A 72,089-nucleotide genomic window follows, 5' to 3' on the forward strand; every position below is an offset into this window, starting at 1 on the left:
TCCTCCCCCAGACCTCACGCTAGTGAAGGCGCTGGAGTCGGGGTGGAGATTTCGCCAGACGTCCACCAAGTCAAAGGACCCAACCAGGTCCCTCAACTTCTCCATCGCCGCCGGGCTTCGCGGGGGACCCGAACGGTCCCTCGCCTCGAGCGTGCAGTTAAAATCCCCCCCGAGGATGACGCACTCGCCCACGTCGATGGAGCCCAAAAGAGCGGACACTTCTTCGAAGAAGCGCACTTGCTGCGCACTGGTCTGAGGGGCGTACATGTTCACTAGATGGAGCGGCACGCCCCCCAGGCGAACAGTGACCTGGAACAAGCGGCCCGGCACGTGCTCCTTGACCCCCAAGATCTCCGGCTGAAAATGCGGGGCCAGCAAGATAGCCACCCCGCTGGAATTGTTGGAGAGGTGACTCATGCTGACCCCTCCTTGCCACTCCAGGAGCCACGTGGCTTCGTCTCCCGGAACGGTGTGGGTTTCTTGCAGGAAGCACACCGCATACTTCCCGTCCCGAAGGACCGAGAAGTTATTGAATCTGCGGCGCGCCTCCCTGCTGCCGTTGATGTTGAGGCTGGCTATGGTTATCTTCATGTCAGAAGCATAGTGCAACCTCTACCTACACCTAATGGGGGGAGGAAGCGCAGCCGCTGGTCAGCCGCCACTTCCTCAGCAGCCCAGTGAGAAACGTTGTGAGCTGACGCAGCTCGAGCTAGTTCACACCCTTGTCTGCGCCCATGATCTTAACAGCGGCGCGGACGGATACGATGAGCAGCGCCAGCTCTGACCACCTGTCGAGGGCCAGCCAGACCTTATTGCGCTGACCCAGGCACGTGGCCATAAAATCCCGGAGTTCCCTTACGGAAATGAGGGGAGACTCGGCAAGGGGCACGAGGTCATCCATCGCCTCGTCGGCGCTGGAGTCCGAATCGTCCTCCGTGCCCATCACCGAGTCCCCATCCTCCTCCAGGGGGTCGTCACCAGCGGCCGACCCGTCCGCCGCGCAGTGCGAAGCGAACGGCTCGGCCGCCCCAGCCAGCCCCGCCTCTGCCCGGATCCCACTCCAGGATCGGCGGCAGAGGATTTCTCCCTGGGCTCCTCTAGGGGTGCTGGGCCAGAAGACGGCGGCGGTTCAGAGCTCCACTCCACCTCAGATGCCGGAACGACCGGAGAAACCGGGGAGAGACCAATTCCCAGCTCCTCCAGTACATCCGGCACCAGAGACGCAGCCAGGGGGCCATCCTCCTCCCCGCCACCAACCTCCGACCCAGCGGATGGGGGGTTTTGAATTAAAAGCTCTACCAGTATGAGCATCCCCTGGGAGATGTCCGGGTCGCATTGGACGAGCTCATTATCCTCGAGCTCGCCCGACCCAGTCCCCAGGCCGCCCGACCCGGCGAGGGGTAACGGCACCAATAGAAGGTCAATTTCAATTACCGCCGCGGGTTGTTCCGTGACCCCCCCCACGGGCAGGGTTTCGTCCCCATCCCCGGGAGGCACACGTCGGACAGACACATCTGCCTCAGCCTCCCGAGGGACAGGCGACCCCTGCCGATCGCTGGTGATGACGACAGCGGGGGGGGGTTGCGCAGTACCCGCGGCGGGCGAGGACTCCCCCTGCTCGGAGGGACCTTCCTCCTCCCGGTCCTCCTCCTCTTCCAGGGGGTCGCGTCTTCTTTTTAGCACAGAGGGAGCGAGGGAGACCTCCACGACTGCAGAGGCCTCCTCCTCAGCTCCCTCCGGCGGAGCAGGTTTGTTGGGCTCCTCGGGCCCGAGCCCGGCCACAGGTAATGGCGTTTCCGCTACGGCGGTTGCAGCCACAGGCTCGGGCACGAGGCCCCTCCCGCTCGCGTCTGCCCCGATTAAGTCCGCGAGGAGCGCGGGTGTAAGGGGCTCAAGGGGCAAGGGCTGGCCATCCACGGGGGGACCCGCCCTAAGGTGTTTATTTTTCCGCCGCCCCTTCTTTCCAGCCGGACACGCTCCCTTCCCCCGCCGGAGGCCTTGGTGGCATCGGCCCCCGACGTCGACCGCGCATCAGACGTTCCCGAAGCGCGGGCAGATCCGGGGGGGAGGAGCGTCGGCAGCGCCAGCCTCGGCCGCACGAGATGATCCGGCGGCCTTGGAGGCGGGGCAGTTTTTCCGGATGTGCCCCACCTCCTTGCAGGCGTGGCACCGCACACCATCCGACGTCCAGAAGACGCGATATGCAGTCCCCTCGTGGTGGACGACGAATGCCCCGTCAGTGTCCTCCTCCCGCACCAGCTGGATGAACAGCTGGCGCCGGAAGGAGAAGACGTGGCGAAGGCTGGCCTCCCGGAAGCCGAGCGGGATGGGTGTGATCCCCAACCTCACCTCCCCAAGTTGACGTAGATGGGGAAGGAGGAGCTCACCAGGAACATAGGGCGGGACGTTCGAAATAACCACCCTCTGCGTGGTGGCCTTGAGGGGGTCCACTGGCAGGAAGGTCCCGCCCACGGTGAGCCCCTTGGTGACAGCCAGGGACACCGCCCGCTCCGACCCCAGGAAGAACACAGCCTTCCCATACATTTTTGAGGCCGCGACGATGGCCGAGGGGCCGACAACCCCAGCCGTGGCTTTAACGCAGGCCTCAATGGTCATAGTGGGGTGAGTGTAGCTCTTCACCCCAAGCTTTTTTGTTGTAAGTTTAATGGGTGACGGGGCAGCAGAAGCAGCGGGAGCAGCTGTGGCTGTGGCTGTCACTCCCGCATAAGTCCTAGATGGCCCCGCCACCGGCGAAGATGCAGTCGCCATTATGGGGTGTTTTTATAAGGGCTACACTCACCCCAAGTCACAGGCCTGAAGGTGTTAATGGCCTCAGGTATTTTTTTTTGTTCCTCTATTGAGCAGAGGGAGCTGTTTAAAATGAAGACACACCTCTCCCCTTATTGGTTGAAATTGGGAGAGGTGCCTTCTCCCCTCTGCTCAATAGGCAATTAATAATTAAAGATGAAATGAGGTGTCTCAGAGAGAAAGGCAGAGAAAGACAAAGAGAGAGAGAGAGAGGGGGTGGTGAGAAGGAGGGAGGTGGCAAGGACAGTGTTGCCACTCCGGATGGTGGGTGGGTGTTGGCAGGGGTGCACTCTCCGATGGGATTTAAAAGTCTTTGATGGTGGTGGTCTTCTGGCAGGGGGAGAAGATGTCTTCACCTGGGAAAGCTGGAGCTGCCCCAGGCTCAGTCCTGCACCAGGTCTTAACGATGTAATTAATGGAATTAACCACTTAACCTAGGCAGCTCCAGCTGGCCCAGGTCAGGCAATAGAAGGGATGCTTATTAGTGGTGTGTGTGGCCTAGTTTTGGCAAGATCCACACACACACACACAGCCACCCCTTGATGTTCCGGCCTTGTTTCTTCTTTTCTCCCCCCACCTAAAATACAAAGTCTTTGGGAGAGTGCCCCAAATAACACCCACCTGTAGATATTTTGAAGATGATATTCCTCCCTCCTTCCAAACAGTTGGTGTTGGTTGATGGTGGTTTCTCTCCCCTCTCTCCTTCTCTTGAAGTGGAGGCCAATTTGGGGAGGCAGTGATAGAAAAGGCCTCTCCCCTGGTTGATGTTACTGCAGGCCTCCTTTCTCCTTCTCCTCCTCTGTCCTCTCTCTCCAGGCACCTCAGTTGATGTAATGATGGTGGAGTTGGTGGTGGTGGTGGTCCAGCGTTCTCCTCCTCTTCCTGGTCAGGGGACCACCACTTTAGTCCACTCTCCTAGTCTGGCTGCTCCTTCTCCTTCTGCTTGCAGCTGCACAGCCAGCAATGCTGTGAATGAGGTACAACAGAGGGTAACTTAAGACTGAAATACAGAAGCCTGCTATGGCTTTATATACAGTGGTGGTCACTGCCGGTACTGCAGTATAGAATCAGTTCTTCTCTTAAAGGTACATATACAACAGTGTCTACCCCAGTAGAGGGGTATCCTCGGTTGAGGAAAAAGGAAGACATGTCGAAAGCACTGGTATGGAAGGTGGCATCATCAGAGCAGATGCGGTGGAGACGGAGAAACTGGGAGAATTGAATAGAGTTTGTACCTTGGGAGTTCTGCAAAACAGGACACGAGTTAATGAGTTTTGCACAATGTGTATTGTGAACAAATGGTTGGCAGACACAAGATGTGTATGTTTGAGAGATTAACAGCTCAGACAACTTAAGCTGAACAATGGAGGAACGCCCCTCACAGCCTGCATGATGGCAATTTACAGAGAAGAACTAGAACTGTATAAAAGACAGTGACTAAAAGATATCAGCACTGCAGTCGGAAGGAGGTGGCCTGACCAGTCACCTCACCTATGAGGACCTAAAATCAACGCTGGACTGATCATCTGCAGGCTGTTGTATGTGTGACCTCTTGTAACATTATTGGTGTACTGCTTGAATCGTGATTTTGAATCTGTCTTAAGGACAATAAAATCTTAAAGACGGAACTCATGTGTCTCGTGTAATTTCTTGTAAGTTTCAAGTACAAATCAGTAACCTGTAGGTCTCAGGAGTGAAGCCTTACAATGCAGAGATTGAGGCATAAACTTTCTGCCTCCCCCCAAATATTTTACAGTGGATCTGGGGTAGGGAGAGGCAGTAAACTACTCAGGAGTACTCTGCTGCTTCCCATCTCCCTGTCATTTTTTGGAACCAGTCCTGTTGGGGCAAACTACCCCCTCCATATGTGGATGGGCAAACATTAACTACATGCAAATGGGGGAAACTTTTGCTATGTTTCCAACCATTTACTCTCTTCAAACACTGGATGCAGGGGCTGCTCTTTAGGCTCTGGCATTCAGAAGTTGGCAGAGGGGCCTCAAGGCAAAAAATGAAGAAATGTCCAAGTATTCTCAGGGAACAACCATTGTGTACAGACCCTACCACAAAATGTAGCACCAATCAGCTGCCTCTTCATTCCATGGTGGCAGGCTACTCAGGCCTCCTCACGGGTGGAACTCACTGACCTTCATCAGGGAGCCTGCTTCCTGAGTGTAAATGACCCAGGAGCTGGAAATATGGCTGGGGCAATGGAAGGCACCTCCCAAGCAAAGGGCCGCAGAAAGTCTAGCCCTGGAATTTAGAATTTTGACGACCGAGGCGGGTCTGGGGCGGCTGGGGTCGATGTCACCGTTCCAGCCTGCTCCCGGCTCCAGCCTGCTCTCTGAGTGATTTTACGTAGACTGGGCTTGTTAAGCCCACCCTGCAGGGTTCCCAGCCAATTAAGCGGAAGCAGGTCTAATGACGTCATTTGATGACGCGTCATCAGCCGGTTTCCTTAAAGGAACCATGTCCACATTCATTTTGACAGTTCTGCTATCAATGTTCTACAGCATTGAGGTGCTGCAAACACTGACAAGCACTGCACAGAGGGGCACAGCTGCATTCAGGCTCTCCCATGACTCCCTCCATATGCTTATGGAAGGAGCCACAGCACACAGGGAGGTTCTCTTCCCTTCCAAGGGTGGAAGAGACCTCCCCAGAACACCAACGCAGCCTGGTTACACATTGCACAGGAGGACACAGTCGTCAGGAGGACCAGGCTGCAGTGGCACAAATCTTTCAATGATCTGAGCAGATCAAGAAACGTTACTGCCAAGCCACATTCAACCACATCTTGCTGTACAACTCATCACATCCACATCAATTGCCTTCCCTACCCTACTCCTGCACATCCTTACTCACACCAACTTACCTTGCACCTCCACCCATTCCTCTCTATCTACATTATCACTGTAATGATATCAGCAAATAGTGATGGTATTTGCCTGTTTGATTATGATGCCTTACCAGCATGTTTGCCTGATTGATTACTTATGCCTGACCAGCAGAGGGCATGTGACAGAGACAAGCAGTTTAGTTTAGTTTTAGTTTCGCTTTTAGATGGATCACTAGCATGGTGTCTCCTGTAATGCTGTTAAAAAGAGTTGAACAGACTTTAGATTAAAAGACATTCTCTTTCATAAATGTCTCGTCATTGAACCCACAAAGAAATCAATACATGGTGTCAGAAGTGATTGAAAGAGATGAAGAGGAAAAATCTGAAGTTAAATCAGCTCTCCACATATTAGCAAGCCAAAAGAGAACATCGTTACTTACCATTGGAGAATAGCTAACGAAGTGGAAAAATGGAAGGTTTACACCCACCGGCGAAGCTTCAGTTGACAGGTAATGTGGCTGAAAGTTGGAGGAGGTTCAAACAACGTATAGAGTTGTATTTAGCGGCAATCGGAGCTGACGAGAAAAGTGATAAAATGAAAGCGTCAGTGTTCTTACATGTCATGGGTGATGAAGCGCTGGAGGTGTATAATAACTTCACATTCGCTGCTGATGGAGACAATATGAAGCTAGATAAAATAATGGAACAGTTTGAGGCCTACTGCATACCTAAACGTAACGTGACATTTGAGAGGCACAGATTTTTCACATGTGTACAGAAAACGGGAGAGTCTATTGATCAGTATGTGACTGAACTGAGAAACCGAAGCAAAACATGTGAATTTGGAGGACTGACAGACTCGCTGATAAAAGACAGACTGGTGTGTGGTATTCCAGATAATGGTCTAAGGGAAAGATTGCTAAGAGAGCAAGATCTAGACCTGGGAAAAGCCATAGCACTGTGTAGGGCTACAGAAACTGTGAAGTCGCAGGCAAAGGAGCTGTTCAGTGACAGTAGCTGCAACGTAGATGCAGTGAGAAAGAACGGACGCAAACCGTTTAACAAAAAGAGCGTCAATGTGAAAAAAGAGGCGTGGCCAGCGAACGAAAATGAAAGGGACAATCGAAAGTCATGTAGTCAATGCGGTACACAGCATCCACCAAGAAAGTGTCCAGCATATGGTAAAACATGCAATAGTTGCAACAAAAACAACCATTATGCCCGTTGCTGTAAGAACCAAGTGCAACAAAGCAAGGTCCATACAGTAGATGAAAGCAAGATAGAGGAGTTCTATGTAGATGTTGTGTCTGAAAACAAAAAAAGAAAAAAGAGACTGGATGTTGACACTAAAAGTGAATGACATACACATTCCATTTAAATTGGATACTGGAGCACAAGTTAATGTGATATCAGAGACTGATTTTAAGAAAATTAGACCCAGACCAAAGATACATGGAATCAAAGTGAAAGTGACAGGATACTCAGGTACTGATATACCAGTGAAAGGAAGATGCATTGTCAAAGTGACACACAAGGACAGAGAGCACACGCTAGCATTAATCGTGGTGCCAAAGGATGTGCAGGCCATACTAGGTTTAAAAGCCTGTGAGAGACTGAACCTGGTAAAGAGATTCCTCGTTGTGGAAAGCGAAGGAGAGACAGTCTATGATGAACTCATGAAAGAGTACAAAGACCTATTTCAGGGTCTAGGCTGCATTCCAGGAGAACACACGATCAGATTGGATAAAAGTATGACACCGGTCATACATCTATGCAGAAAAGTTCTGTTTGCTCTTCAAAAGCAACTGAAGGCAGAGTTGGACAGGATGGAAAGCCTGAACATGATTCAAAAGACAGATGAGCCAACTGAGTGGGTGAGTTCCCTCGTCGTTGTGGACAAAAAGAATGGAAAGCTCAGAATTTGCCTGGATCCAAGAGTTCTAAACAGAGCAATAAAGAGAGAGCACTTCAAGCTTCCTACACGTGAGGAAATCATGTCACAGTTTGCAAATGCAAAGTATTTCAGCAAGTTAGATGCATCATCAGGATTTTGGCAGATGAAACTGGACGAAGCAAGTTCAAGATTGTGCACGTTCAACAGTCCATTTGGCAGATACAGATTCCTAAGGTTACCATTTGGCATAGCCTCAGCTCCTGAAGTGTATCACAAAACTATCCATATGATCTATGAGCACCTGGAGGGAGTTGATACATCAATGGATGACATCATAGTATGGGGAACCACGAGAACTGAGCATGACGAGAGACTGAAAAAAGTGCTGGAAGCAACAAGGAAAACAAACCTGAAGCTGAATAGAGAGAAATGCCAGCTCGGGGTGACAGAACTGACATTCGTGGGAGATATCCTTAGCGGTGAGGGCATCAGACCAGATCCCAGAAAGGTGTCCGCCATTGAGAATATGCCAAAGCCACAATGCAAAAAGGACGTGCAGAGGTTTAATGGAATGATCAACTACATGGGTAAATTCATATCCAACCTCTCAGAAAAGATGGCGCCACTGAGAAGACTAACTGAAAAGAACATAGAATGGGAATGGAATCATGAGCATGAGAAGTCATGGAGCGATCTAAAGAAACTGCTCACAGAGGAACCAGTTCTGAGGTTTTATGACCCAGCGAGACCCATCAAGATATCATCAGATGCATCACAGAGTGGGCTCGGTGCCGTTCTTCTGCAAAAATATGACTACTGGCAACCTATTGCATATGCATCGCGCTCAATGACAGACGCGGAGACGCGATATGCTCAAATAGAAAAGGAGCTGCTCAGCATCACATACGCCTGTGAAAGATTTCACCAGTTTGTGGCAGGACAAGCAATCAGTGTAGAGACTGACCATAAACCCTTGATTGCATTGTTCCAAAAGCCACTAAATAGCTGTCCGCTTAGAATACAAAGAATGATGATCAGGCTGCAACGCTATACACTGAATGTTGCGTACACACCGGGTAAGCTGATGTATACAGCAGACACGTTGTCCAGAGCTGTTGACCCAAGTGAGCCCGCAAACACCAAAATGGATGAAAAAGTGAACGCCTACGTGGACATGATCACAAGTGCACTGCCCATAGCAGATGCAAAAATGGAGCTCATAAAGACTGAGACAAACAAAGATGAATCAATGAGACGACTGAGGAAAAGCATCTTGGATGGATGGCCCAACATGAAGCAAGACTGCTCACCTGACATGGCAGAGTACTGGAACTGCAGGGCGGAACTATCAGTGGTCGAAGACATCATCTACAAAGGAAGTAAAATAGTTATCCCAAAGAATCTGAGAAAAGAGATGCTAAAAAGGATCCATGGAGGACATCTGGGAATCGAAAAGTGTAAGAAAAGAGCACGAGAGGTGATGTACTGGCCACGAATCAACCAAGATGTGACAAATGAGGTGTCAAACTGCACAATATGCCTGAAATATCGAGCAAGCAATCCGGTAGAACCACTAAAGCCACACCCAGCGCCAGACAGACCTTACCAGAAGGTAGGCGCTGACCTATTCGTATGTCAAGGGAAGGACTATCTTGTAGTCACAGACTATTATTCCCTGTATCCAGAGGTTAGTAGACTGTACACCACCACTGCAGATGCTGTGATAAGATGTATGAAAGCCATATTCTCCAGACATGGCGTGGCAAGCGAGGTCTTCACAGACAACGGACCCCAGTTTTACAATGCAAGTTTCCGACACTTTGCCAAAGAGTGGGACTTTGTCCACACAACGTCAAGTCCTCACTTTCCACAGTCCAATGGACTAGTGGAAAAATCGGTCCAGGCAGTGAAAAGACTGATGTACAAGGCAAAAGACAGTGGAACTGACTTTTACCAGAGCATCCTTGTATACCGCACAACGCCGCTCGAGTGTGGTATGTCACCAGCCCAACTCCTTATGGGACGTCGGCTAAGGTCACACCTACCCATCCCGGAGAACCTCCTGAAAACAAAAGAGGGGGAGAAAGTGAGGAAGTTCAAAGAACAACAGAAAGAAAAGCAAAAGTACTACTATGACAGAGGAACACAAAACCTACCTGAACTCCACACTGGTGACCAAGTAAGGTTCAAAGACAAAACAAACATATGGACTCAGAAGGGAACTGTCCTGAGTGAAGTTCAACCAAGATCATACACCATTCAGACAGATGAGGGTGCTGTTCTGCGAAGAAATCATCGAGATCTTCTCATGGGACCAGCCAGAGCAAGTCAAAAGACTGATACTGTTGAACAACCTGATCACACAGCTGAGAAACCATCATCTGAGGCAACAACTCAGATTCAAGGACAATCAATCAGAAAATCCTCAAGACACGTGAAGCCTCCTGAGAGACTCATTGAGCAAATTTAAGGACTATTGTTATAGAAGGAAGTAATGTTATCTTATTCTTTCTTCAAGTTCTAGTGTATTGACATATTTCATGTGAACACACAAAGCAAGGTTAAAAAACCTTGATCATGATAATGTTAATGTAAGTTCATTAAGTGTTACAGTTAAAATGCAGATTAATACAAAGAAAACATGTTGTTAGATAAAAGTAAAATACTTTTGTTTTAAGAAAGGGAGATGTAATGATATCAGCAAATAGTGATGGTATTTGCCTGTTTGATTATGATGCCTTACCAGCATGTTTGCCTGATTGATTACTTATGCCTGACCAGCAGAGGGCATGTGACAGAGACAAGGAGTTTAGTTTAGTTTTAGTTTCGCTTTTAGATGGATCACTTGCATGGTGTCTCCTGTAATGCTGTTAAACAGAGTTGAACAGACTTTAGATTAAAAGACATTGGCCTCGAAATTCAGTTGCGTGCGCCAGCCGTTAGCGCCTTAGGAGGAGTAGATCTCGAGCGCTAGGCACCTAGCGGCCGGGCGCAGCGCGATCTGCGCCTACGCCCAACTTCAGTAGACATTTAGCGCCGGCGCAAAGTGTTTGCGCGCGCTCAGCTGCGCACGCAGATTATGACGTCATTTCCTCGTGCAACACCCTTTGTGCGCCCCAACCCTGAACTTCAGTCGCGCCCGCCCAATGTGGGCGTGGTGCTCCTAAGAACTGTGAACTGGAATGCAGCAGAGGCCATGCGGGCCGCGGGGAGCGCAAATTAAAGGGCACTTACCCTGAACTATAAAGGCCAGCCATTTTGCAGCAATCACTCTTGTGCAACGGATTTCTGGACAGAGACCAAGGAACAGAGCTTACTGCTTTGGCCCAACATAGGAGAGGTATTTTTGGCTTCAGGCCAGAGCTTGGCAATTCGCCTTCATTGTGAAGTCATTGTTTGCCAGTATATTATGGGGGCTGCATGGGGTGCCAACCCTCAGTTTCAGCATTATGTGCGAAGGGCTCGCAGACGCTGTGTGAGAGGGGCAGCCCTGGCTAGACGCAGAGGGTGCAACAGGCGTCGGCAACCTAGGCCTTACCCACTCAGGAAATACCGCCAGCAGGTGTCCTATCTGACCATGCCTGCCGCGCAGTGTGTTAGGAGGCTGCGCTTCAGAAGGAAGGTGGTTGCAGAGATCTGCCAGCTGCTTCACAGAGATCTGCGTCCACAGCTGAGGTGCAGGACGTCTCTGTCGGTGGAAGTGAAGGTCACGGTGGCTCTGAACTTCTATGCAAGCGGCTCCTTCCAAGCCGCTGTTGGGGACATTGCTAACATATCCCAGTTCGCCGTGCATTGCTGCATCTGCCAGGTGACCAATGCCCTTTTCAGAAGGAGACACCAATTCATCTCCTTCCCCATGACCCTGGAGAAGCAGCAGCAGCGTGCAGTGGGATTTGCGAGAACAGCGGGCTTCCCCATGGTGCAGGGCGCCATTGACTGCACGCATGTGGCTTTGCGGGCACCTATCGACAATGCCGAGGATTACCGCAACCGGAAGGGCTACCATTCCCTCAATGTACAGCTGGTGTGTGACCACAGGCAGCGCATCCTAGCTGTCAATGCCCGCTTTCCAGGCAGCAGCCACGATGCATTTATCCTGCGACAGACTACTGTGGCTGACATGTTCCAGGCACAGCCTCCCCCAAGAGGATGGCTTATCGGGGCCAAAGGCTATCCTTTGTGTACCTGGCTCATGACCCCGCTCCGCGTGCCCAGGACCCCTGCTGAGGAGGCATACAACGAAAGCCATCAAGCCACTAGGAACATCATAGAACAAACGATTGGCATCCTCAAGCAACGGATCCGCTGCCTGGATCGTTCCGGAGGATCTCTGCAGTATTCGCCGGAGAGTCTCTCCCAGGTCATGGTCGTCTGCTGCATGCTGCACAACCTGGCTATCCGCAGGACTCAGGCACTGCCACCTCACGCTGGAGCACCACCTCAGGAGGAGGAGCAGGAGGAGCATGAGGAGGAGGAGGAGGAGGAGGAGGAGTACCAGCCCAGGAGGGAGGCACAAGGTCCAAGGACCGCCTGTCGGCGGCTTATTGAACGTCACTTCTAGGCCCCCTGTCAGGGAATGGCTTGTGGCAATGAAGGGACCTGAATGCAGCCGCTCTGCAAGCCCTCAGCCGGTTAAGGCAACAACCACTTCAAACATCAAACATGGACAAGCTGAATAAATAAAATGCTTTATTGAACAAACTCAGGGCCCTTCCCACATGAAACCCAAAAACAGACAACACACCCAAAAAACTGTCACACACATGACTCACTCCCACAACCTGGGGAGGAATAACAAAACATTCCCACAAAAATGGCCTTCATCCTCGGCCTTACAAAAACAAACATCCCCATAACCAAAACAACCATCCCCATATAAAAACAACCATCCCCATATAAAAACACATTTGCCCACACCCTCTACTTTGTGGCCCGCGAGGGCGATTCCTTGACCAGCCTTTTGCGGCCCCTGGCCGCCCTGCTGCTCCTCCTCAAAGTGTGCCCAGTGGCTGCTGCAAGGCTGGGGGAAGGCTCCTGAGGGGCACATGGCGTGACGGCAGATGCCCTTGGGGGTCGGCCTAGATGAGCTCTGGCCCTCGAGGGGTCGGCTGGTGACTGCTGCAGCTGTGGCTGGGCAGCAGCAGTCTCTCCAGCAGCTCGTCGCAGCTCCACTGGGGGAGTGGCAGTGGCGGCTGCAGGAATGGGGGCAAGCTGGCTGATGGCAGGTGCTCGCTGCTCGCCTGAGACACTGGCACTCGCCCGGGCCAGCACTGCAGCATGCGCAGCAATCTGCTGAAGGACAGACCGCTGTGCTGCTGCAGCACGGCGGGTGCCCTGGTGATGCCTGGCTGACACAGCGAGTGTGGCAGCAGTGAGTGCCCGTACTGCCCTGGTCTGTGCCCGCATCAGACCAGCCAGTGACTGCACGGCACCACTGGTCACCTGGCGACTCGCGGACTGTTCTGCCCCGAAATCGGACCGACTCGCGGACTGTTCTACCCCGAATTCTGCCCGACTCGCGGCCTGTGCTGCTTCGAATTGCTCGAAACTCCTGGCCTGTGAGGCGCTGAAATCGGCCACACTATGAGCCAGGGACTCGATGGCCTCAGGCAACCGTGCCACAACCCCCATGAACTCGGTGTGCCGGCGATCCGAGTCCACGGACATTTGATCGAGGAGGCGCACCTCCTTGGCGAGGACTGTCTCCGGACTGGGGGCCGGACTCTCCCTCTGGGGAGAAGGCCGCCGAGCTGGCCGACCCTTCCCGCGTTGCTGGATGCCACTGGGCCCAGCAACTACACTCCCCTGCGACCCTTCCACCCTCTGGGAAGAAGGCCGCCGAGCTGCCCGACCCTTCCCGCGTTGCTGCACACCACTGGGCACAAGAGCTACACTCCCCTGCGATACTTCCCCCTGGCTGTCCTCCAGGGAAGACGTCTCCCCTCCATTGGCATCCCCTGGCGCGGCTGAGGGTTCCCCTGATGGGCCGCCTTCCTCTTCCTCTTCCTCCTCCTCCTCCTCCTCTTCCGAGGGGCTGTCACTGGCAGCTTCAGGGACCTCCTCCTCACCATCTGAAAGCAGGAAGGCACAAGAGTAGCTTTAGAGTGAGGAGAGGGCATCAGCGAGGGAGGCATGAGTGGTGGTATTCAGCGCATTGGTCGGACAGTGGCAAAGGATGTAGATCTGAAGCGCAAGTGGGACGAGAGAGGTCCAAAAGGTGATGTCCTTACCATTGTTGCCCAGAACAGGGTCGGCATCTCCAGATGCAACGGGGCCAATCACCCGGGCACCCATGAGGCTACCCATGCGCTCTTCAAGGTCACTGAGCTGCTGGATTTGGGGACCGCCTCCCCCGGTCACAGTCCGGCTCTTCTGATTGTGTGCCAGCTTGGCCTGCAAGAGAAAGGATGGCCTCTAAGTACAGTGTGGTGCCCAGATCTTGTGTGCACTGCCTCCCATGGTCGAATAGCTTGGCCAGTGTGGTGCCCTGAGCTTGTGTGCACTGCCTCCCATGGTCGAATAGCTTGGCCAGTGTGGTGCCCTGAGCTTGTGTGCACTGCCTCCCATGGTCAAATAGCTTGGCCAGTGTGGTGCCCAGATCTTGTGTGCACTGCCTCCCATGGTCGAATAGCTTGGCCAGTGTGGTGCCCTGAGCTTGTGTGCACTGCCTCCCATGGTCGAATAGCTTGGCCAGTGTGTAAAGTGCAGAATGTGCAATTGATGTTCATGCCAGTCCCATAGCTGCTGGATGAGGGCTGGCCATTAGGGCTTTTAGGTCCCTTTGCCCATAATGTGAGGTGCACATGCAAGGATGAGGACGACACTGGAAAGGGGACTCACCCTGACAATCCTTGTGAGGTCATTGAACTTTTTCCGGCATTTGACACCAGTCCTGGGGACCGCGCTGTTGGATGTGACCCTGTGGGCGACCTCCCTCCAGGCTTTCCTGTAGACGCTGGTGGCAGGCTTCTTGCCACTGTCCGGGAACAAGAGTTTGCGTCTCCTCTCCAAAGCCCTAACCAGCACCCTCAAATCATGGCCAGTGAAGCGCTGCGCTCGTTCACGGGCCTTCTGCATCTTTCCCGGCGCTATTTCTGTTCAGCAGCAGTGTTTAGGCCTAGCTGGAGGGCTGCAGTGTCCAGGGCGTGGCAGCAGACGAACTCGACCCTTCCCCCTTTAAGAGCTGGCCGGCGCCAGGGTGTCTGCTGTCAATCAAGAAATGACCGCACCTGCGCTGCGCCCGGCCTCGGCGGTTTAGCTCAGCACCGCCGGCTTTGCGCCTAAAGATAGTTGTGTAACGCCAGTTTTAGCGCTCGAGCAAACTCTTAGGGCGAAGCTACTGAATATCGGCGAAGTGGCCTCGACTTTGCGCCGGGCGCAAACTTTACCGGCCGCCTGACTTTTCCGCCCCAAAAGTGGCTATACTGAATTTCTAGGCCATTCTCTTTCATAAATGTCTCGTCATTGAACCCACAAAGAAATCAATACAATCACTTCCTCATCTCACTAGCCACCCCTCACACTCACCCTCATCCTACTGCAAGCATACCAACTAAGAACACACAAGGTAGGCACTTGGGTAGCTTAGCCAATGTTCATGTGAAGTTTCTTTTAAAGTGTTGTCAAACATTGAAATCTATATTTTCAGGACTTTACCTTATTGGACAGATCTGTGCTCACCTTTGGAAGTGTCTTAGTGAGTTCCAGTGAACGTTGAGGCGTAACTACACCCCCCCCCACCCCCGCCAAATTGTGGTGAGTGTGAAAGGAATGGCTTGGGCATTGTAGGGATACTTTATGGTGCTGGTGTGGGGTGGTGTCAACCTAGCGCATCATGTGGCAGCCAGGGTGTACAGCATCAATTGAAGTAAATCTGGCCATCGCTGGCCTCCCGGGCAGCAATGTTGTTGGTTGCTGATGCCCTGTGTTCTGTGTAGCATCAGGTGATTGGGGAGAAGGTTGGTATTGTTGTTGATGATGTTGGTGTGCCTGGTGATGTTGGTGTTGGGGCTGATCGTGGAGGGATTCAGAGGACCAAGGTGAGATTTTTTCAAGGGTACCGATGTTGCTAGAATAGAAGTTGAAGTTGAGATGACAAAAGCGATCTGTCAGTGGTGAGAGAGCTTGCTCCAAGGAGGTGACAGTGGATAGTGAGTTTACTACAAACACTTCCAAACTGCATACAGCTCAAAAGTATCTTCCAACTCCTGAAGGCTCAAGCTTTTGACATTGGAAAGTGAACAGTTGTGAAATGGTAGCTTTCATACCACTTTTGCAGCTGTCACCTAATCACAGCAATGGGGAGACATAGAAAACCCGACCTACTTACCTGACATGATCTCCGAACGACGTGAACCCTTTTTAAAAAGTGGGAAAAGAGAAAAATGCTGGCAAAATAGTAATTAACAAGCGTTTAACAAGTGTTTAACTATCTTAAATGCCTCCCCCACTGCTTGGTGTTGGGTCTGTTTTGAAATTGCAGACCCGACACTTTGGAAACTTACATAGAGGCGGGTTCAGAGCGGGTTCCCAACCCACTGTCAATCATTTCGATTTTGACAGCGGACCCGCCTCCAAACCTGCATACTGAGCGCTGGCAAAATTCAGCCCGATGACGAAATTCCTAAAGAGACAGCCAATGGATTTAATAGGCTGTAAATGGATTTTGAAGTATTGTAAATAGATGTAAAATTCTGTGTGCTGATTTCAAGATGTTGTCGCCTTTCCCAAGCGCAGATTAAATCAAGTCAGATATGACTGCATATTTTATAGTTTTCAAAAATGTCATTTAATTTCAAAAATAAAATTAAATGCAGTCTTCTCTAGAAAACAGACTCATAAGATTGAAGAACAGAACATAAGGCAAGTGCTCAATGTAACAATTTTTATATCAGTTTTATTGCTTATATGTATTAGGTGGCAATTCAATTGGCTTGATATTCAAATCATGTAAGCTGTGCATATTCTCTATGAAAGTTTCAATCTTCTATTGTTAACAACTATAAGAAGTACTTAATTCTTATGAAAGAATAAGTGATAGCTACTGTTACAGGGTCCTACTATCTTGTAGCCTCCTTTTGCTTACAAATAGTAGTCCTTGAATAATCCAAGATCCAAACACCTTATTTTAATGCACATAACACAAAGCGAAACCACAGATTACATCTTTCATTTCCTCAACTCCTAGCCTCTTTGAGGGACTACTTCCCTTGAATGTCACCTTTTATGCTAAGCTGGCTGGGGAAAGTCTCCTCCCACTCCAGGTGCATATCTTTGAAGGGGAGGTTCTTAAAGGGGCCATGCCCTTCTTCTGGGATCAGGGCCCTCATCAGGCTGTGGCTGACATGCCAGCCCTGAATCACTCTGCTACACTACATACTCAGTCTTATTAACTAAAATGAACATCTTTTGTTCTCCCCTATCTAGCACTAGTAGGTCAAGAAATTTGTCTTTTTCATTATTTGAACCTGGCACTGATAGTTTTTATAACATAGAGTAGACCATCATTGCTGTTGTAGCTTTGCTTGCTGCACACAAAGCTTCAGTTTCCAGCAGCGGTAATCCAATAACAGTGTTTTAATTCTAACACTAGAATAGATCATTATTTGCGTTAATCAATCATTTATAGGCATATGTTCTGTAAGTTCTAAACTGATTGGGGGTTAAATTCGTTTGATTAACGCCTCCCGTTAGTGCCCTAAGGGCGCTAATGGAATGCAAATCAACTAGCACCTGGTGCGGTGCCTCCCGCAAAATTCAGCGGGAGTTTAATGGCGGCACTAACCGTTAGCGCCGCGTGGCGCAGTGCCTCCGGCGATGATGTCATCGCTGTGCACAGCACCCTGCTTGCACCCCAGCTGTAATATTGGGTGGCACCCCCCAACTTATCGCCGGTCGCTATGTCCGCCGGGGTCAGGGGGGTCTACCTGCGACCGGGGCAGCGCTAGTTAAAGAGGAGGTGGCGGGTGGCCATTTTTGTTGCTGGCCGCCTGCCAGCACCTGCCCCCGTTGCTGTCCCCGGCCGCTGTGAAGCCCCCCTGCGGGGTGCCGGCTGCTCTCCATGAGCCCAGCACTCCTCTTGAGTGCCGGGCTCATTTGCCGGCATTCCCGATCTCTGGTGGCCCAGCTGGGCACCGGGACACACTGCACCAGGCCCCTCCCCTTTAATAAGGGGAGGAAGGCCTGCAGTATGCGCTGTGGCACGTAGCTCGCAGGGACGCTACCCAATTTTTACCCCAATGCAACTTAACCTTGGCCTATGAAAACATTAATGATGTAACGTCATTGGTGTGAGATACATATATTGTAGATAATACATAGAGCTCCAAAATCATTTTAGTCCTGACGAAGGGTCATCAACCTGAAACGTTAATTCTGTTTCTCTCTCTATAGATGCTGCCTGACCTGCGGAGTATTTCCAGCATTTTCTGTTTCTATTTCAGATTTCCAGCATCCGCAGTATTTTGCTATTGTATTAGTTAAATGATTGCTAGAAACAAATGAAAGAGATTGCTGTAAATATTACAAAGCAAAATATCTCAGCAAGGTATTAACATTTTTCATTAATTCAAAAGTCAACCTCTTGAATTTCTTGTATTGTTTATTTCATACCAAGCCAGAATAAAATATCTGTTTTGGGGTGAATTAAATATCTATATGCTTCCACGTTTACCCATAATTAAGTAATCATGGCGATTCTTGCCTGTGGGAGGCCATATGCACAAAGATAGGATTTTAAAACATGAAGTGAGCTTAGTGCTGATTGCTGCTCCGGTGGGTCTGGGGGGAAAACAGCACCTGGATGATAATGTGATCAGCACTGAGAGGAGCAGAATATTACTTCCACTTCTCCAAGACTCTGGAACCATTCAGTACCAAGTAGTAAGGAAAGCTAACCTGATCTTGTGGTGTATAGCCAGAGGGGTACAGCATAATGTCCAGCAGATGATAATGAGTCTGCACACGGCACTGGTACAGCCACATCTGGAGTACTGTGTACAGTTCCGGTCACTACTATAGCAAGGGTATCCAGACAGTGTAGAAAACCTTAAGGCCACTGAGCTATGAGAAGAAGTTGACAAACCTGGGATTGTTGAATCCGGCGTAGGGACGTCTCAAGTGAAATTTTGGCCCACTGATCCCAGTGTAAATGCTGGGAGCCACCTTCCGGGAACCTCCACCACTGACCCTGCCAGAGTTCATAGAGTCAGGGGACGGTTCCCCAATTTAAATATTCGCTGTGGGAACCCGCATCACCAGGGGTGCATCTCTGATTCCGGCCATAACAGGGTGGGAGGAAATATCAACAGAGGCCCACCGCTTCAAAGGACTGCAGGGCCCCAGAAGCCTTGTGGCCAAGGCCTAGAATCTTACTTTTAAAAGGAGACAATTTCTGCATCTTGGCAGCCTGAATCTTGGCTAAGACCCAGGCCTGAAATCCCAGGTGGGCCTCACTTCTGCAAAGCCCAGTGCCTTTTTTCTCTAAATGTAGTAGCCACTTGACGGATCTCAGGCTGCAGCTGTGGAAACTCCCAGCCTGGGGGTCCCACCCCCTTGGCTATGTTCCCTCAGACACAGGTGATCTCTTTTGGAGCAGACAGAGATTCAGTCCCAAGCAAGGATCCTCAGAAACTAATGGTGAAGGCCGGGACTCAGTGCATCCAAATATTGCCTAATTTACAGTCCTTCCATCGCAATCCCAGCAGACTTATGCTGGGAGTGAACTGGTAGGCCAGGGAATATTCATTGCCATTATTCAAATATTCTGTTACTTGCTTGGTCCTTTGTAAACTTCTTACCCTAGATCATTTTGGCTCTGGTATATTAGATCACTCTCATAGATGAATCCCAACTCCTTAAACCACTGAGAGTGTCTGTTCTTGCCTTGAGGTCTAGATAAGCTTTTGGTAATATACCCAGAAAATGAACAGCAAACCCTATCCAGTAATTGTTTTTAGCTACTGAACTTATTTCGAGGCCGCCAACTAAAAGGTAAGTTTTAAATTTTAACTTACCTTAATGTGGGGCCGGGAGGAGCAGAAGTGCTCCTCGTTACTGCACAGCACTAGTTCAGGCCACTGCTGGCCCATGCTTGCCCCTCTCTCATTCTCCTGCCTCCTCCTAGGACCAACCTAAGGGCTACTGTTGGCGTTACAGCCGGCCAAAATTGGTTGTCTTAGAAGCTGGCCAGTTGCATCAGGTGGCATGATTAGTGTCTACAGCACGCAGAATTATGGCGATGAGGATTGAGGCCCCAATTCAGATGGGCCTCTGGCTTCTGGCATGTGCTCCAAGTGCCTCGACCATTCTGTGCCCAAAAACATGCCTAAGCAAAGTTCTCTCCCTTTGATTTAAATGAACAGCTTCTATTTATATAATGGAAAAGAGTTACCAGGATTTCCTGGATTTTGAATATTTGACCATTCAAATTTAACAAGCAACTGTCAGTCACAGACAAATTGAACCATCAAACAGCAATACAAAAGCAAAATACTGCAGATGCTGGAAATCTGAAATAAAAACAGAAAATGCTGGAAATACTCAGCAGGTCAGGCAGCATCTGTGGAGAGAGAAACAGAGTTAACGTTTCAGGTCGATGACCCTGCCTCAGAACTCACAGCATTGTTTAGGTTTGAATGATTCCTCTGTCCAATTCAATAACCAATGAAACTTGTATTACTGAAACAAAATAAGCTTGATATAGGGATCTGAAATGCAGTTGGTTTATAAACAAATGACAATCTCTACTGGAATTTCCGTGGGGTTCTCCCAATCTACTACTTTGGCGGAAAATCATTGGAAACCCTTGAGAAATGCTGTAAATGGTCAAATTTGGCTGTTTATGTTACTTCTGTTTAGAAGAACTGTAAGATTCGCAAAATTAATATTGTCAGATAAGGGTCCTTTGGCAGAAGAGGCCTTTACTTTTTAAAGACTGTTTTAAAAGAAGCCCAGAAAAAGGGACACACAAAATGGCCACCAGACCCCGTGACTAGCTTTCTGGACACTTTAAAATGGTTCCTGCAGTCCCCAGACAGCCTTTGTGGATTCAGCCCACAGTAAGTTCTGGAAGGCCGTTTCAGAGAAAACGAAACCAGACATAACCGCACACATATGGATTGGATGCAGATCCAGTCAGATCGGCCTGTAGATAAAGGCCATCTAAATGTTTACCCAGACAAAGGGAAACAGTTTTATATTCATAAGGGGAGCATCAAAGACCCATTAAAGACATCAAGAGGACATTCAAAACAATACAAGGTCATTCCAGACCAGAGATGGCCATCACCAGCCATCCCGAAAGCAGTTTAAATATAATAACTACCCCGTTGTGATACAAGCCCGCCAAAAGTTAAACAAAGACTAACCTTGATTTGGCGGGAGATAAAGGCTTTTTTGAGAAGTATAACTGGAGTCCCGGGGTAGCCATCGGTAGCGATCAGCGAGACGCGCTATTGAGCTTGTCCTTTTGAGAGCCGTGGAGGAACATTGATCCAGAGACCAAGAAGGTGATTCAAGTCTGCGTCCCGCCCCGGGGTAACCATCGGGAGATCATCGACAAACCCCGGGCCGTTGACGAGACAAGGGACAGCAGCCCTACAGAAGAAATCTAGCTGAAAATGGTAATCAGCTAGACTCCACGAAGAGACCTCTTCAACCACGGTCAAACAGGTGGTCGCCGTCCCCGCCGACGTCCAGGCCTGCCAGTGTCCAGCCTGTCCGTGACCTTCACCTCGAGGAAGAAGAAAGAGTGTCGCAGCCCGCAGCGCTTGTTATGTTCATTAATAACTAATTGTTTTCATTATGAACAGCTAGCTTAGAGCTTAGTCATTTATTCAGCATGTGGACTTGTACAGCATCCTGTAGAGGCATCCATCTTGACTACTGCCTTGTGGGTAGCCTACTCTTATATACATACAGCTCTACAGCTCCACCTAGTGTACCATTTTAGAATGACATGTTACTGATCATTACATCCCCTTTCTTGGAGGTTAAACAAAATCAATATCAATCAGCTTACAAGAAACATGATAAAGATGATATCAGTAACACTTTTGTTAGTGCTCTATAAACATAAACTTTTCACAACAGTCAACACATTTTCAAAGCTTTACTTTATACTCAAAAATGAAGTCTATCAGGCTTTTTTACTTCACGTGTGGATCTTCTCAACACGGGTAAGTCTGATGTGTTTTCATGAGAGCCTGTATGTGTGTTTGTGTTAGATTGTTCTGGTGGTGAGTGACAAGATTCAGTTGCAGCATTGTCATCGATTTGCTCTTGGATAGTCTCTTGTGTTTTTAGGAGGGAACGGTGGTTCCTCCTGAGAATCAGTCCTTCCTCTGTTCTAACAGTGTATGACCTTGGTCCTACTTCCTCAAGAACTGTAGCATTCCTGTTCCATGCATCTGGATCCTCAATCCTGACATCATCCCTTGTCAATGGTTTTAGAGTTTTGGATGACTTGTCATAGTATGATTTCTGTTTCAGCTTTAACAGTTGAAGTCTCTGTCTCAGTTCCTTACTCTGCTATTCTTTTGCACAGCAGGGTAGTGTGGTACGCAACTTGCGACCCATTAGTAGTTCAGCAGGTGAAGAACCAGAGTCTAAAGGCGAGGCTTGGTAGCTCAGCAGGGCGAGATAAGGATCAGACTTGCTTTCTGTTGCGTTCTTCAGTAGCTTCTTGAGAACTTGAACATCTTTCTCTGCCTTACCTTTTGACTGAGCATACAGAGGACTGGATGTGATGTGTTGAAAGTCATAATGTGCTGCAAACTGTTGCCATTCCTTACAGTTCAAGCATGGACCATTGTCGCTAACGGCAATCCTGGGAATTCCATGTCTGGCAAAAATGGATTTAACATGTATTATGACACTGCTTGCTGATGTGCTTGAGATCAGCACCATCTCAGGATAGCTGGAATAGCAGTCAATCACTATTAGATAGTCTTTACCATTCAAATGAAAAAGGTCCATACCAACCTTTTGCCATGGTGCTGTTGGTAAGTCAGCTACTATCATTGGTTCCTTTGCTTGTTTGTTTTGGTGTTTCTGACATGTGTCAAATTTGCCTATCGTGTTCTCAATGTCCTTATTTATGCCAGGCCAATAAACAGTGTCTCTTGCTCTCCTATTGCATTTTTCAATTCCGAGGTGTCCCTCATGAATCCTTTTGAGCATGTCTTGACGTAGAGCCTGTGGAATGACTATTCTGTTCTGTTTTAGTAATAGTCCACTTGCGACACTCAACTCTGACCTGATGTGATAGTATTTTGGACAGGAACCTTTTGGCCAACCATGATGAATGTTCTCTATTACTGTTTGTAACACTCTATCTTTTACTGTTTCTTCTGCTATCTGCTTTGATTTTGTGTCTGACACGGGCAGCGCAGCAGTGACCATACTCACATGAACATCCACGTCTTCCTCAGTAGAGCTCACATGACTCATTGTGGGTGCTCGGGATAGTGCATCTGCTAACACTATGTGTGTGCCTGGTGTGTAGATCAGTGCAAAGTCATATCTTTGCAGCTTCATCATGAGTCATTGAATCCTTGGAGACATCTCATTCAGGTTTTTTTTTATGATGGCAACCAGTGGGCAGTGGTCTGTCTCAACTGTGAAGGTGGGAAGTCCATATATGTAGCCATGGAACTTTTCTAGTGCAACTACCAAGCCTAGACATTCCTTTTCAATCTGGGCATATCGACACTCAGAATCAGTCATAGACCTGGAGGCATAGGCAACAGCCTGCCAATCTTCACCCTCTGCTTGTAGCAAGACCGTGCCTAGGCCATCTTTTGATGCATCCTTTGACACTTTGATTCTCTTTGTTGGGTCAAAGAAGGTGAGTACAGGTGTGGTTGTCAGTACTGTTTTGAGGTTCATCCACTCTTGTTCATGTCTTTCTGTCCATGCGAACTCATTTGTTTTACGTAGCAGGTCTCGCAGGCAGGCTGTCTTGGCTGACAAGTTAGGAATGAACTTTCCAATGAAGTTTATCATCCCCATGATGCGTAGCACTCCTTTTTTGTCAGTGGGTCGGGGCATGTTGAGTATGGCGTTTACTTTTTCCATATCTGGCTCTATTCCTTTACCAGATAGATTATCTCCTAGGAAAGTGACTTCCTGGACGCCAAACTGACACTTGGCTTTGTTGAGCTTCAGTCCATTCCGGCGTATGCTCTGTAGCACTTTAGTCAGTCTCTCATTGTGTTCTTTCAGTGTGGAGCCCCAGATGATGATGTCATCAACATAGACCCGAACTCCTTCCAGACCTTCAATTATGTGTTCCATCGCTCTATGAAAGATTTCAGATGCAGATATTATCCTGAAAGGCATTCTGAGGAAACAATACCTGCCAAATGGTGTGTTGAAGGTACAGTATTTTGGTGCTCTCTTCATCCAGTTTTAGTTGCCAAAATCCTTGTGAGGCATCGAGCTTTGTGAAATATCTGGCACCTGACATTTCACTGGTGATTTCTTCTCACTTGGGAATCTGGTAGTGTTCATGTTTTATGTTTGCATTTAAGTCCTTTGGATCCATGCATATTCTTAGATCATTGTTCTTTTTCTTTACACATACCATGGAGTTAACCCAGTCTGTTGGCTCTTTGACGTTCCTGATGACTCCTAGTGTGGTCATTCTGTCCAGTTCTTTCTTGAGCCGGTCACGCAGGGGTGCTGGAACTCTCCGTGGAGCATGTACCACTGGCTGAGCATCCTCCTTTAGTTGGATCTTGTAAGTGAATGGTAGAACTCCAAATCCTTTGAAAACATCCTGGAAATTACTCACTACAGAATCCACTGATTCACCTGGTCTGCTTATGGCACAGTTTATATGGTAGACTCTCTTGACCAGTTTTAAGTCCTCACAAGCTTTGTCACCTAGTAGTGAATCAAGTCCTTCAGCAACAACAGAAAACATGAGATGATGCACTTTGTCTTTTACTGTCACTTTAAGTCTGCAAACACCTAAGCTATCTATTTTCTGTCCATTATAGTCCTTCAGTAGTACTGACTTTTTCTGTATTTTGGGCTTTTCTTTCATATTTTTAACGTCACTCATACTGATTAAGTTTGCTTTTGCCCCAGTGTCTAGTTTCAATGTAACTAATGCTCCATTTACCTGCAGTGGCATCATCCATTTGTCCTCTTTTACTGCATTAACTTTATGTTCAGCATTGTCCATTCCTGAGGGCTGCACATTTTCTGTATCCTTTTCTATATTGTCACATGACACCATTCCTACAGAAAATGTCTCACTTAAATCAGTGTCCTCAATCACATTGACTTGTTGCCCTTTCTTTGTTTTTACTTTTGAAAAGCATTGTTTGGCAAAGTGATTCTTTCCATGACATTTTGTGAACATTTTTCCAAACGCTGGGCATTGTTTTAACTGGTGTTTGTAACCACAGTGTTTACAATTAAAAATTCCTTCCTCCGATTGCTTTTCATTTCTGTTCTGCCCACGTTTCTTCCCCTTGTAGGACACAGCACCGACAGCAGCACTATCACTTGCTACAATCGCATCATTATTGATTTCACTGAAAGTCTTCACGTGCTTTTGAGCTAGCTCACTGGCTTAACATATTTTCATAGCATTTTCCAATGTTAGTTCGGTTTCTCTCAAGAGACGTTCCCTGACCTTTTTATCATGAATACCAAACACAATCTGGTCACGAATCATGGATGATTTCAGTTCAGAGAAATTACATGTCTGTGCTTTCAGTTTCAGATCGGTCATAAAGCTATCAAAAGTCTCATTTTGCTGCTGTGCCCGTGAACAGAACACGTACCTCTCATAGGTCTCTTTCTTTTTGGGAGAACAATGTGTATCAAATTTCATTAGCACATCGTCCAGTTTTTCTCTGTCCTCCTCTTGATTAAATACAAATGTATTAAATACCTCTATCGCCTGTGGGCCTGCAACCGTGAGCAGCAATGCTATTTTACTTGCGTCTGGCATCGTACCAAACCTGATGGCAGCAATGTAGAGTTCGAATTGCTGTTTGAAAGTCCGCCAATTGCAGTCGACATTCCCCATGAGTTTCAAACCCTCCGGTGGCTTCAAATTCTCCATGTCGCGTTTCACAATATTCAGCAGATTTTACCAATCCTGATACCATGTTATGTTCATTAATAACTAGTTGTTTTCATTATGAACAGCTAGCTTAGAGCTTAGTCATTTATTCAGCATGCAGACTTGTACAGCATCCTGTAGAGGCATCCATCTTGACTACTGCCTTGTGGGTAGCCTACTCTTATATACATACAGCTCTACAGCTCCACCTAGTGTACCATTTTAGAATGACATGTTACTGATCATTACAGCGCTGACCACGTGGAGACAGGACGCCTGAAAGGATCAAAATGCAGACCTGTTTCAAAACTCTATACTTTCCAACTGGATTGGTGAGCATGTTTCTGGCCCCTCACAATCTGATCTAGCTAGGCTTAGGGGGTGGGCATTTAAGGGGTAATGAGTTGTTGTCCTTCGATGTTCTGTGTGTTTCCCCATTTCATGATGACTTTTGTAAAGTATAATATGCCTGTATCTATCTCAGTTAGTAATGTATTATGAATTTGTTTTTCCCTCCCATGTACCCTTTTATTGACTTGCATTTGATTTGTTTTTCTCTATGCAATAAAATTTCATTTCATTTCCTTTAAACCTGGCCTATCGAGTATTCTCTACATTGTAGTTCGTGCATCCAAGTCCAGTGTCTAGAACCTAAGGGGCGAGTGGGTCGAACCACTCAAGGTTTTACTGTGCAAGAGAGAGAGGCCTCTAGAGAGAGAAACCTCTGCGATCGAAAACCCCTTACAGAACCCCATGGAAATTCTCCCTCACTGTGTCAAGATTTAGAGGAACAATCACTAAATCAAAATTAAACAAAATACCTCACAGTTGTCACGTATTCAAAATCCTTAAGGGATTAAATAAATTGAGCCCCAATAATAGGTTTGCAGTTGACACAAATCTAACTGAATTATGATCACTACCACCAATATGTACTCCCACTGATACCCTTTAATTCTCCAGCCCACACTCACTCTGCCCTCTCTGTCTTTGGCCTCCTACCCTGTTCCAATGAAGCTCAATGCAAAATTGAGGAACAGCATTTCATCTTTCTATTAGACATTTTACAGCCTTCCAGCCTTAATAATGAGTTTAATGGCTTTAGACCTTAACCACCACTCCCATTTTCTCTCGGATAGCAGGTGCTGGCAATGGAGTATTACTGCATCAGAACCACCAGGAATGGAGGAAGTGTGGGCTGGTACTTGGGTGGGGATCCCCTATCGGTACATGGCTGGCAGAGTAATCCACACCCCTGGGGTCTACCTACCTTTCTTCCACCATATTCCTGGGCCTCAGCAACCCTTTTGATTTCACCAGATTTTCAATGTTTCCTTCTCTGTCTGCGATTCTGCTGTAACCATTTACACCTCTTCAGAACCCATCTTTTGCTTCTATAATTATACCTTCCTTTTGCCTTGCACCATCATCCCTTTTGTCAATTATTTGTCAGTGTCAGCTGTGGCTCAGTTGGTAGCATACTTGCTTCTGAGTCATAATGTTGTGGATTCAAGTCCCACTCCAGGGACTTGAGCACATAAAGCCAGGCTGACACTCAGTGCAGTGCTGAGGAAGTGCTGCACTGTCAGAGGTGCCATTTTTCAGATGAAATGTTAAACCGAGGCCCCGTCTGCTCTCTCAGGTGGACTTAAAAGATCCCATGGCACTATTTCGAAGAAGATTAGGGGAGTTGGCCAATATTTATCCCTCAACCAACATAACAAAAACAGATTATCTGGTCATTATCACATTGCTGTTTGTGGGACCTCGCTGTGTGCAAATTGGCTGCTGCATTTCCCACATTACAACAGTGACTCCGCTTCAAAAGTACTTCATTGACTGTAAAGCGCTTTTGTTGAGTCTGTGTTTCCCAAGTGTAGTTATGCTGAATAACTGGACACAGACAACAGAATACTTCAACAGGTCTTTAGTAATTGAGGGTCAGGGCTGAACTGAAATACAAACTGCTCCACAGGGTTTATATACCGGTGTGGTCACCACCGGTACTACAATATACAGGAGCCATCAGAAAGTAGTTCATCACATTAAGGTAGTCTCTTAAGGTGGTACAGGTTACATACACTACAATTCCTCCCCTTTTAGCTTAACAGTATACACCCCAATTTAAACATAACATGGATAACATATATACAACTTTCATACAAAACTGTTCAAAGATTCAGTCTCTGAGGAGGCCTCCTGATCCGGGCCGGATAATGCCTTTCAGGGGTCTCTGGTTCTCGTTGCTGGGGTGACTCATCCATTTGATCTCTTATGGATTGAACATCATCATGTACGTTCGAGTCTGAGGTAGATGCTACAGGCTCAATAACTTCTTCAACTGGTGTCTCTGCCGTAGACATGGGGTCGACCCTTGTTCTCGATTCCACAAGTTGGTCAGCATGACGTCGTATTACGTTCTCACCAACGTCTACCGTGTACATCAAGGGTCCTTGTCGGGCACAAATTGTTCCGGATTGCCATTTATCATTCCTATAGTCCCTGGCCAACACTGGTTGTCCTATTTCGAAACTCCGAGTGGCTTTGTTATTTACGTGCTGGAATTGTTTGTTTTCGACTTCCCTACGCACATTGGGTTTTAACAAATCCAACCGGGACCGCAACCTCCTGTTAAAGAACATTATGGCAGGGCTTTGATTTGTCACTGCATGCGTGGCGTTTCGATATGCCATCAGGAAATTGTCCACCTTGTGTTGTAGTGGAATATGGTCTTCGCTCATGGCCTTTATCGCCTTTTTGAATGTTTGTACAAATCTCTCGGCCAACCCATTTGTAGCCGGATGATATGGGGCAGATGTATAGGCCTAGAAATTCAGTCTGGCCACTTTTGGGGCGGTAAAGTCGGGCGGTCGCTAAAGTTAGCGCCCGCCGGAAAGTGTAGGCCACTTCGCCGAAATTCAGTAGATTTGGCCAAGAGTTTGGGCGAGCGCTGAAACTGGCATTGCACTGCTATCTTCAGGCGCTAAGCCGGCGATGCGGACTGATAACGCCGAGGCCGGGCGCAGCGCAGGTGCGGTCATGTTTTGATTGACAGCAGACACCCTGACGCCGGCCAGCTCTTAAAGGGGGAAGGGTCGACTTTGACTGCTGTCACGCCCTGCATAGTGGAGCCCTGCAGCTAGGCCTCAACACTGCTGGTGGACCCAAATAGCGCCTGAAGCCATGGAGAAGGCCCGTGAACGAGCGCAGCGCTTCTCCCAGCATGCTTTGAGGGTGCTGGTTAATGGTGTGGAAAAGAAAAGAGAGATCTTGTGCCCGGACAGTGGCAAGAAGGCTCCCAGGAGGCAGTACAGGAGAGCCTGGAAGAAAATCGCCCACAGGGTGTCATCCACCAGCGATGTCCCCAGGAGTGCGGACCAATGCCGCAAGAAGTACAACGACCTCACTCGGATGGTGAAGGTGAGTACCCTTTCCAGTGTCCTCCTCATCCTTGCATGTGCACCTCACATTATGGGCAAAGGGACCTCAAAGGCCTAATGGGCAGCCCTCCTCCCGCAGCTATGGCACGGGCATGATCAGCAATAGCACTTTCTGCACTTTACACACTGGCCAAGCTATTCAACCATGGGAGGCAGTGCACACAGCAACAGGGCACCACACTGGCCAAGCTATTCGACCATGGGAGGCAGTGCACACAGCAACAGGGCACCGCACTGGCCAAGCTATTCGACCATGGGAGGCAGTGCACACAGCAACAGGGCACCACACTGTACTTAGAGGCCGTCCTTTCTCTTGCAGGCCAAGCTGGCGTGGAATTTGAGGAGCCAGTCTGCCACCGGGGGAGGCCATCCCCAGTACCAGGCGCTCAGTGAGCTGGAGGAGAGCGTGGCTCGACTCATGCGTGGCCGGGTGACTGGCCCTGTTGCCATTGGAGATGCGGACCCTGTACTGGGACCCACTGGTAAGGACATGACCGGTTGGACCTCTCTCGTTGCCCTTGCGCTTCAGATCTACATCCTTTCCCACTGTCCGACCAATGCGCATAATGCCACCACTCATGCCTCCCTCGCTGACGCCCTGTCCTCACTCTAAAGCTACTCTTGTGCCTTCCTGCTTTCAGCTGGTGAGGAGGAGGTGGTCCCTGAAGCTCAGAGTGCCAGGCCCTTGGAGGAGGAGGACGACGAGGACCAGGAGGAAGGCGGCACATCGGGGGAACCCTCATCCGCGCCAGGGGATGGCAATGGAGGGGAGACGTCTGGCCTGGAGGAGAGGCAGGTGGAAGTGTTGCAGGGGGGTGTAGCTCCTGGGCCCAGTGGGGTAGAGGCATGCGGGAAGGGTCGGGCAGCACGGCGGCCTTCTCCCCAGAGGGGGGAAGTGTTGCAGGGGAGGGCAGTTCCTGGGCCCAGTGGGGTCGAGGCACGCGGGAAGGGTCGGGCAGCTCGGCGGCCTTCTCCCCAGAGGGAGAGTCCGCCCTCCAGTCCGGAGACGGTCCTCGCCCAGGAGGTGCACCTCCTTGATGAGATGTCCGCGGCGTCGGAGCGGCGCCACAAGGAGTTGATGGGGGTTGTGGGACAGTTGCCTCAGGCCATTGAGTCCCTGGCTCATAGTGTGGTCGCTTTCGGGGAATCACAGGCCAGGGGGGTCGAGCAACTCGTGGCAGCACACGACAGGGGTGTCCAGCAACCCGTGGCAGCGCAGGACAGGGGTGTCCAGCAACTCGCGGCAGCGCAGGACAGGGGTGTCCAGCAACTCGCGGCAGCGCAGGACGCGAGTCGCGAGTCCATGAGTGGTGCCGTCCAGACACTGGCAGATCTGATGCGGGCACATACCAGGGCAGTTCGGGCACTCACTTCTGCCACACTCGCTGTGGCGCGTAAGCATCGCCAGGGCACCCGCCGCCCTGCTGCAGCACAGCGGTCTGGCCTCCACCAGATTGCTGCGCTTGCTGCACTGCCAGCCCGGCCGAGTGCCAGTGTCTCTGGCGAACAGCGCGCGCCTGGCATCAGCCAGCTTGCCCCCATTGGTGCAGCCGACACTGCCACTTCCCCAGCCAAGGTGCGACGAGCTGCTGCTGAGACTGATGCTGGCCAGCCACAGCTGCAGCAGTCAGCAGCCGGCCCCTCCTGGGCCGGGCCTCGTCTAGGCCGACCCCCAAGGGCATCTGCCGTCACGCATTGTGGCCCTCATGAGCCTTCCCCCAGCCTTGCCACACCCACAGGGCCCAGGTTGAGGCGGAGCAGCAGGTCGGGCAGGGGCCGGAGAAGCCTGCATAAGGACTTGCGCTCTCGGCACACCCAGTAGAGTGTGGTGATAGCGGTTTTTTTTATATGGTGGTGTTTGTGTTCTGGGGGGGGGCTAATTTTGGTAAGGCCGAAGATGAAGGCATTTTTTGTTTTTATGGGGGTGTTTGTGTTGTGGAGGGGGGGGGCTTATTTTTGTAAGGCCGATGATGAAGGCCAATTGGATGGGCAAGTTTTGTTATTCCTCCCCAGGTTGTGGGAGTGACAGATGTTTTTGACTGTTTTTTGGGGGTCTCGTCTGTTTTTCTGTTTCATGTGGGAAGGGCCCTGAGTTTGTAAAATAAAGCTTTTTATTTATTCAGCATGTCCAGGTGTCATGTTTCAAGTGGTTGTTGCGTTAACCGGCTGAGGGCTTGCGGAGCGGCTGCATTCAGGTGCGTTCATTGCCACAGGCCATTCCCTGACAGGGGGCCTAGAAGTGTTGTTCAATAAGCCGCCGGCGGACGGCCCTTGGACCTTGTGGCTCCCTCCTGGGCTGGTACTCCTCCTCCTCCTCCTCCTCCTCCTCCTCCTCATGGTCCTCCTGCTCGTCCTCCTGAGGTGGTGGTGCAACGTTAGGTGGCAGTGCCTGAGTCCTGCGGATAGCCAGGTTGTGCAGCATGCAGCACACGACGACGAACTGGGAGACTCTATCCAGCGAATACTGTAGAGATCCGCCGGAACGATCCAGGCAGCGGAACCGTTGCTTGAGGACGCCAATCGTTTGCTCTATGATGATCCTTGTGGCTTGATGGCTTTCGTTGTATGCCTCCTCCGCTGGGGTCCTGGGCGCGCGGAGCGGGGTCATGAGCCATGTACACAAAGGGTAGCCCTTGTCCCCAATAAGCCATCCCCTTGGTGGAGGCTGTGCCTCGAACATGTCAGCCACAGTAGTCTGGCGCAGGATAAATGCATCGTGGCTGCTTCCTGGAAAGCGGGCATTGACAGCTAGGATGCGCTGCCTGTGGTCACACACCAGCTGTACATTGAGGGAATGGTAGCCCTTCCGGTTGCGGTAATCCTCGGCATTGTCGATAGGTGCCCGAATAGCCACATGCGTGCAGCCAATGGCGCCCTGCACCATGGGGAAGTCCGCGATCCTGCCAAATCCGACTGCACACTGCTCCTGCCTCTCTCGGGTCATGGGGAAGGAGATGAGTTGGTGTCTCCTCGCGAAAAGTGCATCGGTGGCCTGCCGGATGCAGCGATGCGCGGTGAACTGGGAGATGTTCGCTATGTCCCCAGCAGCGGCTTGGAAGGAGCCGCTTGCATAAAAGTTCAGAGCCACCGTGACCTTCACTTCCACCGAGAGAGACGTCCTGCACATCAGCTGTGGACGCAGATCTCTGAAGCAGCTGGCAGATCTCTGCAACCACCTCCCTTCTGAAGCGCAGCCTCTTAACACAATGCGCCGCAGTCATGGTGAGATAGGACACCTGCTGCCGGTATTGCCTGAGTGGGTAAGGCCTACGTTGCCGACGCCTGATGGCCCCTCTGCGTCTAGGCATGGCTGGCCCTCTCACACAGCGTCTGCGAGCCCTTCGCACATAATGCTGCAACTGAGGGTTGGAACCCCATACAGCCCCCATAATAAACTTGCAAACAGTGAAATCACAATGATTCAAATGTCAAAGCTCTGGCCAGAAGCCCAAAATACCTCTCCTATGTTGTCCCAAATCAGTAAGCTCTGCTCCTTGGTCTCTGTCCAGAAATCCAAAGCAGTAAAGTCATTGCAGCAAAATGGCTGGGCTTTATAGGTCAGTGTAAGTGCCCTTTAATTAGCGCTCCCCGAGGCCCACAGGGCCTCTGTTGCGTTCCACTTTACAGTTCTTAACAGCGCCACGCCCACATTGGGCGGGCGCCACTGAATTTCCGGTTTGGGGCGCACAAACAGCGTTGCACGACGAAATGACGTCATAAGCTGCGCGCGCAGCTGAGCGGGCGCAAACACTTTGCGCCGGCGCTAAATGTCTACTGAATTTGGGCGTAGGCGCAGATCGGCCTGCGCCCGGGCGCTAAGTGCCTAGCGCTGGAAATATACCCCTCTTATGGCGTTAACGGCTGGCGAATGCAACTGAATTTCTAGGCCATAGTGTTTCACCCCATTCTTCATGAATTTCTGGAATTCTTCTGACACGAACTGTGGTCCGTTGTCTGAACATATTTGTTCCGGCAATCCATTCCTTGCAAATATGGTTCTTAGAACTGCGATCGTCTTTTCAGAGGTAGTTGTCGACATCTTAATCACTTCTGGCCATTTAGAATGTGCGTCTACCGCTATCAAAAACATGGAATCCATGAATGGACCTGCAAAGTCAATATGCACACGTTGCCATGGGGTTGAAAGCCATTCCCACGGATGCAGCGGTGCAATTGGAGGTGCATTTTGAACTTTTTGGCACCCTGAACAGCTTTTAGTCAGATCCTCTATTTGTTTGTCGATACCTGGCCACCACACATAAGCCCTAGCAAGGCCTTTCATCTTGACTCCCCCCAGATGACCTTCATGCAGTTCCTTCAGAACTCTCTCCCTTAATTTAGGAGGAATATTCACCCTTGTTCCATACATCAATGTTCCTTGACAGACGGACAGCTGCTCTCGTCTGGCTGAGAATGCAGGTAACAGTGGTTCGCCATGTTTTGGCCATCCCTTCACTGTCAAATCGTAGACCCGAGACAGTGTCGGGTCGTTTCTGGTCTCTCTCTCAATACTCGCATTGGTGACTGGTAAGCATTCGATGATGGTCGAGTGAAATATCTCGACAGGGTCAACTGCCGGTGCCTCTTCCGCTGTAGGTAGTGGCAGGCGCGACAGCCCATCAGCATTACCATGTTGCTTTGTACCTTTGAATTCAATATCATATTGATGTGCCCCTAGGAAAAGGGACCATCTCTGAAGCCTCTGCGCCGTCATAGCCAGAACACCCTTCTTCGGGTTAAAAATGGAAACCAACGGCTGGTGATCTGTCAGCAGCGTAAACCTTTGGCCTTGCAGGTAATGGTTAAATTTCTTAACTCCCCACACGAGGCTGAGAGCCTTCCTATCTACCTGAGCATAGTTGCACTCAGCGGAGGTCAATGATCTGGATGCAAACGCGACTGGCCTTTCCAAACCATTTGGCAACTTATGTGAGAGCACTGCCCCGATACCATATGGAGAAGCATCACAAGCTAAACGAATAGGCAGCGTTGGGTTAAAGTGAGCCAACACTTCCTTAGAGGTGATCAGTGCCTTGCTTTTTTGAAAAGCCCGCTTACAGTCCTCGCTCCACTTCCATGGTACTCCCATTTGCAAAAGAGTGTTCAGCGGGTGTAACACCGTGGATAAATTTGGAAGAAACTTGTGGTAATAGTTAATCAACCCAAGGAACGACCTCAACTGGGATACATTTTCCGGAGCGGGGGCTTTCACAACAGCTTCGATCTTGTCAGGTGACTTATGAAGCCCCTCCTGGTCAATGACGTGACCGCAGTACGAGATTCGCTTCTGAAAGAACTCACATTTCTGGCGATTAACTCGAAGTCCATATTCTTTCAATCTGGTGAGCACCTGCTCCAAATTCGCGAGGTGTTCCTTATCATCTCCTGTAATCAGAATGTCGTCCAGGTAGCATTGTGTGCCTGGAATTCCCTGTAATACCTGCTCCATGGCCCTTTGCCAAATCGCTGGAGCCGATGCCACTCCAAAAACCAGTCTATTATACCGATATAAGCCCTTATGTGTGTTGATCATGAGATACTGGCGTGACGCTTCATCAACTTCCATCTGTAAGTACGCCTGCGCCAGGTCTATCTTGGTGAAGTGTTTCCCGCCAGACAGCGAAGCGAAGATATCCTCAATCCGCGGAAGCGGATATTGCACCGTGTGAAGAACCGGATTAACAGTGATCTTGAAATCGCCACAGATGCGAACCTTCCCAGGTTCCCCCGGCTTGTTGCTCAACGAACGCTTCATGACGGGAACAATGGGCGTGGCCCATTCGCTCCAGTCCACCTTTGACAGTACTCCTGAACGTTCTAGCCCTTCCAGCTCTGCTTCCACAGCAGGTCGTATCGCATAAGGTACCGGTCTGGCTTTGAAAAATTTTGGGTTTGCATGTTCTTCAACCTTGATGTTTGCCGTAATTCCTTTCAGTGTTCCCAATCCCTGTTGGAACACCTCCTTAGCATCGTCCAATATTTTGGACAGTCGTTTAGGTTTGACATCGTCCTCTTTACAGGAATCTACAGTTAGTGCTTGTAAGGAATGCCAGTCCATATTTATTCTCCGGATCCATTCCCGTCCCAGTAGTGGTGGACCTCCCTCAGGTAACACATACAAGTCCATTCCCTGACTTTCTTTACCATTGTAGACCACCTTTACCTTTATCTTTCCGATGGGGTATACTCTTTGCCCCGTGTATGTTTTCAATACAATCTCCGTATCCCTCAGGGGAATGTGTGAGAATAACCTTTTGTACTCTTGCTTATTCATGACCGTCAATGCCGATCCAGTGTCCAATTCCATCTTTACTTGGACTCCTGCTATCCGAAGCATGACCCAGATAGTTTGGTGGTCTGCTGTGTTACCCACATTATGTATTTTTAGACAACCCAGTTCCTTACTGCTGGAGTCTGAATCCGTCTTTTGTTCATCCGAACTGTTCTCTGTCACCTTGTGTACTTTTTTGTACTTCTCCTGCGGCGACTTTTTGTTGCTGGTCTTCTTTCCTGACCGGCATACTTTCGCTATGTGACCAAGTCTGCCACATTTCCTGCATTCTTTATCTTTGAACCAGCACTGGTTCTGATCATGCGTTGTCCTTCCGCAACGATAGCACTTTACCGCACCCAATGCCATTTCATTGGTGCTGAATTCCGATGGCCTTTGCTGTATTTCCACAGTGCCTCGTGCTGCTGCCTCGTGCGATGCTGCAATGCTGAAAGCTTTGTCCAGCGTAAGATCCTTTTCCTCTAGCAGTCGCTTCTGGGTTCCTTCCTTTAGTAGCCCACACACGAACTTATCTCTCAGAGCGTCTGCTAGTCCTGTACCGAACTGACAGTACTTTGATAACTTGCGCAGTTCGATTAAGAATTCAGCGTTGCTTTCCTCTTTAAGTTGAATTCTTTTGTAAAATTTAAATCGTTCCGCTATCAGCAGCGGCGTGGGGTTTAAATGCTCTTGCAGGATAGTAACAATCTCCGTGAAACTCTTTCCTACCGGTTTATCTGGTGTTACAAGGTGCCTTAATAACCCGTATGTCTTCGCACCCATCGAGTTTAATATGGTTAGTGCTTTCTTATCCGCTGGTACCTCATTCGCTGTACAGTAAACTTCAACGCGTTCCACATAAGTGGCCCAATCTTCTACATCGCTATCAAAAGCAGTGATGTTACCCGTTTTTGGCATCTTGTTGAGTTTCCTTTATTTTATTTATTTTCCAAAATGGCGGCTTCCCGCGCTTGGCGGCTTTTCCCGCGCTTGTCTTCTTCCCCCGCCAACTAAAATGGCGATTACCGTGCTGTTGCCGTTCTCGCCTCCCAGCGGTCCTTTATTTCCCCCGACGCTGCTGCTCTTGTTCCCCGCCGCTCCCGCGGTCCTCGAGAACATTAACACTTTTCTGGCTGCTGCGCGTCTCTGCCCCGATTGCAGTCCGGCCCCTTACACCGGCTGCGGTCATGTTCTCCGCCCTTTTCTTCGGTTTCCCTCCCCTTCTCCCACTGACAACTCGGCCGACTTTCTCTCCGTGTCGCTAGATCGGCTTACCCGCCGCTGTCGTAGAAGGGATGATCACTGCCTGTTGCTGATGGTGGACTTCGTGGCCAGCAAATCCAAACCGGGTTCTCGATGCCTCCCGTGCAATGCGGTGCTCAGCAGGATGATGAGGGCGGATACCCCTTTTCGATGCCCGTTCTGAGGACGAAGCTTCCTTAGATGCAAAACTGCCGCTAGGTACGATCAGACTCGTCGCCACTGTTGAGCCTGTGTTTCCCAAGTGTAGTTATACTGAATAACTGGACACAGACAACAGAATACTTCAACAGGTCTTTAGTAATTGGGGGTCAGGGCTGAACTGAAATACAAACTGCTCCACAGGGTTTATATACCGGTGTGGTCACCACCGGTACTACAATATACAGGAGCCATCAGAAAGTAGTTCATCACCTTAAGGTAGTCTCTTAAGGTGGTACAGGTTACATACACTACAGCTTTGAGACGTCCGGTGGTTGTGAAAGGCGCTATATAAATGCAAGTCTTTTTTTTTAACCACTCCTGTCCTTCACCCTACCACAAACCTTTTGGTTTGTTCTTTCCTCCCCTGCCTCTGCACTGCTTAAAAGCTGTTCATCTGAGAGGTCATCGACCTGAAACGTTAACTCTGTTTCTCTCTCCACAGATGCTGCCTGGCCTGCTGAGTATTTCCAGCTATTTTCTGTTTTTATTTCAGCTAATATCACATTTGGCTTACAAGCTCAACTCAGTGCTTATCTTTGGGATAAATTCCAGTGACACCCAAGCAATGTAACTAAATCACCATGGTCAACACCAACAGAACTTCACATCTGCCATGAAGTTAATCCATTACACCCTCAATATTTTCCACATGATTTTGTTATAGAATCAGTCAAGTTACTGTTTCTCCAGCTGGCTGGTGCTGCTTGGCCTTTAATAACTAGAGCTGTGTACTTGTGCCCTTTTACCCTTCTGCTGATTCTAGAGTTAATACATTACAGTGTGTCAATCCTGTCTTAAAGTAAACATTCTATGTGATGATACACAAATGTACTCATTTCTTTTCAGCATTGACACTACCCCTGACAGTGAAAAACCTCTGTGTCATTTGATATTCATTACTTTGCTTTGGTTCTTAATCCCTACCAGGCTAAGCTATCCATTCCAATCACACAAAGCATCACTAACAAGGCATTCTAGCCTTTAAAGAATAGTTCAACCATCATTTTGAAACTTAGATTTTGGAACCAAATTATTGATTAATATAATTTCATTAAAAAAAATACTAATTCATCTTTGCAGGTAAACATGTTCCTGACCATGTTCTTATGGTCAGGAACATGTTTACCATCACAAGGCATAAGTAGGGTTTTAAAATGCAATAGGGATTTAACATTTTGTAGTGGGTGGTAGAAAGCCTATGTTTTATTTTGGCATAAAGCAGGTGAAATGGCATGGAACCCACTGGAATATGATGTTTGCAGGAAGTGAATGGGCCAGTTTGGGATAAACTGGGCCAACGTGAGCTATGTGGTTTTTATCCCCCCATAATACAGTGGCAGATGGGAAGACCAGATGGGAAGTGAGAATATTTAATTTCACCGGTGAGTGGAGCATATTTACAATGGGAAAGTGGAGAGAATTGTCTTCAATCTTCATTGAGCAATGTACATAAGAGGAAATTGAATCCTATAGGGGTCTACAAACTAGTCATTGAAGTGAATGTAGTTGACCTACCTATCACATGATAGTGTGAAGAGGGGAAATACAGTTGGCTCTGGTATTACAATGTTAAGGTGAATAATAATAAGTTAAATTTCAGGACATTATCAACAGTGCTATTGGTGTGAGTTGTGTTCAGTGGTCTGGTGTTGGACAGTTTGTGTATGTCAAAGCTTCCAACAGTTTAAAATCATATAATAAATTATTTTGATGAGAGTACCCATTGAAAGAAAGTTATTATTTTACTCAAATGCACTCAAAGCAAATTGCCTTGTGATTTTAGTACAAACTATTAAAACTACAATTACCAATTCCACTCAGCAGCAATGTATTCTAAAAGTATTGTATATGATATGGAGTTATCACCTGTTTAATAGATGAAGTTTTTTTTCAGTATTCATTTTGTATAAGTAGACCTTTGCTTTTTAACTATTACACCAAAAACCATGTAGAACTTAACTCAGTGTTATTTTTATACCGAACAGTTGGTCATTATGAGCTTTGATGTACAATAACATCAAAAGGTGCAATTTTGTTTGCTCGTATGAGCAGCTAGGGGTCAAATTAAAAAACAGAACCTCAAGGGTAATAATCGCTGGATTATTACCTGAGCCATGAGCGAATTTGGCTAGGACAAATAAAATTAGAGAGTTAAATGCATGGCTCAAAGACTGGTGTGGGAGAAATGGGTTTTGCTTCCTGGGACACTGGCACCAGTACTGGGCAGGAGGGAGCTGTTCCGTTGGGACGGGCTTCACTTGGCCAGTGCTAGGACTAGAGTCCTGGTGGATCATATAACTAGGGCTGTAGAGAGGGCTTTAAACTAACTAGTGGGGGGGAGGTTCCTAGAGAGCAAATAATAAAAATGACAACAGAGAAGGTCATAGACTTAGGTAGCAGTGGGGAAATTAAAAACCAGAGTGTGTCGGGAAGGGGCAGAAGGTATGGAGTAAAAGGTAAAGTAATAAAAAGGGCAAAAGCAGGAACTAAGTGTCACAAAACATATTTGAAAGTTCTCTATCTGAATGCACGTAGCATTTGTAACAAAATAGACGAGTTAATGGCACAAATAACTACATATGGGTATGATCTTGTGGCCATTACAGAAACATGGCTGCAGGGTGACAATGCCTGGGAATTAAACATACCAGGTTATTTAACGATCAGGAAGGACAGGCAGGAAGGAAGGGGAGGTGGGGTGGCTATGTTAATAAAGGAAGGAATCACTGTAATACAGAGAAATGATATAGGGTCAAAAGATCAGGATAATGAAACAGTTTGGGTGGAGGTAAGGAATAATAAGGGGAAAAAAACACTAGTGGGCATAGTCTATAGGCCTCCGAACAGTTGCAACTCTGTTGGACGGAGTATCAATCAGGAAATAGTTGAGGCTTGTAATAAGGGAACATCTATAATTATGGGGGATTTTAACTATCATATTAATTGGACAAATCAAATTGGGCAGGGCTGCCTTGAGGATGAGTTCATTGAGGGTATTAGGGATGGGTTTCTTGAGCAGTATGTAACTGAACCGACCAGGGGGCAAGCAACCTTAGATCTGGTCCTGTGTAATGAGACAGGATTAATTAAAAATGTCCTAGTAAAGGATCCCCTTGGAATGAGTGACCATAACATGGTTGAATTCCATATTCAATTAGAGGGTGAGAAGGTTGGATCTCAAACAAGCGTGCTAAGCTTGAATAAAGGAGACTATGAAGGTATGAGAGCGGAATTGAGTAGAGTGGATTGGGAAAATAGATTAAAGAGTAAGACGATACATGATCAGTGGTGTACATTTAAGGAGTTATTTTACAACTTCCAAAAAATATATATTCCACTGAGAAGAAAAGGGTGTAAAAGAAAAGACAGCCATCCGTGGCTAAGTAAAGAAATTAAGGATAGTATTCGACTAAAAACAAGGGCATATAAGGTAGCCAAATCTAGTGGGAGGATAGAGGATTGGGAAAACTTTAAAAGACAGCAAAAAGTAACAAAAAGATTGATTAAGAAAGGGAAGATAGATTATGAAAGTAAATTAGCAAAAAATATAAAAACAGATAGTAAGAGTTTTTATAGTTATATAAAAAGAAAAAGGGTGGCTAAAGTAAATGTTGTTCCCTTAGAGGATGAGACCGTGAAATTAATGGTGGGAAATATGGAGATGGCAAAAACACTGAATGAATATTTTGTATCAGTCTTTACAGTAGAAGACACTAAGAATATCCCAACACTGGACAAACAGGGGGCTATAGGGGGGGAGGAGCTAAACACGATCAAAATCACTAAGGAAGTGGTACTCGGTAAAATAATGGGACTCAAGGCGGATAAATCACCTGGACCTGATGGCTTACATCCTAGGGTCTTGAGGGAAGTGGCGGTAGGGATTGTGGATGCATTGGTAATAATTTTCCAAAACTCCCTGGAATCAGCAAAGGTCCCGGCAGACTGGAAAACTGCTAATGTAATGCCCTTATTTAAAAAAGGGAAGTAGAGAGAAGGCTGGAAACTATAGACCGGTTAGCCTAACATCTGTGGTAGGTAAAATATTGGAGTCCATTATTAAGGAGACAGTAACAGGACATTTGGATAATCATAATTTAATAGGACAAAGTCAGCATGGTTTTATGAAGGGGAAGTCATGTTTGACAAATTTGCTGGAGTTCTTTGAGGAAGTAACATATAGGGTGGATAAAGGGGAACCAGTGGACGTAATGTATTTAGACTTCCAAAAGGCGTTTGACAAGGTGCCACACAAAAGATTATTGCTTAAGATAAAAAATCACGGGATTGGGGGTAATATTCTGGCATGGATAGAGGATTGGCTATCTAACAGAAAGCAGAGAGTTGGGATAAATGGTTCATTCTCGGACTGGCAATCAGTAACTAGTGGTGTTCCACAGGGGTCAGTGCTGGGTCCCCAACACTTTAGAATCTATATTAACGATTTGGAGGAGGGGACCGAGTGTAACATATCAAAGTTTGCAGATGATACTAAGATGGGAGGGAAAGTAGTGAGTGAGGAGGACATAAAAAACCTGCAAGGGGACATAGACAGGCTAAGTAAGTGGGCAGAGATTTGGCAGATGGAATACAATACTGGAAAGTGTGAGGTTATGCACTTTGGCAGGAAAAATCGTAGAGCAAGTTATTATCTTAATGGCAAGAAACTGGAAAGTACTGAAGTACAAAGGGATCTGGGGGTCCTAGTCCACGAAACTCAAAAGGTTAGTATGCAGGTGCAGCAAGTGATTAAGAAGGCTAATGGAATGTTGGCTTTCATTGCTAGGGGGATAGAATATAAAAATAGGGAGGTATTGCTTCAGTTGTACAAGGTATTGGTGAGACCGCACCTGGAATACTGCATACAGTTTTGGTGTCCATACTTAAGAAAAGACATACTTGCTCTCAAGTCAGTACAAAGAAGGTTCACTCGGTTAATCCCGGGGATGAGGGGATGGACATATGAGGAGAGGTTGAGTAGATTGGGACTCTACTCATTGGAGTTCAGAAGAATGAGAGGCGATCTTATTGAAACATATAAGATTGTGAAGGGGTTGGATCGGGTGGATGCGGGGAGGATGTTCCCGATGATGGGTGAAACTAGAACTAGGGGGCATAGTCTTAGAATAAGGGGCTGCTCTTTCAAAACTGAGATGAGGAGGAACTACTTCGCTCAGAGGGTGGTAGGTCCATGGAATATGCTGCCCCAAAAAGCTGTAGAAGCTACATCATTACATAAATTTAAAACAGGAATAGACAGTTTCCTAGAAGTAAAGGGAATAAAGGGTAATGGGGAACGGGCAGGAATTTGGACATGAGTCTAGGTTCGGATCGGTCATGGCCCTGTGGGTAGCGGAGCGGGCCCAGGGGCCGTGTAGCCTGATCCTGCTCCTATTTCGTGTGTCTAATTCTGTTAGATTCAGGAGATGGTTCAGTGATAGTAGATTGGCGATTAGGATCAGATCAGCCATGATCTTATTGAATGGCGGAGCAGGCTCGAGGGGCCAATTGGCCTACTCCTGCTCCTATTTCTTATGTTCTTATGTTCTTACATTGGTTTATGATGTAACAGCATAATATTTGACCGTTAATAAGCACAAGAGTAGTCACAAGAAAGTTACGTGATTATCAGCCATTGTACTCCCCAGAAATATCAAACAGGTGAGCTATGTATAGGTCAGCACGGCCACCACTTACATTTCACACTAAGTAGCAGCAGCAGCATTGCACAGTTGGTGAAGTTCACTCCACGTTTGCATTTTTCAAAGTTCAGGGGTCATTTTTTCAGTGATCGGCCATCCAGCAGTAAGTGATAAAACATCATGCAAATAGTTTTTTGATTTTTTGCATGAAGTCCTTGGATGATGTGAGTTTCCAAGATTGTCAGCTGTAAGTCAAAGCTTGATTATGTGCCCTGCTGGAATATTGTCAAGTAAGTAATGAAAGCTGTAAGGTTATGTGAGGGCTTGGCATAGGCCAGCAATAAATGTGGGAAAGGTTGACATGCATCCCTTTGTGCATGCATACTTGGCTACATACATGGTGTGTGATACTATTGGGTAGCCTTATCCTGGCAACTTTCTTAAAGTTTAGCATCTTCTTCTGCATCTGTTTGCAAGATGTGAGGGCACTGTACATGTGCTGACCCATGCCACCATCTCCTGCCAGGCATGCTGCACTTCTAGGCTCTGGCAAAGGTGCTGTGTAATGTCAAACAGGATAACCCTCCTCACACCCACTTCAAGCAGCAGCACACCTACTCTGCCAATGAAATATGGGATTTAGAAGCTGCAGCATTTCATCATTTGCTGACAGATGGGCTGTGATTTTGCCGACGCTCAGAGGGCAGGTTTGGAGGCAGGTCCAGGGTTAACAGTGGTGTGCGAATAGGTCAGGCTTCCCGAATGTGCAGGGCATCGTAGACTGCACACATGTGGCCATTAGGGCACTACATCACAACTCAGTTGTATATGTGAACCACAAGGGCTTCCACTCCCTTAACGTCCAGCTGATGTGTAACCACAGGAAGAACATTATGCATGTTTGCGCCAAGTTCCCTGGCAGTTGCCATGACTCGTTCATCCTGCGGCAGTCTACTGTTACTGTGCCTCAGCTGTTCAATTCGACAACCCAACTTTCTGGATGGCTAATTGGAGACAAGGGCTATCCCCTGAAGACATGGCTAATGACACCGATGAAGAGGCCATTAAACGAAGCTGAGGAGCGCTACAATGTGAGCCATATTTCCACTAGAAGCATCATCGAGCAAACGGCTTGCTCAAAATGCGATTCAGATGCCTCGATAGATCTGGTGGAGCCCTACAGTATTCACCAGCCAGGGTCTCCAGAATCATCATGGTCTGCTGTGCCCTGCACAACATCACACAGCAGCATGGCTTAATGCTGCTTGAAGAACAAGTGGCTCAGCGCACAGCCTCCTCAGAGGAAGAGGAGGAGGAGGAGGCGATGAGGAGATGAGGAAGACCTTGCGGAGGCGGATGTGCCAGTTTCACCAGCAAGCGAGTACATCGCTGGCCGTGAGGCAAGGGATGCACTAATCCATGCCAAATTCGCGTAAGTTTACATAGCAAACACATGTGGCTGGCACATGGAAACCTTCTTAACACACCATACAGCATCTGTACAATAAACTGTGGTTTCCTATCACTTTCACCACCATCATTACACATGAAAGGCACCCTGACATACACATGTGCAACTTCCATTTCTGAGCACATTTGGGCCAACTCTTTGAATCTTTGCCATCGCATTTCTTTATTACAATTGAAATAACAATGAGAAACTTCACTTTGCATTAGATCAAAACACTCAAGTGACTACCCTTGTGACTATTTGTGTGTTAACTTTCTCTTACGCTTGCTTCTACATGGTGCTTCCCCTGTGGCTTCAGCAGATGTAGAGGCAGCTTGCTCACTTTGGTACTGTGCCTGCTTCGACACCTTTGGCAGGAGTCCTCTGGGTTTGGCAGCCTGGTAGGGCTTGATAATAGTCGGCTCCTCCTGCAGCTCTGCAGGGGCTGAGACGGCCATCTTAGTTGGGTGAGGAATCTGGGGCTCTGACCGAGGGCGCTGTGGTGGCATGGGAGTGTAAGCACTTGGAGAGGAGCCCACACTTCCTTGTTGTTGACCATCAACATCCCTCTTTGGGTCACCAACACTTCACTGCTAGCAGGTAGCTGGAGAGCACCTTGCTGCACATCAGTGGAGCCACAAGGAATCGTCTCTGTACTGACAGTCCTCATAACAGGGACATCTATGTACCTCTGGTGCTTCTCCTCAATAGATGCCCATCTATCCTTCATAGCAGACCATCTATTTAGAAGAGTCACCATGTTCATTTTGAGTCTGCCGATTTATGTCCTCCGTGGAGGTTGCTATCCTTTCCATGGCGGCACCTACATTCGCCATTGTGTGCACCACAGCATTGCTCATGTTTGACATGAACTCCTTCATTTTCTGCACACTCACAGTTACCGTGGTTGCAAACCCTGTCAGAGACTCCTGCACTTGTTCCTGAAGTTCCAGCACGGATCTCTTTCTGGATGACCCCAGAGGCACAGCGTCCATAGAAACATAGAAGATAGGAGCAGAAGTAGGCCATTCGGCCCCTCGAGCCTGCTCCGCCATTCAATGCGATCATGGCTGATCATCCAAATTCAGTACCCGGTCCCTGCTTTCTCCCCATACCCCTTGATACCTTTAGCCTTAAGAAATATATCCAAATCCTTCTTGAATATATTTAATAAACTGGCCTCCACCGCCTTCTGTGGTAGAGAGTTCCATAGGTTCACCACCCTCTGGGTGAATAAATTCCTCCTCATTTCTGTCCTAAATGGCCTACCCTTTATCCTTAGAGTGTGTCCCCTGGTTCTGGACTCCCCGACCATCGGGAACATTCTTCCTGCATCTAGTCTGTCCAGTCCTGTCAGAATTTTATAAGTTTCAATGAGATCACCTCTCATTCTTCTAAACTCCAGTGAGTACAAGCCCAATCGGCCCAATCTCTCCTCATACGTCATTCCTGTCATCCCAGGTAACAGCCTGGTGAATCTTCGCTGAACTCCTTCCATGGCAAGAACATCCTTCCTCAGATAAGGCGACCAAAACTGCACACAATACTCAAGGTGTGGTCCCACCAAGGCCCTGTACAACTGCAGCAAGACATCCTTTTTCTTGTACTCAAACCCTCTCGCTACGAAGGCCAACATATCATTTGCCTTCTTAACCGCCTGCTGCACCTGCATGCTTACCTTCAGCGACTGGTGCACAAGGACACCCAGGTCTCGTTGCACTTCCCCTTCTCCCAATCTATTGCCATTTAGATAATAATCTGCCTTCCTATTTTTGCCACCAAAGTGGACAACCTCACATTTATCCACATTATATTGCATCTGCCATGTTTCTGCCCAATCACCCAACATGTCCAAATCATCCTGGAGTTTCTCGACATCCTCCTCACAGCATACACGCCCACCCAGCTTTGTGTCATCTTCAAATTTGGAGATATTACATCTAGTTCCCTTGTCTAGATCATTAATATATATTGTGAATAGCTGGGGTCCAAGGACCAATCCCTGTGGTACCCCACTAGTCACTGCCTGCCACTCAGAAAAGGACCCGTTTATTCCAACTCTTTGCTTTCTGTCTGCCAAACAGTTCTCTATCCAAGTCAATACCTTGCCCCCAATCCCATGTGCCTTAACTTTACATGCTAATCTCTTATGCGGGACCTTATCGAAGGCCTTCTGAAAGTCCAGATACACCACATCCACTGGTTCTCCCTTATCTATTTTACCAGTTACACCCTCAAAAAATTCCAGTGGATTAGTCAAGCACGATTTACCTTTTGTGAATCCATGTTGACTTTGTCCGATCCTGTCACTGTTTTCCAAGTGCTCTGCTGTTACATCTTTTATAATGGACTCTAGCATTTTCCCCACTACCGATGTCAGGCTTACCGGTCTGTAATTCCCCGTTTTCTCTCTACCACCATTTTTGAATAGTGGGGTAACATTAGCTACCCTCCAATCCATGGGTACTGTTCCAGATTCCATCGAATGTTGGAAGATGATCAGCAATGCATCTACTATTTCTCGAGCCACTTCCTTAAATACCCTAGGATGTAGATTATCAGGCCCTGGGGATTTATCAGCCTTCAATCCCATCAATTTCCCTAACGCCATTTCCCTACAAATACTGATTTCTTTCAGTTCCTCCCTTTCATCAGACCTTATGTTCCCCGGCATCTCTGGGTGGTTATTTATGTCCTCCTTTGTTAAGACAGAACCAAAATATGTATTTAGTTGGTCTGCCATTTCTTTGTTCCCCATTATAAATTCTCCTGATTCTGACTGCAAGGGACCTACGCTTGACCTCACCAATCTTTTTCTCTTAAAAAGTGACTGCAAAAGCTTTATAGATATTTGATGTTCTCTGCAAGCCTACTCTCATTCTATTTTCCCCTTCTTAATTAATCGCTTTGTCCTCCTTTGTTGAATCCTAAATTGCTCCCAATCCTCAGGATTATTGCTTTTTCTGGCCAATTTATATGTCCTCTCCTTGGATCTTATGCTATTACTAATGTGATATCCGAGTGGTAAGGTCCGAAACTGAGATAAGCGAGATCTTAAGGAACAAAACTCAACTGTTTATTACACGGTGTAGCAGAGAGACATAGCTCTTACAGGCTGCAAGCAAAACACAGTATTTCTAACTGCACGAGCCAAGATGGAGGATTCACCTCTGAGTCATACCCATAATGCAATGCCACATTACCATACTAACTGGTGTACCAGGACATTACCTTAAACACTGGTGAATATGATCCCTTAATCTTTGGCTCCATCTGGTGGATAACTTAAACATTACATCCCAGATTACTATATCCCCCCCCTCTTAAGTTTACATTAATTCCTTAAAAACATTCTTAAAAAGTCCCATAAGGAAACTCCTTTAACGATAGTCCATACTGAACGAATCTAGCAGGTCATTATCAATCTCTCTGGTGGCTTGCGAGCCCTTGGTGAACGTCTTACAGTCAAGTCCCTGCTTGGTTGTGGTAGAGCCACCTGCTGCTCCTGAGCAGTACTCAGAGTATCTGACTCTGCTACGATGGTTTCCTCTTGATGAAGGGGTCCAGGTGTAACTGGCTCTGTTCGTGGTGGTGGTACCACCGATGCATTTGGATCACTGGGGGCCAACTTGTACTCCGACATCTCCTCTGGAACCTCCAGTTCGATTTCCCCTGGTCTGGTTAATTATCTGATCTACATGTCTGCGTACTACCTGACCAGTTCCCACCATGACCGTATATGATACTGGACCGGTCACTGAGTCTATGATGCCAGGAATCCATTTTGGACCATAACTGAAATTCCTGGTAAGGACCGCATCTCCTTCTCCAAAACTGCTGCTCTTTGTCCTTCTGTCATGGTTCTCCTTTTGTTTGATTTGTTGGTTTTCCACCTTCCTTTTTAGGTCTGGGTGAACCAGGTCAAGAGTGGAGCGTAGTCGATGCCCTAACAACAGCTCAGCAGGAGAGAGTCCTGTGGTAGATTGAGGTGTTATTCTGTACCTGAACAGGACTCGTGACACCTTGGTTGCCAAACTCCCTTCCGCACTTTTTTTCATCATCTCCTTAAATGTTTGTACGGCTCTCTCCGCAAGTCCATTTGAAGACGGATGATATGGAGCTGAGGTCACGTGCACTATGCCATTGTTTCTCATGAACTCTTATTTCTGTACTCACAAAACACGTGGCATTGTCACTTACTACGATCTCCGGTAGCCCTTGATTACTAAAACTCTGACGCAGGCAGTCTATTGTAACAGTAGATGAAGCAAAATTTACAGGATACACATCCATCCATTTGGAATGTGCATCAATGATTATGAGGAACATCTTTCCCATGAATGGACCCGCATAATCTACATGTAATCTTCTCCATGGTTTATCCGGCCACTCCCAGGGGTGGAAAGGAGTCGCTGCTGGTGTCTTCCTGTGTACTTGACAAGTGCTGCATGTCTTGACTAGATTTTCTATCTCCTCATCTAGCTTTGGCCACCACAAGTAACTCCTTGCCAAGGCTTTCATATGCGAAACTGCAGGATGACACTGATGTAGTTGCCCTAGGATAGACTGTCACGCTGGCTGTGGAATAATCACTCGTGCTCCCCACAACACGCAACCATCCTGCACACTCAGCTCTGTCTTCCTGACACTAAGGTGTGAAATCAGTCCCTTCCGGATGCTGTGGCCAACCCCTCATCACATATTCTCGGACTCTAGACAGTACTGGATCTTTACCGGTCCAGGTCCTTACTTGTTCTGCGGTCACAATTGCCGTGTCCGTGTCCTCCAACATCAAAACTCTGCCCTCTGGAGCTGCATGGATAGGTGTACCTGGCAGTGGAAGACAGCTCAAGGCATCTGCATTCCCATGGTACTTGCCCGCCTTGTAAATGATGACATACTCATATGCCCTCAACGTCACTGCCCACCTCTGGATCCGGGGTGACACCATCTGTGGTACTGCTTTCATTTCATTAAAAAGAGATAGAAGAGGTTTATGATCAGTGCATATGGTGAATTTCCTGCCATATATGTACTTGTGAAACCTCTGTAACCCAAACATTACTGCTAACCCCTCTTTATCTAACTGGGAATAGTTTTTTTCCACTGGTGTCAGAGTTCGAGACATAAACCCTATTGGGCTTTCTGTTCCATCTTCCAAGCTGTGTGAAAGAACCGCCCCACCCCGTAAGGTGAAGCATCACAAGAGAGAATGATGTCTTTCTCTGCATTGTAGTGAGCCAGCACATCCGACGACAGCATCAGTTTCTTGGACTGTTCAAATGAAACCCTCTGTTCCTCTCCCCACTGCCACTGTGTCTCCTTGTGCAGAAGTTTGTGAAGAGGTGCTAACACTGTTGCCAAGTTTGGTAAAAATCTGTTATAATAGTTTAGCAGTCGCAGGTAAGCTTTTAACTCAGTCACATTGGTAGGAGCTGGGGCCTCCTGCAGTGCTTGTACCTTCTCCTTAATTGGATGGAGCCCAGTGGCATCCACTCTGTGTCCCAGGAACACGGCCTCATTCCCCAGGAAAGTGCACTTACTCCTCTTGAGCCGTAACCCAGCCTTATCCAATCTTTGCAGTACCTCTCTCAGAGTGCTCAGATGCTCCTGGTTGGTTCTTCCCATCACCAGAATGTCGTCCAGATAGATTGAAACATGTGGGATCCCTTGCAGTACACCCTCGATAGTCCTCTGGAAAATAGCTGGACTAGATGAGACACCGAATGGTAAGCGGTTATAGGTAAACAAACCCTTGTGTGTATTTATGGTTACATACTTCTTGGATTCCTCATCCAGTGTAATCTGCAAGTATGCATGACTCATATCCAGCTTTGTGAATTTCTTCCCTCCAGCCAGGTTTGCAAAGTGATCCTCTGTTTTGGGAATAGGATACTGTTCTAATTTAGACACCCTATTTACTGTCAATTTATAATCTCCACAGAGTCTTACCGAATTGTCCGGTTTTAAAACAGGTACAATGGGAGCTGCCCATTCTGAACATTTCACGGGTTCCAGAATGTTCTCTCTCAAAAGACGGTCAAGCTCAGCCTCTACCTTCGTTTTCATGGCATACGGCACAGGTCGTTGTTTAAAAAACCTTGGCAGTGCCTCCTTGTCTACATAAATCTTAGCTGGGGGGCCATTAAATGTGCCAAGTTCTTCCTTGAACACATTCTCATGTTCAATCAACACTTCTTGCAAAGACAATTGTTTGCCTCCCTCTATTTGATTTATTGCTCCCCAATCTAATTTAAGTTCTTGTATCCAGCCCCGACCTAACAAGTTTGTTCCAGAACCTGGTACTACAACTACAGGTAGCTGTTCCACAGTGTCCCTGTGTTGCACAGTTACAGTAGCTGTACCCAATGTCGCCACTTGTTCAACAGTATATGTTTTAAGCTGCATCGAGCAAGACTTTAACTCTGGAACTTTTGCGCGGTTCCACAATTTTGAGCACTCCTCCCTGTTCATTATGGTTACGCCACATCCTGTATCCACTTCAAAGTTGACCTTAGAGTCATTTATTGTCAGTTGCAAAGTGATAGGATCCACTTTTGGAATGTTCTCTACCATACTATGCATTATGAACATGTCTTCTTCTTTCTCAGCTTCTCCGCTAATGTGATGTGCTCCCTGTTTTTTCACTTCTCTTCCTAGGTTTTGCTTTCCTCCCCATTTTTGTTTGTATTCCTCCACGGTTGCTTCTGCCCTGCACGCACGTTTTATATGTCCTTTTTTCCCACACTTGTGACATTTTTCCTCCAGAAACCTACATTCCCTCACCAGTTGATCGCCATTGCATCTATAACATGCCTTTATATGCTCACGTTGTGGTTTCTGACGCAACTTTAACTTGAACACATTAACCTGACCTCCAACTTGCTTTGTCGTAGCCCAGTCTGAACCTTGTATTTCTTTTACATCTCGGTTCATTGTCTCTATGGCTTGAGCAAGTTCCAAAGCTTTTTCATACGTAAGCCCAGTCTCGGACAATAATCTCCTCTGCATTCGATCATCCATTATCCCACAAACAAGCCTATCTCTCAGCATGCCTTTCAGGTTGTTCCCGTAATTGCAATCATGTGCCAATTTTCTCAACACCGCTACATAATCCAATAGTCTCTCCCGGTATCCTGTTCCGTGAATTAAATTTGAAATGCTGTACACTCTCACTCGGTCTGGGATTGAAATGTTCCTTCAGCAAGGCCACTAATTCAGCAAATGTACTGTCTCCCGGCTTTGCAGGACTGCATAAGTTTCTCATTAAACTATACGTCTGACTTCCCATGGAAGTGAGCAAAATAGCTCTCCTTTTTCTGACATCATCTATATCATTTGCTTCAAAGAAATGCATCAGCACCTCGCAGTACTCAGCCCAGGTCTGAGTCTGAACATCAAAAGCAGAGATCTTTCCTACCATAGCAGCCATGATCAGTTATTCAGCGCTCTTTTATTTCTCTTCTTCAAGATGTGATCTGTTGACCCTCGTCGCCAATATGTGATATCCTAGTGGTAAGGTCCGAAACTGAGATAAGCGAGATCTTAAGGAACAAAACCCAACTGTTTATTACATGGTGTAGCAGAGAGACATAGCTCTTACAGGCTGCAAGCAAAACACAGTATTTCTAACTGCACGAGCCAAGATGGAGGATTCACCTCTGAGTCATACCCATAATGCAATGCCACATTACCATACTAACTGGTGTACCAGGACATTACCTTAAACACTGGTGAATATGATCCCTTAATCTTTGGCTCCATCTGGTGGATAACTTAAACATTACATCCCAGATTACTATACCTAATTTCCCTTGTTAGCCACGGTTGAGTCACCTTTTTTGTTTTATTTTTGTGCCAAACTGGGATGAACATTTTCTGTAGTTCATCCATGCGGTCTTTGAATGTTTGCCATTGCCTGTCCACCGTCAACCCTTTGAGTGACATTCCCCAATCAATCCTACCCAACTTGCACCTCAGACCATCGTAGTTTCCTTTATTTAAATTTAGGACCCTAATCTCTGAGTCAACTACTTCATTCTCCATCTTAATGAAGAATTCGATCATATTATGATCGCTCCGACCCAAGCTGAGCAGAGCTTGAAGGGATAATTACTAGTCCTAGCCCCTTTAGGGCTACCCCGGATCAAACATATTCCTCAGACATTCACTTTCAACTAAAGTTTGAGGTAGCCGAATCCTAAAGACGCTTAATTGGGTCTATCTCTCCCTAAAGGAACGGAAAGGAACAACCTGAAAATCTTACCATCCTCCAGCTAGCACTTTTAATAAGTTTAGCTAGACTGTAATGTACCAGATATTATGAGGGTCCAGAAAACTCCCCCAGAATTCTGCAACTCCTCACCAAAGAGTGTACAGAGATTGAGTTCGTGAGTTTGATACAGAAGTATTATGTGAGAACATTCTAAAAATATATAGATTTATTAAAGAACCGACATATAATTTACAGTTGGTGAGTCAATCGCAACATTTCCAAAAAAAGAAAGCTTACAATGCTATCATCAGGGAACCTACTCTCAAATTTTAACTTTGCTACAGTTTTATAGTTCTGTTTTCTACAGGATATCCACCAAAATCAAGGACAGTACCTTTGATCCCCAAGGTACAAAGAGTTGGAGACTTACACAGCTGGCTCTGAAGCCAAGAATCACTTTGCCCCTTTAAGCGAGTCTACTATCCCATTTGAGAGTTAAATATTTATACCCTTTTCCAGTGGTATTTCCTTTAAGGTTTTCTGCTGATGTAAGCTAATTATCTCTAGTCATTTTTCTGCTGACCCCTGCAATTCTTACAGTCACCTCAGCTCGTAGCACTACAGAACCATATCCCTCCTCTAGGTGTTCTAAGTTTATCATAAAAATTGGTGTAACAGCAGGTGCGCTTTACTTGGTATCATTTTTATGAAGGCAGATGTTTGTTACTTTTATGTGCTTCTTTACGAGGTGTAAATTAGAACACCTTGTACAGGGTGAACTACTGTCTTGTTCCCAAAGGTTCAGACTGTCAGGAGCCTTTAACCTTCTGTTTCAATAAGGTTATTGATTCAGGGTCAACAGCTATGTTATCTCAATAGTCAGAATGCTGTCACAGCATTTTCATAGTTCGGTTTCTAGATTTCCAGACCAAGTTTGTCATGTTTTAATAAAGCCAGAATTCTTTCACAGAATGGTGTATTTTTCTGAATAGGTTATATGGGTTATACCTTCACAAGCTAGGAGCGTCCAGTGCCCTCCGACAAGGACTCTCTTCTGCTGTCCCTATCTCCACCATCTGCTGATGCTCACTTGTGAGCTGTGATACACCAGGTGACAACACTAATCTATCTTGCGAATGACCCACCGAGGTGTGCGTCTCTGCTTTAAACTAAATAGTGGGGGGGGGGGGCAGGTGAGGGGAAATTTAGAAAGTCAAAGAGAAAGGAGAAGGCAATAGTGCAGGGTAGCGATAGGGGTAATGATAACCAGAGTGTGACAGGAGGAGACAGATCATACGAACATAAGCATGCACCAGCAAATAGTTTCAGAACAGGTAAAAATGGTATAAGGAAAAAATTTAAAGCTCTTTACTGAATGCATGCAGCATTCGTAACAAGAAAGATGAGTTGACGGCACAAATAGAAATAAATGGGTATGATCTGATAGCCATTACAGAGACGTGGTTGCAAGGTTACTAACCTGGGAACTGAATATTCAGGGGTATTTGACATTTCGGAAGGATAGGCAGAAAGGAAAAGGAGGTGGGCTAGCTCTGTTAATAAAGGATGAGATCAGTGCAGTGGTGAGAAATGATATTGGCTCAGAAGATCAAGATGTAGAATCAGTTTGAGTGGAGATAAGAAATAGTGAGGGTAAGAAGTCACTGGTGGGAGTAGTCTATAGGCCCCCTAACAGTAGCTACACTGTATGACAGAGTATAAATCAAGAAATAATAGGAGCTTGTAAGAAAGGTACTGCAATAATCATGGGCGATTTTAATCTTCATGTAGAATGGACAAATCAAATTGGCAAGGGTAGCCTTGAGGACAAGTTCATAGAATTTATTCAGGATGGTTTCTTAGAACAATACATTGTGGAACCAATCAGGGAGAAGGCTATTTTAGATCTGGTAATGTGTAATGAGACAGGATTAATTAATGATCTCGTAGTAAAGGATCCTCTAGGGAAGAGTCATAGGGCTAGAAATTCACTTTGGGCCCGCCAGCTGGCTAGCGCCCAGAAGTTAACGCTGCGCGCAGAGCCAGTTGCGCCCGTCGGAAATTCAGTTTCTGCGCCCCAAGTCGAAACCGGCCGCTATTCCAGGGTGTGCCCGCCCCCGCTTGGGGCGCTGAAACTGAATTTCGGCGCGCTAGGTGCCGCAGCGCCACCCGCTGTGGAGCGGCAGGCTGCGGTACTGCAGGCCTTCCTCCTTCTCTTAAGGGGGAGGTGCCTGCAACGGGGAGATTGCCGCTTGATAGTGCCGGCAAATGAGCCCGGCACCACGGAGAAGTGCCGGGCTCCCGGAAAACAGCCGGCAATGCCGGGGGGGGGGGTTGGAGGAAGCCGGGGAAGGAGGTGCGGGCAGGCGGCCGCCGAAAAAGCGGCCGGCCGCACCTCCGCCTTAACTCGCCCCACTAAGGCTGCAGGACGGCCCTGTCTTCACATCGTTGTTTGCGGCCGCTGCGGAAGAGGCGGCCGCAACTAAATATGGGGGTCGGGCCGGTAGCGGGGCACTGCGCACACCGATGATGTCATCGGTGTCGGCGCAGCGCTACCGGCTACTGCCGCCATTACTGCAGCGCTGAATATCAGCGCAAACTCCTCAAGTGGCGCAGAAGCCCTCTTTGGGCAGTAACTGGGCGCAAAGCCCACTGAATTTCTAGGCCTTAGAGTCATAACAGCACAGAAGGAGGCCATTCAGCCCATCTAGTCCATGCTAGAAGAGTGATCATAGCATGATAGAATTTCAAACTCAATTTGAGGGTGAGAAACTTGGGTCTGAAACTAATGTCCTAAATTTAAATAAAGGCAATTACAAAGGTATGAAGACAGAGTTGGCTAAAGTAGACTGGGAAAATAGTTTAAAGGGTAAGACGGTAGATAAGCAGTGGCAGACATTTAAGGAGATATTTCATAACTCTCAGCAAAGGTTTATTCCAGTGAGAAAGAAAGGCTCTACGAGAAGGATGAACTAAGGAAGTTAAGAATGGTATCAAATTGAAAGAAAAGGCATACAATGTTGCAAAGATTAGTGGTAGGCCAGAGGATTGGGACATTTTTAGAAACCAGCAAAGGATGGCTAAAAAAATAATAAAAAGAGGGAGAAGATAGATTATGAAAGTAAACTATCAAAAAATATAAAAACAGACAGTAAGAGCTTCTACAGGTATATAAAAGGGAAGAGAGTAGCAAAAGTAAACATTGGTCACTTAAAGAATGGGACTGGGGAATTAATAATGGGTAACAGGGAACTGGCAAAGACTTTGAACAAATATTTTGTATCGGTCTTCATGGTAGAAGACACTAAAAGCATCCCAATAATAATTGATAATCAAGGGGCAATATGGTGGGAGGAACTTAAAACAATGACTATCACTAGAGACAAAGTACTAGGCAAATGAATGGGACTAAAGGCTAAAAAGTCCCCTGGACCTGATGGCTTACATCCAAGGGTCTTAAAAGAAGTGGCTGCAGAGATAGTGGATGCGGTGGTTGTAATCTACCAAAATTCCCTGGATTCTGGAGAGGTCCCAGCGGATTGGAAAACCGCAAATGTAATGCCCCTATTCAAGAAAGGAGGGAGGCAAAAAGCAGGAAACTATAGGCCAGTTAGCCTAACATCTGTCATTGGGAAAATGCTGAAATCCATTATTAAGGAAGTAATAGCAGGACATTTAGAAAATCATAATACAATGAAGCAGAGTCAACATGATTTTATGAAAGGGAAATCATGTTTGATAAATTTACTAGAGTTCCTTGAGGATGTAATGAGCAGGGTGGATAAAGGGGAACCAGTAGATGTAGTGTGTTTGGATTTCCAGAAGGCATTTGACAAGGTGCCACATAAAAGGTTACTGCACAAGATAAGAGCTCACGGGGTTGGGGGTAATATATTAGCATGGATAGAGGATTGGCTAACTAACAGAAAACAAAGAGTCGGGATAAATGGGTCATTTTCTGGTTGGCAAACTGTAATTAGATGGGGTGCCACAGGGATCAGTGCTGGGACCTCAACTATTTACAATCTAAATTAATGACTTGGATGAAGGGATCGTGTGTACTGTAGCCAAATTTGCTGATGATACAAAGATAGGTGGGAAAGCAAGTTGAGGAGGCACAAAGAGTCTGCAAAGGTATATAGATGCGTTAAGTGAGTGGGCAAACATTTGGCAGATGGATTATAATGTGGGAAAATGAGAGGTTATCCACTTTGGTGGGAAAAATAAAAAAGCAAATTATTATTTAAATGGAGAGAGACTACAGAATGCTGCAGTACAGTGGGGTCTGGGGATCCTCGTACATGAAACACAAAATGTTAGCATGCAGGTACAGCAAGTAATTAGGAAGGCAAATGGAATGTTGGCCTTTATTGCAAGGAGGATGGCATATAAAAGTAGGGAAGTCTTGCTACAACTGTAAAGGGCACTGGCGAGACCACACCTAGAGTGCTGCATGCAGTTTTGGTCTCCTTATTTATGGAGGGATATACTTGCATTGGAGGCTGTTCGGAGAAGGTTCAATAGGCTAATTCCTGAGATGAAGGGGTTGTCTTATGAAGAAAGGCTGAGCAGTTTGGGCCTATACTCATTGGAGTTTAGAAGAATGAGAGGTGGTCTTATTAAAACATATAAGATTCTGAGGGGGCTTGACAGGGTAGATGCAGGGAGGATGTTTCCCCTCATAGGGGAATCTAGAACTAGGGGGCACAGTTTCAGGATAAGGGGTCGCCCATTTAAAATGGAGATGAGGAGGAATTCCTTCTCTCAGAGGGTCGTGAATCTTTGAAATTCTCTACCCCAGAGAGCTGTGGAGGCGGAGTCATTGAATATATTCAAGGTGGAGATAGACATATATTTGAGCTACAGGGGAGTCAAGGGTTATGGGGAGCGTGTGGGAAAGTGGCGTTGTGGCCAAGATCACATCAGCCATGATCTTATTGAATGGCAGGGTAGGCTCGAGGGTCCGAATGGCCTACTGCTGCTCCTATTTCTTATATTCTTATGTTGTTATGTTCTTATCATCAAATCCTGGCGAAGCCTTGGCTCTTGAAGCAGTCATATTGCTATCAGTAACACGAAGCAGCAGAATGTGAATGAAAGAACACAAGGCTGCATGGGCCCCTTAAATGCAGCTGAATTGCAGATGTCAGCAGAGGTGAGCAGCAGACCCGAACCCACTGATTGGGCTGGGTAATGGGCACGGCGGGCTTAATAAGCCCAGTTAAGGCAAAATACTTATTTCAGTGCGGCTGAAACCGGCAGCGGGACCGGAACCTGCCGACAAGCCAACACGACTCTAACCCGCCTCCTATGACAAAATTACGGCCATGGTTTCTACCTCTGTTTATTTTGCCTTTGCTTGGATTTTGCTATTACTCATTTTACACAATCTCACAAAGTCAAAATCTACCCCGGTTTGTGAGAAATTAAAACATCCAATAATAACATAGCCCAGATAATCAGAGTAAAGTGTCACAACTAGTTTGTAATAGTGTATGTCAAAGAATACATATAATTTCATATTTCTTAATGCATTTGTTTCAAGTATTACACGAGCTGAAACCTGTACCCCAGGCTATGAGCTGGAACGGTGCAGAAATTCCACCAGTAATGTTGGTTGGTAAATTTGGCATAGAATATTAAAACTCAATTTCCTCTTTTCCCCCAGGTAAAAATTGGGAGTAAAATTTACTGACACTTTTAAAATAGTCCCAAACTTTTTTTTAAATAGAGGTTCGAGAAGATTTTGATCCAAGACTGAAGAGTATTTGAAAACTCCCAAATAGTCAATAACAATGAAAATATAAAGAAAATGCTGGAAATCTGGAATAAGAACGGAAATAGCAGAAAACAGAAAATGCTGGAAATAGACAGCAAGCCAAATAATACCTGAAAAGAAAAAAAAGACACGTCTTGATGTTCTAGAGGTTTATTCTTCATCAGAACTGAAGACTGCAAATTAACCAAGCATTTTAGTAATGTTAGAAAACATAGAGACCAGAAGGGGGAAGAGAGAGTCAGAAAATCAACAGATACACAATCAGAGAGGAAGTGAATGGTTTGAATGACCTTCAAACTGCTTAATGGAAGATTGTTAGATAATATAGAAGGTCATCGGTGAGGTGATGGAGAGACATAAAAATTAAAAAAAAGTGAAAACAAGAGTGTGAAAAGACATGGAGAGGCATGAACAAAATGAGGTAAAATAGAGAGAGTGACGGAGAAATGGCAAGTTGTAAATGTAGCAGATCTGAAATTAAAACAGAAAATGCTAACAAACCACCGCCAGAAGAGAAAAGTCAAACCAACGCCACTGGCTTAGTGCTGTCGTCAGGTGAAGGGTTTGCATCCCCAACAGCAACCCATTTCCCCTCCCCAAACACCGACAGACCTAAACCGTGTCACAAGCACTCACAATTGCTGAGAAAACAGAGAATTTAGCTAAGGTCTGAAGATACTAAGGTCAAAATTCAGACCAGAGGGCTGCAGAGTGCCCAGTAGAAAGATGAGATTCTGTTCCTGAAATTTGCTTTGAGCATCATTGGAACAGTAGAAGAGACCAAAGATGGAGAGACAAAATTGGGAATGTGAAGGGGAGTTAAAGTGGTGAGTCCATAAGGAGATCAGGGTCACCTGTGGAGAGAACGAAGTTCAGTCAGCAAATCTATGTTTTTGGTTTCCTCAGTGTAGAAGACACTGCATCTTGATCAGTGAATCCAATTTTCTAGTTTGGAAGAAGTATGAATTGGAGACCCTGGACAGTGGTATGGGAGGAAGTAAATGGGCAGATGTTGCATCTTTTGCAACTGCATAGCAAGGTGCCAGCGGGAAGTAAGGGTGGTGAAAGAATAAGTGCAAATAAAAATGCAAATATTATTGCTGGTATAGAAATCAGTGCAAATAGTTGCAGCATATTTTAGAGTGCAATGTGGATAGTGTAAACATCACTGTTATTTATAATGCTACCATTTATAGAATTTGCACTTCAGAATAAAATGCAAAGTTGCTTATTTAACCTTTTTCAAATAGTTTTTAATCTTTAAGTTTCTTTGTAATTGCCTAATGAAAGGATCTATAATGTTTGGGGCTCTGAAAATACATCAGCAGCTGTTGGCTAAAGAACTGCTCAGAAGGAATGGGTAATAAAAATAGATCTGGTCATGATCTGATAAAAAATATTCAATGAGTGGAGGAAAATTAATTAAAGATAATAATTATTAATGATAGTATGTATATGATACATGATGAAAAGCTGTGTGATGCAATTTGTAACCCAGGAGTGGACTGACCCATTGTAAGTGAAATATAGCTAGTGCTGCAAGTGATATTAAATCATATCTCCCCACTCGTCACTTTCTATTTTATTCATAGCACGTTAGGTAAATAATTAAAATAATTTAATTTAGATGGAAATTTTGCATTTGTGAAAAAAACAAAATTAATGTGTGGGAGAAAAAAGGTTTTGTATTACATTGCCATTTGTGAAGCCAACTCTCTGAGATAGGAAAAATATATTCCATGGAATGATAAAATTGTCTGGTTCCACTATGCCCTAGCCCTGAACTTGTGTCTCTCTCTCTGGATTCTCCCCAATTCTACCTTCATATCTTCCCATATCATCTCATTCATGAGTCACACCTCCTGGTCCCTGGACCCTATTCCCACTAAATCGTTAACCACCCAGCTTCCTATGCTAGCTGATATTATAAATGGTTCCCTCTCATCAGATACTGTCCCCCTCCCTTTCAATATAAAAACAACAACTTGTATTTATATACAGCCATTAACGTAGTAAAACATCCCAAGGCGCTTCACAGGAGTATTATAAGACAAAAAATTTGACACCGAGCTAAATAGGAGAAATTAGGGTAGGTGACCAAAAGCTTGGTGAAAAAGGTAGGGTTCAAGGAGCATCTTAAAATAGGAAAGAGAGATAGCGAGGCAGAGAGGTTTAGGCAGGGAACTCCAGAACTTACGGCCTACGCAACAGAAGGCACAGCCACCAATGTTGTGCTATTATAATCAGGGATGCTCAAGAGGGCAGAATTAGAGATATGTTTAGAGAAAAAGATTGGTGAAGTCAAGCGTAGGTCCCTTGCAGTCAGAATCAGGGGAATTTATAATGGGGAACAAAGAAATGGCTGACCAATTAGATGCATACTTTGGTTCTGTCTTCACAAAGGAGGACACAAATAACTTCCCAGAGATGTCAGGGAACATAGGGACTAATGAGAGGGAGGAACTGAATGAAATCAGTATTTGTAGGGAAATGGTGTTAGGGAAATTGATGGGATTGAAGGCCGATAAAGGACAAGGGCAGCAGATGCATGGGAACATCACCATCTACAAGTTCCCCTCCAAGCCACACACTATCCTGACTTGGAACTGTATCGCCGATCCTTCACTGTCGCTGGGCCAAAATCCTGGAACTTCTGTGGCGGTACCACTGGTTGTCCCTTACATTGAGACACATAATTCCCTTTAACTTACCTTTTGGGGCCGTTGCCCCTTGGGGCCATTGCCCCTTTAAGACGCGCCCTAGCGCGCTGACGTCACGTCACGTACGACGTGATGTGCTTGCGCCGGCACAGCCCGGCCTAGCGTCTTCGGCCTCAACGGCCAGCCGACAGGAGCGACGCGATCTTCCGCTCCCGCGGCAAGCACCGGCACAGCCCGGCCTCCCGACTTCGGCCTCAACGGCCAGCGACGCAACGACGCGCATCACGTGATGCCCATTAGCACGGGAAACGCGAACAACGTGATGACGTCACAACACAAACGCGATGACGTCATCACGCTCCCCACAGGACTGCGAACTCAGTCCTCGTGGAGTCCCCGCTGGGACAAGACCTACACCACGGTGCTCCTACAGTCAGCCATCTTACCTGCCATCTTACCTGATGTAATTAACCTGTTCCTGTAAATAAACAACTTGTTTATAGTTCGTCGAAGTCAAACTCTCTTATTTAGTGGCGATCTACACGAACCACTACACTCCCTTCCTAACAGCATTGTGGGTGTACCTACACCATATGGACTGCAGCGGTTCAAGAAGGCGGCTCACCACCATCTTCTCAAGGGCAATTAGGGATGGGCACTAAATGCAGGCCTAGCCAGCGACGCCCACATCCCATCAATGAATAAAAAAAAATCAACAAAAAAAATCCCCAGGGCCTGATAATCTACATCCTAGGGTACTTAAGGAAGTGGCCCTAGAAATAATAGATGCATTGCTGGTCATCTTCCAAAATTCTATGGACTCTGGAACAGTTCCCATGGATTGGAGGGTAGCTAATGTAACTCTACTATTCAAAAAAGGTGGTAGAGAGAAAACGGGGAATTATAGACCGGTAAGCCTGACATCGCTAGTGGGGAAAATGCTGGAGTCCATTATAAAAGATGTAATAGCAGAGCACTTGGATAACAGTGACAGGATCGGACAAAGTCAACATGGAATTACAAAAGGTAAATCGTGCTTGGCTAATCTACTGAAATTTTTTGAGGACGTAACTGGTAGAATAGATAAGGGAGAACCAGTGGATGTGGTGTATTTGGACTTTCAGAAGGCTTTCGATAAGGTCCCGCATAAGAGATTAGTGTGCAAAGTTAAAGTACATGGGATGGGGGTAAGGTACTGACTTGGATAGAGAACTGGTTGGCAGACAGGAAGCAAAGAGTTGGAATAAATGGGTCTTTTTCCGAGTGGCAGGCAGTGACGAGTGGGATAAAGCAGGGATCGGTGCTAGGACCCCAGTTAGTCACAATATATATTAATGATCTAGACGAGGGAACTGGATGTAATATCTCCAAGTTTGCAGACGACACAAAGCTGGGTGGGCGAGTGTGCTGTGAGGAGGATGCAGAGAAACTCCAGTATGATTTGGACAGGTTGGGTGATTATACTGCATCTGCCATGCATCTGCCCAATGTGGATAAAAGCGAGGTTATCCACTTTGGAGGCAAAAACAGGAAGGCAGATTATTATCTGAATGGCAATAGATTGGGAAAAGGGGGAGTGCAACGAGACCTGGGTGTCCTTGTGCACCAGTCGCTGAAGGTAAGCATGCAAGTGCAGCAGGCGGTTAAGAAGGCAAATGGTATGTTGACCTTCGTAGCGAGAGGATTTGAGTACAGGAGCAAGGATGTCTTGCTGCAGTTGTACAGGGCCGCGGTGAGACTACACCTTGAGTACTGTGTGCAGTTTTGGTCACCTTATCTGTGGAAGGATGTTCTTGCCATGGAGGGAGTGCAGCGAAGATTCACCAGACTGATACCTGGGATGGCAGGAATGGAGAAATTTGGTTGATTGGGCTTGTATTCGCTAGAGTTTAGATGAATGAGAGGGGATCTCATTGAAACTTATAAAATTCTAACAGGACTAGACAGACTAGATGCAGGAAGGATGTTCCCGATGGTGGGGGAGTCCAGAACCAGGGGTTACAGTCTAAGGATAAGGGGTAAGCCATTTAGGACTGAGATGAGAAGGAATTTCTTCACCCAGAGAGTGGTGAACCTGTGGAATTCTCTACCGCACAAGGCAGTTGAGGCCAATTCATTAAATATATTCAAGAAGGAGTTAGATATATTTCTTAAGGCTGAAGGGATCAAGGGATATGGGGTGAAAGCAGGGACAGGGTACTGAATTTGGATGATCAGCCATGATCTCATAAATGGTGGAACAGGCTCGACGGGCCAAATGGCCTACTCCTGTTCCTATCTTCTATGTTTCTATGTAGATGATCGCAGATATCTCGGGGGGTTGTAGGGCTGAAGGAGATTACAGCGATAGGGAGGGGCGTGGCCATGGAGGGATTTCAAAACAAGGATGAGAATTTTGACATCAAAACGTTGCTTAACCGGGAACTAATGTAGGTCAACGAGCAAAGGGGTGATGGGTGAACGGGACTTGGTGCGAGTTAGGACACACGCAGCCGAGTTTTGGATCACCTCAAGTTTATATAGGGTAGAATGTGGGAGGCCAGTCAGGAGTGCGTTGGAATAGTCAAGTCTACATAGGAAACATAGGAGATAGGAGCAGGAGTAGACCTTTCGGCCCCTCAAGCCTGTTCCGCCATTTAATGAGATCATGGCTGATCATCCAAGTTCAGTACCCTGTCCCTGCTTTCTCCCCATATCCCTTGATCACTTTAGCCTTAGGAAATATATCTAACTCCTTCTTGAATATATTTAATAAGTTGGCCTGAACTGCCTTCTGTGGTAGAGAATTCCATAGGTTCACCACTCTGTGCGTGAAGAAATTCCTCCTCATCTCAGCCCCAAATGGCTCACCCCTTATCCTTAGAATGTGACCCCAGGTTCTGGACTCCCCCGCCATCGGGAACATCCTTCCTGCATCTAGTCTGTCTAGTCCTGTTAGAATTTTATAAGTTTCAATGAGATCCCATCTCATTCTTCTAAACTCTAGCGAATATAAGCCTAATCAATCTCTCTTCATATATCATTCCTGCCACCCCAGGTATCAGTCTGGTGAATCTTCGCTGCACTCCCACCATGGCAAGAACATCCTTCCTCAGCTAAGGCGACCAAAACTGCACACAATACTCAAGGTGTGGTCTCACCAAGCCCTGTACAACTGCAGCAAGACATCCTTGCTCCTGTACTCGAATCCTCTCGCTACAAAGGCCAACATACCATTTGCCTTCTTAACCGCCTGCTGCACCTGCATGCTTACCTTCAGCGACTGGTGCACAAGGACACCCAGGTCTCGTTGCACTTCCCCTTTTCCCAATCTATTGCTGTTCAGATAATAAGCTGTCCTCCTGTTTTTGCCACCAAAGTGGATAACCTCACATTTATCCACATTATACTGCATCTGCCATGCATCTGCCCAATCACCCAACCTGTCCAAATCATACTGGAGTTTCTCTGCATCCTCCTCACAGCACACACGCCCACCTAACTTTGTGTCATCTGCAAACTTGGAGATATTACATCTAGTTCCCTTGTCTAGATCATTAATATATATTGTGACTAGATTGGGTCCTAGCACCGATCCCTGCGGTACCCCACTAATCACTGCCTGTCACTCGGAAAAAGACCCGTTTATTCCAGCTCTTTGCTTCCTGTCTGCCAACCAGTTCTCTATCCAAGTTAGTACCTTACCCCCAGTCCCATGTGCTTTAACTTTGCACGCCAATCTCTTATGCAGGACCTTATCGATAGCCTTCTGAAAGTCCAAATACACCACATCCACTGGTTCTCCCTTATCTATTTGGCAGTTACATCCTCAAAAAATTCCAGTACATTAGTCAAGCATGATTTACCTTTTGTAAATCCATGTTGACTTTGTCCGATCCAGTCACTGTTTTCCAAGTGCTCTGCTATTACAGCTTTTATAATGGACTCAAGCATTTTCCCCACTGCCGATGTCAGGCTTACCGGTCTATAATTCACCATTTTCTCTCTACCACCTTTTTTAAAGAGTGGGGTTACATTAGCTACCCTCCAATCCATGTGAACTATTGCAGAGTCTATAGAATTTTGGAAGATGACCAGCAATGCATCTAATATTCCTCGGGCCACTTCCTTAAGTACCCTAGGATGTAGATTATCAGGCCCTGGGGATTTATCGGCCCTCAATCCCGCCAATTTCCCTAACACCATTTCCCTCCAAATACTGAATTCATTCAATTACTCCCTTTCATTAGACCCTATGGCCTAGAAATTCAGTGGCCTGCGCCACCCGTTAGCGCCCTAAGAGGGCAAATAGTGGGTTTTGCGCCACTGGCCATGCCTCCCGCTAAATTTAGCGGGAAGCTAATGGCGGTGCTAGCCGTTAGCGCTGCGCCGCTACCAATGACGTCATCGGTGTGTGCAGCGCTCCGCCACTGCCCCGATCGTGAAATTTAGTAGCGCCTCCTGCTTTAACGCCAGCTGCAATTTGCGACCCGTTCAGGGGGGCCTACCTGCGGCGGTAGAGGCGCTGAGTGGCCATTTTTTTTGCTGGCCGCCTGCCAGCACCTCCCCGCGCCGCCATCCCCGGCCTCCTGAGCACCCCCCCGTGTAATGCCGGATGTGTCCCAAGAGCCCGGCACTTCTCCTTGGTGCCGGGCTCTTCTGCCGGCACTCGCGCTCTTCGAGCGCGCTGCAGCATGCCCCTCCCCTTAAAGAAGGGGAGGAAGGCCTGCAGTACCGCAGTGTGCCATGCTGCAGCGTGTGGCGCTGCGGCATGTTGTGCTACGATTTTCAGTTGCAGCGCCCCAAGAGGGATGCAGGGCGCCTTGAGTAGCACCGTGCTTCCGTCTGTGGTGCTGAAACTGAATTTGCAGCGGGCGGCCGCGACTCCTTCCGGGGCGGTACTTCCGGCGCCCTGGCGAGGCTGGCGCGCCAAACAGGTCGCCAGTAAATTTCTAGGCCTATGTTCCCCCAAATCTCTGGAAGGTTATTGGTGTCCTCCTTTGTGAAGACAGAACCAAAGTATGTATTTAATTGGTCAGCCATTTCTTTGTTCCCCATTATAAATGCCCCTGATTCTGACTGCAAGGGACCTACGCTTGACTTTACCAATCTTTTGCTCTTCACTTATCTATAGAAGCTTTTACAGTCAGTTTTTATGTTTTCTGCAAGCTTACTCTCATATTCTATTTCCCCCTTCTAAATTAATCCCTTTGTCCTCCTTTGCTGAATCCTAAACTGCTCGCAATCCTCATTTTTGCTGCTTTTTCTGGCCAATTTATATGTCCTCTCCTTGGATCTTATGCTATCCTTAATTTCCCCTGTTAGGCACAGTTGAGTCACCTTTTTTGTTTTATTTTTATGGCAAAGACAGAATGAACAAATTCTGTCGTTCATTCATGCGATCTTTAAATGTTTGCCGTTGCCTATCCACCGTCAACCCTTTAAGTAACGTTCCTCAATCCATCCAGCCAAGTCGCATCTCATACCATCGTAGTTTCCTTTATATTAATTCAGGACCCTAGTCTCTGAGTCAAATACTTCACTCTCCATCTTTATGAAGAATTCTATCATATTATGATCGCTCCTCCCCAAGGGGCCTCGCACAACAACATTGCTAATTAATCCTTTCTCAGTACGTAATACCCAGTCTAAGATGGCCTGATCTCTAGTTGGTTCCTCAACATGTTGGCCCAGGAAACCATCCCGTATACACTCTAGGAGTGGTTAGCCCAATCTATATGTAGATTAAAGTCACCCATGATAACTGCTGTGCCCTTATTGCACGCTGCTCTAATTTCCCATTTAATGCCATTCCCAACCTCAGCATTACTGATTGGGGGTCTGTGTACAACTCCCACTAATGTTTTTTGCCCCTTGGTATTTCTCAGCTCTACGCATACAGATTCCACATCATCAGAGCTAATATCCTTTCTTAATATTATGTTAATCTCTTTAACCAGCAATGCTACCCCACCTCCTTTTCCTTTTTGCCTGTCTTTCCTGAATATTGAATACCCCTTGATATTGAATTCCGGGCCTTGGTCACTCTGGAGCCATGTCTCTGTAATTCCAGTGGTGGAGGGAGTGAATGTTTAAGGTGGTGGATGGGGTGCCAATCAAGCGGGCTGCTTTGTCCTGGATGGTGTCGAGCTTCTTGAGTGTTGTTGGAGCTGCACTCATCCAGGCAAGTGGAGAGTATTCCATCACACTTCTTGCTTGTGCCTTGAAGATGGTAGAAAGGCTTTGGGGAGTCAAGAGGTGAGACACTCACCACAGAATACCTAGCTTCTGACCTCCTCTTGTTGCCACAGTACTTATGTGGCTGGTCCAGTTAATTTTCTGGTCAATGGTGACCCCCAGGATATTGATGTTGGGGGATTCAGCGATGGTAATGCCGTTGAATGTGAAGGGGCGGTGGTTAGACTCTCGCTTGTTGGAGGTAGTCATTGCCTGGCACTTCTGTGGCACGAATGTTGCCTGCCACTTGTTAGCCGAAGCCTGAACGTCATCCAGGTCTTGTTGTATGCGGGCATGGACTGTTTCATTATCTGAGGAGTTGCCAATGGCACTGAACACTGTGCAGTCATCAGCAAACATCCCTATTTCTGACCTTATGTTGGAGGGAAGGTTATTGATGAAGCAGCTGAAGATGGTTGGGCCTAGGACACTGCCCTGAGGATCTCCTGCAGCGATGTCCTGGAGCTGTGATGATTGACCTTCAATCACCACAACCATCTTCCTTTGTGCTAGGTATGACTCCAGCCAATGGAGAGTTTTCCCCCCAATTCCCCATTGACTTCAGTTTTACCAGGGCTCCTTGATGCCACACTCGGTCAAATGCTGCCTTGATGTCAAGGGCAGTCACTCTCACCTCACCTCTGGAATTCAGCACCTTTGTCCATGTTTGGACCAAGGCTGTTATGAGGTCAGGAGCCGAGTGGCCTTGGCGGAACCCAAACTGGGCATCAATGAGCAGGTTACTGGTGAGTAAGTGTCACTTTATAGCACTGTTGATGACATTTTCCATCACTTTGCTGATGATTGAGGGGGCGGTAATTGGCCGGATTAGATTTCTCCTACTTTTTGTGGACAGGACATACCCAGGCAGTTTTCCACATTGTCGGATAAATGCCCGTGTTGTAGCTATACTGGAACAGCTTGGCTAGAGGCGCGGCTAGTTCTGGAGCACAAGTCTTCAGCACAATAGCCGGGATGTTGTCAGGGCCCATATCCTTTGCTGTATCCAGTGCGCTCAGCCATTTCTTGGTATCACGTGGAGTGAAGCAAGTTGGCTGAAGACTGGCTTCTTTAATGGTGGGGACCTCAGGAGGAGGCCGATATGGATCATCCAGTCGGCACTTCTGGCTGAAGATGGTTGCAAACGCTTTTGCCTTGTCTTTTGCACTCACGTGCTGGGCTCCACCATCATTGAGGATGGGGATATTCATGGAGCCTCCCCCTCCCGTTAGTTGTTTAATGGTCCACCACCATTAACGACTGGATGTGGCAGGACTGCAGAGCTTTATTCTGATCTGTTGATTGTGGGATCGCTTAGCCCTGTTTGTAGCATGCTGCTTCCACTTGTAGTCCCGTGTTGCAGCTTCCCCAAGTTGGCACCGCCTTTTTAGGTACGCCTGGTGCTGCTTCTGGCAAGCTATTCTACATTCCTTATTGAACCAGGGTTGGTCCCTTGGCTTGATGGTAATGGTAGAGTGAGGGATATCACAGGCCATGAGGTTACAGATTCTGGTGGAATATAATTCTGCTGCTGCTGATGGCCCACAGCGCCTCATAGATGCCCAGTTTTGAGCTGCTAGATCTATTCTGAGTCTATCCCATTTAGCATAGTGGTAGTGCCACACAACACAATGGAGGGTGTCCTCAATGTGAAGATGGGACTTTGAAGTCCCCCACCCAGAGTACATTCTGTGCCCTTGCTACTCTCAGTTCTTCAAAGTGGTGTTCAACAAGGAGGAGTACTGATTCTTCAACTGAGGGAGGGCGGTAGGTAGTAATCAGCAGGAGGTTTCTTTGCCCATGCTTGACCTGAAGCCATGAGACTTCATGGGGTCCAGAGTCAATGTTGAGGACTACCAGAGTCACTCCTTCACAAATGTATACCACTGTGCCACCACCCCTGGTGTGTCTGTCCTGCCAGTGGGACAGGACATACCCAGGGATGGTGATGGTGGAGTTTGGGACATTGGCTGAAAGGTATTATTCTGTGAGTATGACTATGTCAGGCTGTTGTTTGACTAGTCTGTGGGATATCTCTCCCAATTTTGGCACAAATCCCCAGGGTTGACTGGGCTGGGTGTGCTGTTGCCGTGTCCATAGCTGGTGCTGAGGTCGATGCCAGGTGGTTCGTCCGGGTTCATTCTTATTATTTTGTTTCGGAGCGGTTAGAGTGGCTTGCTAGGCCATTTCAGAGGACAGTTAAGCGTCAACCACATTGCTGTGCTTCTGGAGTCACATATAGGCCAGACCAGCAGATTTCCTTCCCTAAAAGGCATGAGTGAATCAGATGGGTTTTTACGACAATCCGATAGTTTCATGGTTAGCTTTTTATTCCAGATTTATTTAATTAATTGAATTTAAATTCCTAAGCTTACATGGTGGGATTTGAACCCATGTCTCTGGATCATGTCCAGTGACATTACCACTATGCTACCATTCCCTCAGTCATAGATATAGATTGTAAATAGCTGAGGCTCAAGCACTGATCCTTGTGGTACCCCACTATTTACAGCCTGCCAACCCAAAAACAACCCATTTATTCCTACTTTCTGTCCATTAACCAATCCTTAATCCATGCTAATATATTACCCCCAATCCCATGAGCCCTAATTTTGTATAATAACCTCTCATGTGACACCTTATCGAATGCTTTCTGAAAATCCAAATATATCACATCCACTGGTTCCCCCTTATCTATCTTGTTAGTTACAACCTCAAAAATCTCTATTAGATTTATCAGACACAATTTCCCTTTCATAAATTCGTGTTGACTCTGCACAAAATAGATTCTAGCATTTTACCTACGACTGATGTCAGGCTAACTGGTCTATAGTTCCCTGTTTTTTAGTGGGGTTATATTTTCTACTATATTGAAATCCGCAGGGACCATTCTAGAATCTATGGAATTCTGGAAGATCAAAACCAATGCACTCACTATCTCTGTAGCCACCTCTTTTGTAACCCTAGGCTGTATGGTGAGGCCACATAATTGATGGAATCGGCTTCCATACCATCTCATGATGATACCTGCAATCGGCAAGGGCGGGTGGCAGTGAGATTGTGGTTTGGAGACCTAAGCTTTCCTTGTGGGACCCGGAAGAGCACACCTGCTAATCCTGGCCCCACGAGGAAAGTAAAATAAACTCACTGGTGCTCCTTGCTCAGGCCACTTAGTAAAAATTGCAGCCGAGCCCTGGGGATGTCATCGGGATCTAATATGCATATGTTAAAAAGAATCTCGTCGGCTTTGGGCGGATGTCCTTGCCACCTGTTCAGGAGAGCAGGTGGAAAGCACAGCTTATCAGCTCCTGGTGGCCGATTTTAACTGCCCACCCGCTGGTTGAATTGGGTTAAAAATGACCCTGCCCCCAGGTTTTCTAAAATTAGAGTGGTCCACCTACAAGCTGAAGGAATTTGTCAAATTTCTTCTGCTCAGACTGTGGTAGGATACATGCTCATTGTTTCCACTCCAAGGTAACACCTGGCTTGTAAAAAGACATCTACATTGTAAATGAGGCTAATTTATTTCATTTCCTTTCTGTTGGCAGGCCTTACAGGAATAAAAGGTTGAGTGACTTCTGTTCACTACAAATTCACCAAAGTATGAGACATCATTTGCTCATCCAAAATTGCAGGAAATTAAATTTTAGTAGTTTGGAACATTTATAATTTTGATGTTATAGACAGTGCACAGCAATATAATTACAATTGCATATTAAGAACAATTTTACTTTTGTGTTATGCTTTATTACAAATGACATTTTTATAATTAAAATTCTGAACCCTGATAATTACAATAATCTTTAACTGCCGAACTGTGCTTTGTGAATTAAGTTCTGATGAAACATGATCTCGTCCTTTCTCTCTTCATTTGTTGGCAGATCGGAAGTACATTTCTGACAATTCCTGTTTTTATTTCCGATATTTAGCATTTGAATTTTTTTCCTTATTTGTCGGTTTTGAAAACTTTTAATGTGGAAAATGATGAACAGGGGCATATTACAAAGCTGTAACATGGAGAGCGAGATTGCATAATAGCTCTGCTGCAGAGGGCACAGATGCTTACTTTGAGGGCCCAGGCTACCGAGGAAGCTTGATGGGCATATACCAGGAAGTGCACTGGACAGCCTGCCAATATTTAATTGGAGGATATTTCTGTTCATCCAGTACTGGATGTCAGCTAAGCAGTTGACAAATCAGAGGCAGTGGAGAGGTCGAGAGAGGTGCTGGTGAGGTAGAGCTGGGTGTCGTCAGTATACATGTGGAACCCAATGTGTTTTTGGATGATGTCGCCGAGTGGCAGCATGTAGATGAGAAATAGGAGTGGGCCAAGGATGGCAATAGGAGCTCCTTGAGAGACTTCGGAGGTAATGATGCAGGAGCAGGAAGAGAGGCTATTTCAGGAGATTCTCTGGCTACAACTGGATAGGTAAGAATGGAACCACTCAAGGGCAGTCCCACTCAGCAGGACAACGAGGAGGGGGATGGGGAATGGTGTGGTCAATCTGATATTTACCGACCTGCTGTGCATTTCCAAAATTTTCTCTCAGTCTCTTATTGTTCTGAGCATAAAAAACTTACATAGAAAATAGGAGCAGGAGTAGGCCATTCGGCCCCTCGAGCCTGCCCTGCCATTCAATGCGATCATGGCTGATCATCCAAGTTCAGTACCTGGTCCCTGCTTTCTCCCCATACCCCTTGATCCCTTTAGCCTTAAGAAATATATCCAACTCCTTTTTGAATATATTTAATGAATTAGCCTTTACTGCCTTCTGTGGTAGAGAATTCCACAGGTTAACCACTCTCTGGGTGAAGAAATTCCTCCTCATTTCTGTCCTAAATGGCCTACCCGTTATCCTTAGACTGTGACCCCTGGTTCTGGACTCCCCGACCAAAGGCTTAGTAGGATAATTACAAAGCTTATAAACTTGAAACATAGATAAAAGAGGTAACAACTGACTTCAACTAAGAATTAAATATTAGAGAGATTACTTTGTTCTGAGCACAGCTTTTTTCCCTGAATTGACTGGAATTCAGGATGTATGTTGTGGGATTTAAACAATTACGGCTCCCTCCCTGAGACAATCCGAGGATAAAGAGCTGGCTCTAGTGGCTGGAGACCTCACAAGTGAAGACATCAGGCTCCTCATTGTAGTCCGTGCTTCCACTCACTGCTCTCAGCAACAGCAATTTCTGTTGTACATTTCAGAAAGGCAAATACTTCACATCTCGAAAGCTCATGTGTGCCTGTGATTTTAATATCCAATTATTATTCACTTTCAGCATGATTACACATCTGCAATAGCTTCAGCAAAAATCTATAACATTT

Source organism: Somniosus microcephalus, chromosome 2, assembly GCF_052327205.1.
Source record: "Somniosus microcephalus isolate GS21.2 chromosome 2, FLI_Smic_1.0, whole genome shotgun sequence".
Taxonomy (NCBI): Eukaryota; Metazoa; Chordata; class Chondrichthyes; order Squaliformes; family Somniosidae; genus Somniosus; species Somniosus microcephalus.